We start from the raw sequence: 72,089 nt of genomic DNA on the forward strand, positions 1-72,089 counted from the left end.
TAGAAAGCCACAGAATGCAATGGAATGTTTGCAATGGAGTAGAATCTTCTGGAATCGTGTGGAATGTCATGGGAATTGATGCAATAGGCTGCTCCTGAATGGATTGAAAGAAATTGGGCCTTCTTTTACAGAATGGAATGCAATGGAATGTGGTGGAATGTTGCCCAATGGAGTGCAATGCTCTTTTACTGAGGGGTAAGTGGTGTTATGTGACGGAGCAGAGAGTTCCTGGGTTGTTTGGATAAGAATGCTTCCTACTTTGTCGCAATGGAACTCAGTAGAACTTGTTGGATTGTTGGGGAATAGAGTAGAATCCTGTGGAATGTAGAGGAATGGCATGTGAAGTGACACAATACGGAGTTGCTGAATTGCTTGGAACCAAATGGAGCTTTCCCTGGCAGAATGGAACGCAGTAGAACGTGGTATAATGTTGTGGAATGAAGTGGAATCGGCTGTAATATGAAAATAAAGGTCTCCAGACTGGTTTGGAAACAAATGGTGCCTACTTTGCCGGAGTGTAAAGCAGATGAATGTGCCGGCATACTGGGAAATGGAGTAAAATATAGTGGAATTTAGCGGAATGGAGTGTATTTTGATGCCACAGAGTGTTACAAATTATTTCGGAAATGAATGGATCCTTCCTTGAGAGAACAGAGCGCTATAGAACGTGGTGGAATTTTGTGGAGTTCAGTGCAATTTTGTATATTGGTGTAGAATCGCGTGTTTCTGAGTGTTTGCAATGGAGTAGAATCTTGTGGGATGGCATGTGAATTGACACAGTAGGCTGTCCCTGAATATCTTGGAAGCAATGGGGCCTTCTTTTACACAATGTAATGCAATTTAATGTGGTGGAATGTTGCCCAATGGAGTGCAATGCTGTTTTATTGAGTAGAAAGTGGTTTTCTGTGATGCAACAGAGAGTTCCTGGGTTGTTTGGGTTGCTTGATAAGAATGCTTCCTACTTTGTCAAAATGGAACTCAGTAGAACTTGCTGGATTGTTGGGGAATAGAGTAGAATATTGTGGAATTGGGAGAAATGGCTTGCGAAGTGACACAACATGAAGTTCGTGGATTTCTTGGAACCAAATGCAACTTTCTTTGGCATAATGGAACGCAATAGAACGTGGTATAATGTTGTCTAATGGAGGGCAATGTTGTGGAATGGAGTGGAATCGGCTGTAATGTGACATAATAAATGTCTCCAGACTTGTTTGGAAGCGAATGGTGCCTCCTTTGCCGGAGAGTAAAGCAAATGAATGTGCTGGCATATTGGGGAATGGAGTGAAATGTTGTGGAATGGAGCAGAATGTAGTCTTATGTTATGCCATAGAGTGTTACAGATTGTTTTGGAAACGAATGGAGCCTTCTTTGAAACAACAGAACGCTATAGGACGTGGTGGAATTTTGTGGAGTTCAGTGCAATTTTTGGGGATTCGTGTAGAATCGCGTGTACTGTGAAACAATATAGATGTCCTGAGTGGTCTCGAAGCAAATGCAGCTCTCCTGGGTGGAATGGAAAGCCACAGAACATGGTGAGATGTTCAGGAAAGGCGTGCAATGTTAAATGGACTGGAATAGTGCATAATGTGATGCAGTAGAGTGTTCCTCATTCTTTTGGAAAGGAACGGAGCCTTATTTGAAAGAATGGAATGCAATATATAACGTGGTGAAATTTTGTAGAATCTTGTAGAATGTAGTGGAATTTCATTTGATATGATGCAACAGACCGTCCTTAAAGGGTGGGAAGAGAATGGAGTCTTCTTTGTAGGAATGGAATGGAAAAGACTACAATGGAATGTAGCTAAATGAAGTGAAGAGTTGTGGAATGCAGTGTAATGTAATGTAATGTAATCTGATGCAAGAGACAGTTCCTGATTGTTTGGGATAAGAGTGGAGCCTTCCTTTGCAGAATGGAACACGATTGAACACGGTGGAGTGCTGGGGTATGGAGTGCAATGCTGTGGAATTGTGTTGAATCCATTGTAATGTGACGCAATAAAGGGTTCCCTTGTGATTTGGAAGCGAATGCAACCTTGCTGGATGGAATCAAACGTAATAGAACGTGGTGGAATGTTGCGCAATAGAGAGGAAGGTTGTGAAGTTGAGTATAATGGTGTGAAATGTGATCTGTAGAGGGATACTGAGTGATTTTGTAGAGAACGGTGTGTTCTTTATAACAATGGAGTGCCATAGGATGCATTAGAATGTTTTGAAGGGAGAAGAATCTAGTGGAATCGTGTGGAATGTCATGTGAATTGACGCAATAGGCTGTTCCTGAATTGTTTGGAAGCAATGGGCCCTTCTTACACAGAATGGAATGCAAAGGAATGTGGTGGAATGTTGCCCAATGGAGTGCAATTAAGTTTTATTGAGTGGAATGTGGTGTTATGTGATGCAATAGGGAGTCCTGAGTTGTTTGGATGAAAAGGCTCCCTACTTTTTCACAATGGAACTCAGTAGAACTTGTTGGATTGTTAGGGAATAGAGTAGAATCTTGTGGAATGGAGAGGAATGGCATTTGAAGAGACGCAATACGAAGTTCGTGAATTGCTTGGAACCAAATTTAGCTTTCTTTGGCAGAATTAAAAGCAATAGAACGTGGTATAATATTGTGGAATGAAGGGCAATGTTCTGTAATCTAGTGGAATCTGCTGTATTGTGACATAATAAAGGTCTCCAGAGTGGTTTGGAAGCGAATGGTTCCTCCTTTGGCACAGTGTAAAGCAAATGAATGTGCTGGCGTATTTGGGAATGGAGTAAAATGTTGTGGAATGGAGCGGAATGGAGTGTCACGTGATGCCATAGAGTGTTAAAGATCGTTTTGGAAAAGAATGCAGCCTTCTTTGACAGAGCAGAACGCTACAGAACGTGGTGGAATTTTGTGGAGTGCAGTGCAATTTTTTAGATTGGTGTAGAATCGCATATAATGTGACACAATATAGAGTTCTTGGGTGGTCTCGAAGCTAATGGAGCTCTCTTGTAATTGATGGAAAGCTACAGAACACAATGAGATGTTGACAAATGGAGTGCTATGCTGTAAAATCGACTGGAATCGTGCGTAGTGCGACGCAGTGGAGAGTTCCTCGTTGTTTTGGAAAGGAACGGAGCCTTATTTGACAGAATGGAATGCAATATAACGTGGTTTAGTTTAGTAGAATCTTGAAGAATGGAGTGGAATGGCATTTGATGTGATGCAATAGACCGTCCTTAATGCGCTGGAAGTGAATCGATGTTTCTTTGTAGGAATGGAATGCAAAAGAATACAGTGGAATGTAGCCAAAGGAAGTGGAGAGCTGTGGAATGCAGTGTAATCGGGTGTAATGTGACGCAAGAGACGGTTCCTGATTGGGAAAAGAGTGGAGCATTCTTTTGTAGAATGGAACACGATAGAACACGGTGGATTGCTGGGGTCTGGAGTGTAATGTTGTGGAGTGGTGTTGAATCCGTTGTAATGTGATGCAATATAGGGTTCCCTAGTGATTTGGAAGCAAATGCAGCCTTGGTGGATGGAAGCAAACGTAATAGAATGCGGTGAAATGTTGCAGAATAGAGTGGAAGGTTGTGAAATGGTTTCTAATGGGGTGTAATGTGTTCCAAAGTAGGGATCCTGAGAGATTTTGTATAGGAGGATATCTTCTCTGTAAAAATAGAAAGCCACAGAATGCAATGGAATGTTTGCAATGGAGTAGAATCTTCTGGAATCGTGTGGAATGTCATGGGAATTGATGCAATAGGCTGCTCCTGAATGGATTGAAAGAAATTGGGCCTTCTTTTACAGAATGGAATGCAATGGAATGTGGTGGAATGTTGCCCAATGGAGTGCAATGCTCTTTTACTGAGGGGTAAGTGGTGTTATGTGACGGAGCAGAGAGTTCCTGGGTTGTTTGGATAAGAATGCTTCCTACTTTGTCGCAATGGAACTCAGTAGAACTTGTTGGATTGTTGGGGAATAGAGTAGAATCCTGTGGAATGTAGAGGAATGGCATGTGAAGTGACACAATACGGAGTTGCTGAATTGCTTGGAACCAAATGGAGCTTTCCCTGGCAGAATGGAACGCAGTAGAACGTGGTATAATGTTGTGGAATGAAGTGGAATCGGCTGTAATATGAAAATAAAGGTCTCCAGACTGGTTTGGAAACAAATGGTGCCTACTTTGCCGGAGTGTAAAGCAGATGAATGTGCCGGCATACTGGGAAATGGAGTAAAATATAGTGGAATTTAGCGGAATGGAGTGTATTTTGATGCCACAGAGTGTTACAAATTATTTCGGAAATGAATGGATCCTTCCTTGAGAGAACAGAGCGCTATAGAACGTGGTGGAATTTTGTGGAGTTCAGTGCAATTTTGTATATTGGTGTAGAATCGCGTGTTTCTGAGTGTTTGCAATGGAGTAGAATCTTGTGGGATGGCATGTGAATTGACACAGTAGGCTGTCCCTGAATATCTTGGAAGCAATGGGGCCTTCTTTTACACAATGTAATGCAATTTAATGTGGTGGAATGTTGCCCAATGGAGTGCAATGCTGTTTTATTGAGTAGAAAGTGGTTTTCTGTGATGCAACAGAGAGTTCCTGGGTTGTTTGGGTTGCTTGATAAGAATGCTTCCTACTTTGTCAAAATGGAACTCAGTAGAACTTGCTGGATTGTTGGGGAATAGAGTAGAATATTGTGGAATTGGGAGAAATGGCTTGCGAAGTGACACAACATGAAGTTCGTGGATTTCTTGGAACCAAATGCAACTTTCTTTGGCATAATGGAACGCAATAGAACGTGGTATAATGTTGTCTAATGGAGGGCAATGTTGTGGAATGGAGTGGAATCGGCTGTAATGTGACATAATAAATGTCTCCAGACTTGTTTGGAAGCGAATGGTGCCTCCTTTGCCGGAGAGTAAAGCAAATGAATGTGCTGGCATATTGGGGAATGGAGTGAAATGTTGTGGAATGGAGCAGAATGTAGTCTTATGTTATGCCATAGAGTGTTACAGATTGTTTTGGAAACGAATGGAGCCTTCTTTGAAACAACAGAACGCTATAGGACGTGGTGGAATTTTGTGGAGTTCAGTGCAATTTTTGGGGATTCGTGTAGAATCGCGTGTACTGTGAAACAATATAGATGTCCTGAGTGGTCTCGAAGCAAATGCAGCTCTCCTGGGTGGAATGGAAAGCCACAGAACATGGTGAGATGTTCAGGAAAGGCGTGCAATGTTAAATGGACTGGAATAGTGCATAATGTGATGCAGTAGAGTGTTCCTCATTCTTTTGGAAAGGAACGGAGCCTTATTTGAAAGAATGGAATGCAATATATAACGTGGTGAAATTTTGTAGAATCTTGTAGAATGTAGTGGAATTTCATTTGATATGATGCAACAGACCGTCCTTAAAGGGTGGGAAGAGAATGGAGTCTTCTTTGTAGGAATGGAATGGAAAAGACTACAATGGAATGTAGCTAAATGAAGTGAAGAGTTGTGGAATGCAGTGTAATGTAATGTAATGTAATCTGATGCAAGAGACAGTTCCTGATTGTTTGGGATAAGAGTGGAGCCTTCCTTTGCAGAATGGAACACGATTGAACACGGTGGAGTGCTGGGGTATGGAGTGCAATGCTGTGGAATTGTGTTGAATCCATTGTAATGTGACGCAATAAAGGGTTCCCTTGTGATTTGGAAGCGAATGCAACCTTGCTGGATGGAATCAAACGTAATAGAACGTGGTGGAATGTTGCGCAATAGAGAGGAAGGTTGTGAAGTTGAGTATAATGGTGTGAAATGTGATCTGTAGAGGGATACTGAGTGATTTTGTAGAGAACGGTGTGTTCTTTATAACAATGGAGTGCCATAGGATGCATTAGAATGTTTTGAAGGGAGAAGAATCTAGTGGAATCGTGTGGAATGTCATGTGAATTGACGCAATAGGCTGTTCCTGAATTGTTTGGAAGCAATGGGCCCTTCTTACACAGAATGGAATGCAAAGGAATGTGGTGGAATGTTGCCCAATGGAGTGCAATTAAGTTTTATTGAGTGGAATGTGGTGTTATGTGATGCAATAGGGAGTCCTGAGTTGTTTGGATGAAAAGGCTCCCTACTTTTTCACAATGGAACTCAGTAGAACTTGTTGGATTGTTAGGGAATAGAGTAGAATCTTGTGGAATGGAGAGGAATGGCATTTGAAGAGACGCAATACGAAGTTCGTGAATTGCTTGGAACCAAATTTAGCTTTCTTTGGCAGAATTAAAAGCAATAGAACGTGGTATAATATTGTGGAATGAAGGGCAATGTTCTGTAATCTAGTGGAATCTGCTGTATTGTGACATAATAAAGGTCTCCAGAGTGGTTTGGAAGCGAATGGTTCCTCCTTTGGCACAGTGTAAAGCAAATGAATGTGCTGGCGTATTTGGGAATGGAGTAAAATGTTGTGGAATGGAGCGGAATGGAGTGTCACGTGATGCCATAGAGTGTTAAAGATCGTTTTGGAAAAGAATGCAGCCTTCTTTGACAGAGCAGAACGCTACAGAACGTGGTGGAATTTTGTGGAGTGCAGTGCAATTTTTTAGATTGGTGTAGAATCGCATATAATGTGACACAATATAGAGTTCTTGGGTGGTCTCGAAGCTAATGGAGCTCTCTTGTAATTGATGGAAAGCTACAGAACACAATGAGATGTTGACAAATGGAGTGCTATGCTGTAAAATCGACTGGAATCGTGCGTAGTGCGACGCAGTGGAGAGTTCCTCGTTGTTTTGGAAAGGAACGGAGCCTTATTTGACAGAATGGAATGCAATATAACGTGGTTTAGTTTAGTAGAATCTTGAAGAATGGAGTGGAATGGCATTTGATGTGATGCAATAGACCGTCCTTAATGCGCTGGAAGTGAATCGATGTTTCTTTGTAGGAATGGAATGCAAAAGAATACAGTGGAATGTAGCCAAAGGAAGTGGAGAGCTGTGGAATGCAGTGTAATCGGGTGTAATGTGACGCAAGAGACGGTTCCTGATTGGGAAAAGAGTGGAGCATTCTTTTGTAGAATGGAACACGATAGAACACGGTGGATTGCTGGGGTCTGGAGTGTAATGTTGTGGAGTGGTGTTGAATCCGTTGTAATGTGATGCAATATAGGGTTCCCTAGTGATTTGGAAGCAAATGCAGCCTTGGTGGATGGAAGCAAACGTAATAGAATGCGGTGAAATGTTGCAGAATAGAGTGGAAGGTTGTGAAATGGTTTCTAATGGGGTGTAATGTGTTCCAAAGTAGGGATCCTGAGAGATTTTGTATAGGAGGATATCTTCTCTGTAAAAATAGAAAGCCACAGAATGCAATGGAATGTTTGCAATGGAGTAGAATCTTCTGGAATCGTGTGGAATGTCATGGGAATTGATGCAATAGGCTGCTCCTGAATGGATTGAAAGAAATTGGGCCTTCTTTTACAGAATGGAATGCAATGGAATGTGGTGGAATGTTGCCCAATGGAGTGCAATGCTCTTTTACTGAGGGGTAAGTGGTGTTATGTGACGGAGCAGAGAGTTCCTGGGTTGTTTGGATAAGAATGCTTCCTACTTTGTCGCAATGGAACTCAGTAGAACTTGTTGGATTGTTGGGGAATAGAGTAGAATCCTGTGGAATGTAGAGGAATGGCATGTGAAGTGACACAATACGGAGTTGCTGAATTGCTTGGAACCAAATGGAGCTTTCCCTGGCAGAATGGAACGCAGTAGAACGTGGTATAATGTTGTGGAATGAAGTGGAATCGGCTGTAATATGAAAATAAAGGTCTCCAGACTGGTTTGGAAACAAATGGTGCCTACTTTGCCGGAGTGTAAAGCAGATGAATGTGCCGGCATACTGGGAAATGGAGTAAAATATAGTGGAATTTAGCGGAATGGAGTGTATTTTGATGCCACAGAGTGTTACAAATTATTTCGGAAATGAATGGATCCTTCCTTGAGAGAACAGAGCGCTATAGAACGTGGTGGAATTTTGTGGAGTTCAGTGCAATTTTGTATATTGGTGTAGAATCGCGTGTTTCTGAGTGTTTGCAATGGAGTAGAATCTTGTGGGATGGCATGTGAATTGACACAGTAGGCTGTCCCTGAATATCTTGGAAGCAATGGGGCCTTCTTTTACACAATGTAATGCAATTTAATGTGGTGGAATGTTGCCCAATGGAGTGCAATGCTGTTTTATTGAGTAGAAAGTGGTTTTCTGTGATGCAACAGAGAGTTCCTGGGTTGTTTGGGTTGCTTGATAAGAATGCTTCCTACTTTGTCAAAATGGAACTCAGTAGAACTTGCTGGATTGTTGGGGAATAGAGTAGAATATTGTGGAATTGGGAGAAATGGCTTGCGAAGTGACACAACATGAAGTTCGTGGATTTCTTGGAACCAAATGCAACTTTCTTTGGCATAATGGAACGCAATAGAACGTGGTATAATGTTGTCTAATGGAGGGCAATGTTGTGGAATGGAGTGGAATCGGCTGTAATGTGACATAATAAATGTCTCCAGACTTGTTTGGAAGCGAATGGTGCCTCCTTTGCCGGAGAGTAAAGCAAATGAATGTGCTGGCATATTGGGGAATGGAGTGAAATGTTGTGGAATGGAGCAGAATGTAGTCTTATGTTATGCCATAGAGTGTTACAGATTGTTTTGGAAACGAATGGAGCCTTCTTTGAAACAACAGAACGCTATAGGACGTGGTGGAATTTTGTGGAGTTCAGTGCAATTTTTGGGGATTCGTGTAGAATCGCGTGTACTGTGAAACAATATAGATGTCCTGAGTGGTCTCGAAGCAAATGCAGCTCTCCTGGGTGGAATGGAAAGCCACAGAACATGGTGAGATGTTCAGGAAAGGCGTGCAATGTTAAATGGACTGGAATAGTGCATAATGTGATGCAGTAGAGTGTTCCTCATTCTTTTGGAAAGGAACGGAGCCTTATTTGAAAGAATGGAATGCAATATATAACGTGGTGAAATTTTGTAGAATCTTGTAGAATGTAGTGGAATTTCATTTGATATGATGCAACAGACCGTCCTTAAAGGGTGGGAAGAGAATGGAGTCTTCTTTGTAGGAATGGAATGGAAAAGACTACAATGGAATGTAGCTAAATGAAGTGAAGAGTTGTGGAATGCAGTGTAATGTAATGTAATGTAATCTGATGCAAGAGACAGTTCCTGATTGTTTGGGATAAGAGTGGAGCCTTCCTTTGCAGAATGGAACACGATTGAACACGGTGGAGTGCTGGGGTATGGAGTGCAATGCTGTGGAATTGTGTTGAATCCATTGTAATGTGACGCAATAAAGGGTTCCCTTGTGATTTGGAAGCGAATGCAACCTTGCTGGATGGAATCAAACGTAATAGAACGTGGTGGAATGTTGCGCAATAGAGAGGAAGGTTGTGAAGTTGAGTATAATGGTGTGAAATGTGATCTGTAGAGGGATACTGAGTGATTTTGTAGAGAACGGTGTGTTCTTTATAACAATGGAGTGCCATAGGATGCATTAGAATGTTTTGAAGGGAGAAGAATCTAGTGGAATCGTGTGGAATGTCATGTGAATTGACGCAATAGGCTGTTCCTGAATTGTTTGGAAGCAATGGGCCCTTCTTACACAGAATGGAATGCAAAGGAATGTGGTGGAATGTTGCCCAATGGAGTGCAATTAAGTTTTATTGAGTGGAATGTGGTGTTATGTGATGCAATAGGGAGTCCTGAGTTGTTTGGATGAAAAGGCTCCCTACTTTTTCACAATGGAACTCAGTAGAACTTGTTGGATTGTTAGGGAATAGAGTAGAATCTTGTGGAATGGAGAGGAATGGCATTTGAAGAGACGCAATACGAAGTTCGTGAATTGCTTGGAACCAAATTTAGCTTTCTTTGGCAGAATTAAAAGCAATAGAACGTGGTATAATATTGTGGAATGAAGGGCAATGTTCTGTAATCTAGTGGAATCTGCTGTATTGTGACATAATAAAGGTCTCCAGAGTGGTTTGGAAGCGAATGGTTCCTCCTTTGGCACAGTGTAAAGCAAATGAATGTGCTGGCGTATTTGGGAATGGAGTAAAATGTTGTGGAATGGAGCGGAATGGAGTGTCACGTGATGCCATAGAGTGTTAAAGATCGTTTTGGAAAAGAATGCAGCCTTCTTTGACAGAGCAGAACGCTACAGAACGTGGTGGAATTTTGTGGAGTGCAGTGCAATTTTTTAGATTGGTGTAGAATCGCATATAATGTGACACAATATAGAGTTCTTGGGTGGTCTCGAAGCTAATGGAGCTCTCTTGTAATTGATGGAAAGCTACAGAACACAATGAGATGTTGACAAATGGAGTGCTATGCTGTAAAATCGACTGGAATCGTGCGTAGTGCGACGCAGTGGAGAGTTCCTCGTTGTTTTGGAAAGGAACGGAGCCTTATTTGACAGAATGGAATGCAATATAACGTGGTTTAGTTTAGTAGAATCTTGAAGAATGGAGTGGAATGGCATTTGATGTGATGCAATAGACCGTCCTTAATGCGCTGGAAGTGAATCGATGTTTCTTTGTAGGAATGGAATGCAAAAGAATACAGTGGAATGTAGCCAAAGGAAGTGGAGAGCTGTGGAATGCAGTGTAATCGGGTGTAATGTGACGCAAGAGACGGTTCCTGATTGGGAAAAGAGTGGAGCATTCTTTTGTAGAATGGAACACGATAGAACACGGTGGATTGCTGGGGTCTGGAGTGTAATGTTGTGGAGTGGTGTTGAATCCGTTGTAATGTGATGCAATATAGGGTTCCCTAGTGATTTGGAAGCAAATGCAGCCTTGGTGGATGGAAGCAAACGTAATAGAATGCGGTGAAATGTTGCAGAATAGAGTGGAAGGTTGTGAAATGGTTTCTAATGGGGTGTAATGTGTTCCAAAGTAGGGATCCTGAGAGATTTTGTATAGGAGGATATCTTCTCTGTAAAAATAGAAAGCCACAGAATGCAATGGAATGTTTGCAATGGAGTAGAATCTTCTGGAATCGTGTGGAATGTCATGGGAATTGATGCAATAGGCTGCTCCTGAATGGATTGAAAGAAATTGGGCCTTCTTTTACAGAATGGAATGCAATGGAATGTGGTGGAATGTTGCCCAATGGAGTGCAATGCTCTTTTACTGAGGGGTAAGTGGTGTTATGTGACGGAGCAGAGAGTTCCTGGGTTGTTTGGATAAGAATGCTTCCTACTTTGTCGCAATGGAACTCAGTAGAACTTGTTGGATTGTTGGGGAATAGAGTAGAATCCTGTGGAATGTAGAGGAATGGCATGTGAAGTGACACAATACGGAGTTGCTGAATTGCTTGGAACCAAATGGAGCTTTCCCTGGCAGAATGGAACGCAGTAGAACGTGGTATAATGTTGTGGAATGAAGTGGAATCGGCTGTAATATGAAAATAAAGGTCTCCAGACTGGTTTGGAAACAAATGGTGCCTACTTTGCCGGAGTGTAAAGCAGATGAATGTGCCGGCATACTGGGAAATGGAGTAAAATATAGTGGAATTTAGCGGAATGGAGTGTATTTTGATGCCACAGAGTGTTACAAATTATTTCGGAAATGAATGGATCCTTCCTTGAGAGAACAGAGCGCTATAGAACGTGGTGGAATTTTGTGGAGTTCAGTGCAATTTTGTATATTGGTGTAGAATCGCGTGTTTCTGAGTGTTTGCAATGGAGTAGAATCTTGTGGGATGGCATGTGAATTGACACAGTAGGCTGTCCCTGAATATCTTGGAAGCAATGGGGCCTTCTTTTACACAATGTAATGCAATTTAATGTGGTGGAATGTTGCCCAATGGAGTGCAATGCTGTTTTATTGAGTAGAAAGTGGTTTTCTGTGATGCAACAGAGAGTTCCTGGGTTGTTTGGGTTGCTTGATAAGAATGCTTCCTACTTTGTCAAAATGGAACTCAGTAGAACTTGCTGGATTGTTGGGGAATAGAGTAGAATATTGTGGAATTGGGAGAAATGGCTTGCGAAGTGACACAACATGAAGTTCGTGGATTTCTTGGAACCAAATGCAACTTTCTTTGGCATAATGGAAAGCAATAGAACGTGGTATAATGTTGTCTAATGGAGGGCAATGTTGTGGAATGGAGTGGAATCGGCTGTAATGTGACATAATAAATGTCTCCAGACTTGTTTGGAAGCGAATGGTGCCTCCTTTGCCGGAGAGTAAAGCAAATGAATGTGCTGGCATATTGGGGAATGGAGTGAAATGTTGTGGAATGGAGCAGAATGTAGTCTTATGTTATGCCATAGAGTGTTACAGATTGTTTTGGAAACGAATGGAGCCTTCTTTGAAACAACAGAACGCTATAGGACGTGGTGGAATTTTGTGGAGTTCAGTGCAATTTTTGGGGATTCGTGTAGAATCGCGTGTACTGTGAAACAATATAGATGTCCTGAGTGGTCTCGAAGCAAATGCAGCTCTCCTGGGTGGAATGGAAAGCCACAGAACATGGTGAGATGTTCAGGAAAGGCGTGCAATGTTAAATGGACTGGAATAGTGCATAATGTGATGCAGTAGAGTGTTCCTCATTCTTTTGGAAAGGAACGGAGCCTTATTTGAAAGAATGGAATGCAATATATAACGTGGTGAAATTTTGTAGAATCTTGTAGAATGTAGTGGAATTTCATTTGATATGATGCAACAGACCGTCCTTAAAGGGTGGGAAGAGAATGGAGTCTTCTTTGTAGGAATGGAATGGAAAAGACTACAATGGAATGTAGCTAAATGAAGTGAAGAGTTGTGGAATGCAGTGTAATGTAATGTAATGTAATCTGATGCAAGAGACAGTTCCTGATTGTTTGGGATAAGAGTGGAGCCTTCCTTTGCAGAATGGAACACGATTGAACACGGTGGAGTGCTGGGGTATGGAGTGCAATGCTGTGGAATTGTGTTGAATCCATTGTAATGTGACGCAATAAAGGGTTCCCTTGTGATTTGGAAGCGAATGCAACCTTGCTGGATGGAATCAAACGTAATAGAACGTGGTGGAATGTTGCGCAATAGAGAGGAAGGTTGTGAAGTTGAGTATAATGGTGTGAAATGTGATCTGTAGAGGGATACTGAGTGATTTTGTAGAGAACGGTGTGTTCTTTATAACAATGGAGTGCCATAGGATGCATTAGAATGTTTTGAAGGGAGAAGAATCTAGTGGAATCGTGTGGAATGTCATGTGAATTGACGCAATAGGCTGTTCCTGAATTGTTTGGAAGCAATGGGCCCTTCTTACACAGAATGGAATGCAAAGGAATGTGGTGGAATGTTGCCCAATGGAGTGCAATTAAGTTTTATTGAGTGGAATGTGGTGTTATGTGATGCAATAGGGAGTCCTGAGTTGTTTGGATGAAAAGGCTCCCTACTTTTTCACAATGGAACTCAGTAGAACTTGTTGGATTGTTAGGGAATAGAGTAGAATCTTGTGGAATGGAGAGGAATGGCATTTGAAGAGACGCAATACGAAGTTCGTGAATTGCTTGGAACCAAATTTAGCTTTCTTTGGCAGAATTAAAAGCAATAGAACGTGGTATAATATTGTGGAATGAAGGGCAATGTTCTGTAATCTAGTGGAATCTGCTGTATTGTGACATAATAAAGGTCTCCAGAGTGGTTTGGAAGCGAATGGTTCCTCCTTTGGCACAGTGTAAAGCAAATGAATGTGCTGGCGTATTTGGGAATGGAGTAAAATGTTGTGGAATGGAGCGGAATGGAGTGTCACGTGATGCCATAGAGTGTTAAAGATCGTTTTGGAAAAGAATGCAGCCTTCTTTGACAGAGCAGAACGCTACAGAACGTGGTGGAATTTTGTGGAGTGCAGTGCAATTTTTTAGATTGGTGTAGAATCGCATATAATGTGACACAATATAGAGTTCTTGGGTGGTCTCGAAGCTAATGGAGCTCTCTTGTAATTGATGGAAAGCTACAGAACACAATGAGATGTTGACAAATGGAGTGCTATGCTGTAAAATCGACTGGAATCGTGCGTAGTGCGACGCAGTGGAGAGTTCCTCGTTGTTTTGGAAAGGAACGGAGCCTTATTTGACAGAATGGAATGCAATATAACGTGGTTTAGTTTAGTAGAATCTTGAAGAATGGAGTGGAATGGCATTTGATGTGATGCAATAGACCGTCCTTAATGCGCTGGAAGTGAATCGATGTTTCTTTGTAGGAATGGAATGCAAAAGAATACAGTGGAATGTAGCCAAAGGAAGTGGAGAGCTGTGGAATGCAGTGTAATCGGGTGTAATGTGACGCAAGAGACGGTTCCTGATTGGGAAAAGAGTGGAGCATTCTTTTGTAGAATGGAACACGATAGAACACGGTGGATTGCTGGGGTCTGGAGTGTAATGTTGTGGAGTGGTGTTGAATCCGTTGTAATGTGATGCAATATAGGGTTCCCTAGTGATTTGGAAGCAAATGCAGCCTTGGTGGATGGAAGCAAACGTAATAGAATGCGGTGAAATGTTGCAGAATAGAGTGGAAGGTTGTGAAATGGTTTCTAATGGGGTGTAATGTGTTCCAAAGTAGGGATCCTGAGAGATTTTGTATAGGAGGATATCTTCTCTGTAAAAATAGAAAGCCACAGAATGCAATGGAATGTTTGCAATGGAGTAGAATCTTCTGGAATCGTGTGGAATGTCATGGGAATTGATGCAATAGGCTGCTCCTGAATGGATTGAAAGAAATTGGGCCTTCTTTTACAGAATGGAATGCAATGGAATGTGGTGGAATGTTGCCCAATGGAGTGCAATGCTCTTTTACTGAGGGGTAAGTGGTGTTATGTGACGGAGCAGAGAGTTCCTGGGTTGTTTGGATAAGAATGCTTCCTACTTTGTCGCAATGGAACTCAGTAGAACTTGTTGGATTGTTGGGGAATAGAGTAGAATCCTGTGGAATGTAGAGGAATGGCATGTGAAGTGACACAATACGGAGTTGCTGAATTGCTTGGAACCAAATGGAGCTTTCCCTGGCAGAATGGAACGCAGTAGAACGTGGTATAATGTTGTGGAATGAAGTGGAATCGGCTGTAATATGAAAATAAAGGTCTCCAGACTGGTTTGGAAACAAATGGTGCCTACTTTGCCGGAGTGTAAAGCAGATGAATGTGCCGGCATACTGGGAAATGGAGTAAAATATAGTGGAATTTAGCGGAATGGAGTGTATTTTGATGCCACAGAGTGTTACAAATTATTTCGGAAATGAATGGATCCTTCCTTGAGAGAACAGAGCGCTATAGAACGTGGTGGAATTTTGTGGAGTTCAGTGCAATTTTGTATATTGGTGTAGAATCGCGTGTTTCTGAGTGTTTGCAATGGAGTAGAATCTTGTGGGATGGCATGTGAATTGACACAGTAGGCTGTCCCTGAATATCTTGGAAGCAATGGGGCCTTCTTTTACACAATGTAATGCAATTTAATGTGGTGGAATGTTGCCCAATGGAGTGCAATGCTGTTTTATTGAGTAGAAAGTGGTTTTCTGTGATGCAACAGAGAGTTCCTGGGTTGTTTGGGTTGCTTGATAAGAATGCTTCCTACTTTGTCAAAATGGAACTCAGTAGAACTTGCTGGATTGTTGGGGAATAGAGTAGAATATTGTGGAATTGGGAGAAATGGCTTGCGAAGTGACACAACATGAAGTTCGTGGATTTCTTGGAACCAAATGCAACTTTCTTTGGCATAATGGAAAGCAATAGAACGTGGTATAATGTTGTCTAATGGAGGGCAATGTTGTGGAATGGAGTGGAATCGGCTGTAATGTGACATAATAAATGTCTCCAGACTTGTTTGGAAGCGAATGGTGCCTCCTTTGCCGGAGAGTAAAGCAAATGAATGTGCTGGCATATTGGGGAATGGAGTGAAATGTTGTGGAATGGAGCAGAATGTAGTCTTATGTTATGCCATAGAGTGTTACAGATTGTTTTGGAAACGAATGGAGCCTTCTTTGAAACAACAGAACGCTATAGGACGTGGTGGAATTTTGTGGAGTTCAGTGCAATTTTTGGGGATTCGTGTAGAATCGCGTGTACTGTGAAACAATATAGATGTCCTGAGTGGTCTCGAAGCAAATGCAGCTCTCCTGGGTGGAATGGAAAGCCACAGAACATGGTGAGATGTTCAGGAAAGGCGTGCAATGTTAAATGGACTGGAATAGTGCATAATGTGATGCAGTAGAGTGTTCCTCATTCTTTTGGAAAGGAACGGAGCCTTATTTGAAAGAATGGAATGCAATATATAACGTGGTGAAATTTTGTAGAATCTTGTAGAATGTAGTGGAATTTCATTTGATATGATGCAACAGACCGTCCTTAAAGGGTGGGAAGAGAATGGAGTCTTCTTTGTAGGAATGGAATGGAAAAGACTACAATGGAATGTAGCTAAATGAAGTGAAGAGTTGTGGAATGCAGTGTAATGTAATGTAATGTAATCTGATGCAAGAGACAGTTCCTGATTGTTTGGGATAAGAGTGGAGCCTTCCTTTGCAGAATGGAACACGATTGAACACGGTGGAGTGCTGGGGTATGGAGTGCAATGCTGTGGAATTGTGTTGAATCCATTGTAATGTGACGCAATAAAGGGTTCCCTTGTGATTTGGAAGCGAATGCAACCTTGCTGGATGGAATCAAACGTAATAGAACGTGGTGGAATGTTGCGCAATAGAGAGGAAGGTTGTGAAGTTGAGTATAATGGTGTGAAATGTGATCTGTAGAGGGATACTGAGTGATTTTGTAGAGAACGGTGTGTTCTTTATAACAATGGAGTGCCATAGGATGCATTAGAATGTTTTGAAGGGAGAAGAATCTAGTGGAATCGTGTGGAATGTCATGTGAATTGACGCAATAGGCTGTTCCTGAATTGTTTGGAAGCAATGGGCCCTTCTTACACAGAATGGAATGCAAAGGAATGTGGTGGAATGTTGCCCAATGGAGTGCAATTAAGTTTTATTGAGTGGAATGTGGTGTTATGTGATGCAATAGGGAGTCCTGAGTTGTTTGGATGAAAAGGCTCCCTACTTTTTCACAATGGAACTCAGTAGAACTTGTTGGATTGTTAGGGAATAGAGTAGAATCTTGTGGAATGGAGAGGAATGGCATTTGAAGAGACGCAATACGAAGTTCGTGAATTGCTTGGAACCAAATTTAGCTTTCTTTGGCAGAATTAAAAGCAATAGAACGTGGTATAATATTGTGGAATGAAGGGCAATGTTCTGTAATCTAGTGGAATCTGCTGTATTGTGACATAATAAAGGTCTCCAGAGTGGTTTGGAAGCGAATGGTTCCTCCTTTGGCACAGTGTAAAGCAAATGAATGTGCTGGCGTATTTGGGAATGGAGTAAAATGTTGTGGAATGGAGCGGAATGGAGTGTCACGTGATGCCATAGAGTGTTAAAGATCGTTTTGGAAAAGAATGCAGCCTTCTTTGACAGAGCAGAACGCTACAGAACGTGGTGGAATTTTGTGGAGTGCAGTGCAATTTTTTAGATTGGTGTAGAATCGCATATAATGTGACACAATATAGAGTTCTTGGGTGGTCTCGAAGCTAATGTAGCTCTCTTGTAATTGATGGAAAGCTACAGAACACAATGAGATGTTGACAAATGGAGTGCTATGCTGTAAAATCGACTGGAATCGTGCGTAGTGCGACGCAGTGGAGAGTTCCTCGTTGTTTTGGAAAGGAACGGAGCCTTATTTGACAGAATGGAATGCAATATAACGTGGTTTAGTTTAGTAGAATCTTGAAGAATGGAGTGGAATGGCATTTGATGTGATGCAATAGACCGTCCTTAATGCGCTGGAAGTGAATCGATGTTTCTTTGTAGGAATGGAATGCAAAAGAATACAGTGGAATGTAGCAAAAGGAAGTGGAGAGCTGTGGAATGCAGTGTAATCGGGTGTAATGTGACGCAAGAGACGGTTCCTGATTGGGAAAAGAGTGGAGCATTCTTTTGTAGAATGGAACACGATAGAACACGGTGGATTGCTGGGGTCTGGAGTGTAATGTTGTGGAGTGGTGTTGAATCCGTTGTAATGTGATGCAATATAGGGTTCCCTAGTGATTTGGAAGCAAATGCAGCCTTGGTGGATGGAAGCAAACGTAATAGAATGCGGTGAAATGTTGCAGAATAGAGTGGAAGGTTGTGAAATGGTTTCTAATGGGGTGTAATGTGTTCCAAAGTAGGGATCCTGAGAGATTTTGTATAGGAGGATATCTTCTCTGTAAAAATAGAAAGCCACAGAATGCAATGGAATGTTTGCAATGGAGTAGAATCTTCTGGAATCGTGTGGAATGTCATGGGAATTGATGCAATAGGCTGCTCCTGAATGGATTGAAAGAAATTGGGCCTTCTTTTACAGAATGGAATGCAATGGAATGTGGTGGAATGTTGCCCAATGGAGTGCAATGCTCTTTTACTGAGGGGTAAGTGGTGTTATGTGACGGAGCAGAGAGTTCCTGGGTTGTTTGGATAAGAATGCTTCCTACTTTGTCGCAATGGAACTCAGTAGAACTTGTTGGATTGTTGGGGAATAGAGTAGAATCCTGTGGAATGTAGAGGAATGGCATGTGAAGTGACACAATACGGAGTTGCTGAATTGCTTGGAACCAAATGGAGCTTTCCCTGGCAGAATGGAACGCAGTAGAACGTGGTATAATGTTGTGGAATGAAGTGGAATCGGCTGTAATATGAAAATAAAGGTCTCCAGACTGGTTTGGAAACAAATTTTGCCTACTTTGCCGGAGTGTAAAGCAGATGAATGTGCCGGCATACTGGGAAATGGAGTAAAATATAGTGGAATTTAGCGGAATGGAGTGTATTTTGATGCCACAGAGTGTTACAAATTATTTCGGAAATGAATGGATCCTTCCTTGAGAGAACAGAGCGCTATAGAACGTGGTGGAATTTTGTGGAGTTCAGTGCAATTTTGTATATTGGTGTAGAATCGCGTGTTTCTGAGTGTTTGCAATGGAGTAGAATCTTGTGGGATGGCATGTGAATTGACACAGTAGGCTGTCCCTGAATATCTTGGAAGCAATGGGGCCTTCTTTTACACAATGTAATGCAATTTAATGTGGTGGAATGTTGCCCAATGGAGTGCAATGCTGTTTTATTGAGTAGAAAGTGGTTTTCTGTGATGCAACAGAGAGTTCCTGGGTTGTTTGGGTTGCTTGATAAGAATGCTTCCTACTTTGTCAAAATGGAACTCAGTAGAACTTGCTGGATTGTTGGGGAATAGAGTAGAATATTGTGGAATTGGGAGAAATGGCTTGCGAAGTGACACAACATGAAGTTCGTGGATTTCTTGGAACCAAATGCAACTTTCTTTGGCATAATGGAAAGCAATAGAACGTGGTATAATGTTGTCTAATGGAGGGCAATGTTGTGGAATGGAGTGGAATCGGCTGTAATGTGACATAATAAATGTCTCCAGACTTGTTTGGAAGCGAATGGTGCCTCCTTTGCCGGAGAGTAAAGCAAATGAATGTGCTGGCATATTGGGGAATGGAGTGAAATGTTGTGGAATGGAGCAGAATGTAGTCTTATGTTATGCCATAGAGTGTTACAGATTGTTTTGGAAACGAATGGAGCCTTCTTTGAAACAACAGAACGCTATAGGACGTGGTGGAATTTTGTGGAGTTCAGTGCAATTTTTGGGGATTCGTGTAGAATCGCGTGTACTGTGAAACAATATAGATGTCCTGAGTGGTCTCGAAGCAAATGCAGCTCTCCTGGGTGGAATGGAAAGCCACAGAACATGGTGAGATGTTCAGGAAAGGCGTGCAATGTTAAATGGACTGGAATAGTGCATAATGTGATGCAGTAGAGTGTTCCTCATTCTTTTGGAAAGGAACGGAGCCTTATTTGAAAGAATGGAATGCAATATATAACGTGGTGAAATTTTGTAGAATCTTGTAGAATGTAGTGGAATTTCATTTGATATGATGCAACAGACCGTCCTTAAAGGGTGGGAAGAGAATGGAGTCTTCTTTGTAGGAATGGAATGGAAAAGACTACAATGGAATGTAGCTAAATGAAGTGAAGAGTTGTGGAATGCAGTGTAATGTAATGTAATGTAATCTGATGCAAGAGACAGTTCCTGATTGTTTGGGATAAGAGTGGAGCCTTCCTTTGCAGAATGGAACACGATTGAACACGGTGGAGTGCTGGGGTATGGAGTGCAATGCTGTGGAATTGTGTTGAATCCATTGTAATGTGACGCAATAAAGGGTTCCCTTGTGATTTGGAAGCGAATGCAACCTTGCTGGATGGAATCAAACGTAATAGAACGTGGTGGAATGTTGCGCAATAGAGAGGAAGGTTGTGAAGTTGAGTATAATGGTGTGAAATGTGATCTGTAGAGGGATACTGAGTGATTTTGTAGAGAACGGTGTGTTCTTTATAACAATGGAGTGCCATAGGATGCATTAGAATGTTTTGAAGGGAGAAGAATCTAGTGGAATCGTGTGGAATGTCATGTGAATTGACGCAATAGGCTGTTCCTGAATTGTTTGGAAGCAATGGGCCCTTCTTACACAGAATGGAATGCAAAGGAATGTGGTGGAATGTTGCCCAATGGAGTGCAATTAAGTTTTATTGAGTGGAATGTGGTGTTATGTGATGCAATAGGGAGTCCTGAGTTGTTTGGATGAAAAGGCTCCCTACTTTTTCACAATGGAACTCAGTAGAACTTGTTGGATTGTTAGGGAATAGAGTAGAATCTTGTGGAATGGAGAGGAATGGCATTTGAAGAGACGCAATACGAAGTTCGTGAATTGCTTGGAACCAAATTTAGCTTTCTTTGGCAGAATTAAAAGCAATAGAACGTGGTATAATATTGTGGAATGAAGGGCAATGTTCTGTAATCTAGTGGAATCTGCTGTATTGTGACATAATAAAGGTCTCCAGAGTGGTTTGGAAGCGAATGGTTCCTCCTTTGGCACAGTGTAAAGCAAATGAATGTGCTGGCGTATTTGGGAATGGAGTAAAATGTTGTGGAATGGAGCGGAATGGAGTGTCACGTGATGCCATAGAGTGTTAAAGATCGTTTTGGAAAAGAATGCAGCCTTCTTTGACAGAGCAGAACGCTACAGAACGTGGTGGAATTTTGTGGAGTGCAGTGCAATTTTTTAGATTGGTGTAGAATCGCATATAATGTGACACAATATAGAGTTCTTGGGTGGTCTCGAAGCTAATGGAGCTCTCTTGTAATTGATGGAAAGCTACAGAACACAATGAGATGTTGACAAATGGAGTGCTATGCTGTAAAATCGACTGGAATCGTGCGTAGTGCGACGCAGTGGAGAGTTCCTCGTTGTTTTGGAAAGGAACGGAGCCTTATTTGACAGAATGGAATGCAATATAACGTGGTTTAGTTTAGTAGAATCTTGAAGAATGGAGTGGAATGGCATTTGATGTGATGCAATAGACCGTCCTTAATGCGCTGGAAGTGAATCGATGTTTCTTTGTAGGAATGGAATGCAAAAGAATACAGTGGAATGTAGCAAAAGGAAGTGGAGAGCTGTGGAATGCAGTGTAATCGGGTGTAATGTGACGCAAGAGACGGTTCCTGATTGGGAAAAGAATGGAGCATTCTTTTGTAGAATGGAACACGATAGAACACGGTGGATTGCTGGGGTCTGGAGTGTAATGTTGTGGAGTGGTGTTGAATCCGTTGTAATGTGATGCAATATAGGGTTCCCTAGTGATTTGGAAGCAAATGCAGCCTTGGTGGATGGAAGCAAACGTAATAGAATGCGGTGAAATGTTGCAGAATAGAGTGGAAGGTTGTGAAATGGTTTCTAATGGGGTGTAATGTGTTCCAAAGTAGGGATCCTGAGAGATTTTGTATAGGAGGATATCTTCTCTGTAAAAATAGAAAGCCACAGAATGCAATGGAATGTTTGCAATGGAGTAGAATCTTCTGGAATCGTGTGGAATGTCATGGGAATTGATGCAATAGGCTGCTCCTGAATGGATTGAAAGAAATTGGGCCTTCTTTTACAGAATGGAATGCAATGGAATGTGGTGGAATGTTGCCCAATGGAGTGCAATGCTCTTTTACTGAGGGGTAAGTGGTGTTATGTGACGGAGCAGAGAGTTCCTGGGTTGTTTGGATAAGAATGCTTCCTACTTTGTCGCAATGGAACTCAGTAGAACTTGTTGGATTGTTGGGGAATAGAGTAGAATCCTGTGGAATGTAGAGGAATGGCATGTGAAGTGACACAATACGGAGTTGCTGAATTGCTTGGAACCAAATGGAGCTTTCCCTGGCAGAATGGAACGCAGTAGAACGTGGTATAATGTTGTGGAATGAAGTGGAATCGGCTGTAATATGAAAATAAAGGTCTCCAGACTGGTTTGGAAACAAATGGTGCCTACTTTGCCGGAGTGTAAAGCAGATGAATGTGCCGGCATACTGGGAAATGGAGTAAAATATAGTGGAATTTAGCGGAATGGAGTGTATTTTGATGCCACAGAGTGTTACAAATTATTTCGGAAATGAATGGATCCTTCCTTGAGAGAACAGAGCGCTATAGAACGTGGTGGAATTTTGTGGAGTTCAGTGCAATTTTGTATATTGGTGTAGAATCGCGTGTTTCTGAGTGTTTGCAATGGAGTAGAATCTTGTGGGATGGCATGTGAATTGACACAGTAGGCTGTCCCTGAATATCTTGGAAGCAATGGGGCCTTCTTTTACACAATGTAATGCAATTTAATGTGGTGGAATGTTGCCCAATGGAGTGCAATGCTGTTTTATTGAGTAGAAAGTGGTTTTCTGTGATGCAACAGAGAGTTCCTGGGTTGTTTGGGTTGCTTGATAAGAATGCTTCCTACTTTGTCAAAATGGAACTCAGTAGAACTTGCTGGATTGTTGGGGAATAGAGTAGAATATTGTGGAATTGGGAGAAATGGCTTGCGAAGTGACACAACATGAAGTTCGTGGATTTCTTGGAACCAAATGCAACTTTCTTTGGCATAATGGAAAGCAATAGAACGTGGTATAATGTTGTCTAATGGAGGGCAATGTTGTGGAATGGAGTGGAATCGGCTGTAATGTGACATAATAAATGTCTCCAGACTTGTTTGGAAGCGAATGGTGCCTCCTTTGCCGGAGAGTAAAGCAAATGAATGTGCTGGCATATTGGGGAATGGAGTGAAATGTTGTGGAATGGAGCAGAATGTAGTCTTATGTTATGCCATAGAGTGTTACAGATTGTTTTGGAAACGAATGGAGCCTTCTTTGAAACAACAGAACGCTATAGGACGTGGTGGAATTTTGTGGAGTTCAGTGCAATTTTGTAGATTCGTGTAGAATCGCGTGTACTGTGAAACAATATAGATGTCCTGAGTGGTCTCGAAGCAAATGCAGCTCTCCTGGGTGGAATGGAAAGCCACAGAACATGGTGAGATGTTCAGGAAAGGCGTGCAATGTTAAATGGACTGGAATAGTGCATAATGTGATGCAGTAGAGTGTTCCTCATTCTTTTGGAAAGGAACGGAGCCTTATTTGAAAGAATGGAATGCAATATATAACGTGGTGAAATTTTGTAGAATCTTGTAGAATGTAGTGGAATTTCATTTGATATGATGCAACAGACCGTCCTTAAAGGGTGGGAAGAGAATGGAGTCTTCTTTGTAGGAATGGAATGGAAAAGACTACAATGGAATGTAGCTAAATGAAGTGAAGAGTTGTGGAATGCAGTGTAATGTAATGTAATGTAATCTGATGCAAGAGACAGTTCCTGATTGTTTGGGATAAGAGTGGAGCCTTCCTTTGCAGAATGGAACACGATTGAACACGGTGGAGTGCTGGGGTATGGAGTGCAATGCTGTGGAATTGTGTTGAATCCATTGTAATGTGACGCAATAAAGGGTTCCCTTGTGATTTGGAAGCGAATGCAACCTTGCTGGATGGAATCAAACGTAATAGAACGTGGTGGAATGTTGCGCAATAGAGAGGAAGGTTGTGAAGTTGAGTATAATGGTGTGAAATGTGATCTGTAGAGGGATACTGAGTGATTTTGTAGAGAACGGTGTGTTCTTTATAACAATGGAGTGCCATAGGATGCATTAGAATGTTTTGAAGGGAGAAGAATCTAGTGGAATCGTGTGGAATGTCATGTGAATTGACGCAATAGGCTGTTCCTGAATTGTTTGGAAGCAATGGGCCCTTCTTACACAGAATGGAATGCAAAGGAATGTGGTGGAATGTTGCCCAATGGAGTGCAATTAAGTTTTATTGAGTGGAATGTGGTGTTATGTGATGCAATAGGGAGTCCTGAGTTGTTTGGATGAAAAGGCTCCCTACTTTTTCACAATGGAACTCAGTAGAACTTGTTGGATTGTTAGGGAATAGAGTAGAATCTTGTGGAATGGAGAGGAATGGCATTTGAAGAGACGCAATACGAAGTTCGTGAATTGCTTGGAACCAAATTTAGCTTTCTTTGGCAGAATTAAAAGCAATAGAACGTGGTATAATATTGTGGAATGAAGGGCAATGTTCTGTAATCTAGTGGAATCTGCTGTATTGTGACATAATAAAGGTCTCCAGAGTGGTTTGGAAGCGAATGGTTCCTCCTTTGGCACAGTGTAAAGCAAATGAATGTGCTGGCGTATTTGGGAATGGAGTAAAATGTTGTGGAATGGAGCGGAATGGAGTGTCACGTGATGCCATAGAGTGTTAAAGATCGTTTTGGAAAAGAATGCAGCCTTCTTTGACAGAGCAGAACGCTACAGAACGTGGTGGAATTTTGTGGAGTGCAGTGCAATTTTTTAGATTGGTGTAGAATCGCATATAATGTGACACAATATAGAGTTCTTGGGTGGTCTCGAAGCTAATGGAGCTCTCTTGTAATTGATGGAAAGCTACAGAACACAATGAGATGTTGACAAATGGAGTGCTATGCTGTAAAATCGACTGGAATCGTGCGTAGTGCGACGCAGTGGAGAGTTCCTCGTTGTTTTGGAAAGGAACGGAGCCTTATTTGACAGAATGGAATGCAATATAACGTGGTTTAGTTTAGTAGAATCTTGAAGAATGGAGTGGAATGGCATTTGATGTGATGCAATAGACCGTCCTTAATGCGCTGGAAGTGAATCGATGTTTCTTTGTAGGAATGGAATGCAAAAGAATACAGTGGAATGTAGCCAAAGGAAGTGGAGAGCTGTGGAATGCAGTGTAATCGGGTGTAATGTGACGCAAGAGACGGTTCCTGATTGGGAAAAGAGTGGAGCATTCTTTTGTAGAATGGAACACGATAGAACACGGTGGATTGCTGGGGTCTGGAGTGTAATGTTGTGGAGTGGTGTTGAATCCGTTGTAATGTGATGCAATATAGGGTTCCCTAGTGATTTGGAAGCAAATGCAGCCTTGGTGGATGGAAGCAAACGTAATAGAATGCGGTGAAATGTTGCAGAATAGAGTGGAAGGTTGTGAAATGGTTTCTAATGGGGTGTAATGTGTTCCAAAGTAGGGATCCTGAGAGATTTTGTATAGGAGGATATCTTCTCTGTAAAAATAGAAAGCCACAGAATGCAATGGAATGTTTGCAATGGAGTAGAATCTTCTGGAATCGTGTGGAATGTCATGGGAATTGATGCAATAGGCTGCTCCTGAATGGATTGAAAGAAATTGGGCCTTCTTTTACAGAATGGAATGCAATGGAATGTGGTGGAATGTTGCCCAATGGAGTGCAATGCTCTTTTACTGAGGGGTAAGTGGTGTTATGTGACGGAGCAGAGAGTTCCTGGGTTGTTTGGATAAGAATGCTTCCTACTTTGTCGCAATGGAACTCAGTAGAACTTGTTGGATTGTTGGGGAATAGAGTAGAATCCTGTGGAATGTAGAGGAATGGCATGTGAAGTGACACAATACGGAGTTGCTGAATTGCTTGGAACCAAATGGAGCTTTCCCTGGCAGAATGGAACGCAGTAGAACGTGGTATAATGTTGTGGAATGAAGTGGAATCGGCTGTAATATGAAAATAAAGGTCTCCAGACTGGTTTGGAAACAAATGGTGCCTACTTTGCCGGAGTGTAAAGCAGATGAATGTGCCGGCATACTGGGAAATGGAGTAAAATATAGTGGAATTTAGCGGAATGGAGTGTATTTTGATGCCACAGAGTGTTACAAATTATTTCGGAAATGAATGGATCCTTCCTTGAGAGAACAGAGCGCTATAGAACGTGGTGGAATTTTGTGGAGTTCAGTGCAATTTTGTATATTGGTGTAGAATCGTGTGTTTCTGAGTGTTTGCAATGGAGTAGAATCTTGTGGGATGGCATGTGAATTGACACAGTAGGCTGTCCCTGAATGTCTTGGAAACAATGGGGCCTTCTTTTACACAATGTAATGCAATTTAATGTGGTGGAATGTTGCCCAATGGAGTGCAATGCTGTTTTATTGAGTAGAAAGTGGTTTTCTGTGATGCAACAGAGAGTTCCTGGGTTGTTTGGGTTGCTTGATAAGAATGCTTCCTACTTTGTCAAAATGGAACTCAGTAGAACTTGCTGGATTGTTGGGGAATAGAGTAGAATATTGTGGAATTGGGAGAAATGGCTTGCGAAGTGACACAACATGAAGTTCGTGGATTTCTTGGAACCAAATGCAACTTTCTTTGGCATAATGGAACGCAATAGAACGTGGTATAATGTTGTCTAATGGAGGGCAATGTTGTGGAATGGAGTGGAATCGGCTGTAATGTGACATAATAAATGTCTCCAGACTTGTTTGGAAGCGAATGGTGCCTCCTTTGCCGGAGAGTAAAGCAAATGAATGTGCTGGCATATTGGGGAATGGAGTGAAATGTTGTGGAATGGAGCAGAATGTAGTCTTATGTTATGCCATAGAGTGTTACAGATTGTTTTGGAAACGAATGGAGCCTTCTTTGAAACAACAGAACGCTATAGGACGTGGTGGAATTTTGTGGAGTTCAGTGCAATTTTGTAGATTCGTGTAGAATCGCGTGTACTGTGAAACAATATAGATGTCCTGAGTGGTCTCGAAGCAAATGCAGCTCTCCTGGGTGGAATGGAAAGCCACAGAACATGGTGAGATGTTCAGGAAAGGCGTGCAATGTTAAATGGACTGGAATAGTGCATAATGTGATGCAGTAGAGTGTTCCTCATTCTTTTGGAAAGGAACGGAGCCTTATTTGAAAGAATGGAATGCAATATATAACGTGGTGAAATTTTGTAGAATCTTGTAGAATGTAGTGGAATTTCATTTGATATGATGCAACAGACCGTCCTTAAAGGGCGGGAAGAGAATGGAGTCTTCTTTGTAGGAATGAAATGGAAAAGACTACAGTGGAATGTAGCTAAATGAAGTGAAGAGTTGTGGAATGCATTGTAATGTAATGTAATGTAATCTGATGCAAGAGACAGTTCCTGATTGTTTGGGATAAGAGTGGAGCCTTCCTTTGCAGAATGGAACACGATTGAACACGGTGGAGTGCTGGGGTATGGAGTGCAATGCTGTGGAATTGTGTTGAATCCATTGTAATGTGACGCAATAAAGGGTTCCCTTGTGATTTGGAAGCGAATGCAACCTTGCTGGATGGAATCAAACGTAATAGAACGTGGTGGAATGTTGCGCAATAGAGAGGAAGGTTGTGAAGTTGAGTATAATGGTGTGAAATGTGGTCTGCAGAGGGATACTGAGTGATTTTGTAGAGAACGGTGTATTCTTTTTAACAATGGAGTGCCATAGGATGCATTAGAGTGTTTTGAAGGGAGAAGAATCTAGTGGAATCATGTGGAATGTCATGTGAATTGACGCAATAGGCTGTTCCTGAATTGTTTGGAAGCAATGGGCCCTTCTTACTCAGAATGGAATGCAAAGGAATGTGGTGGAATGTTGCCCAATGGAGTGCAACTAAGTTTTATTGAGTGGAATGTGGTGTTATGTGATGCAATAGGGAGTCCTGAGTTGTTTGGATGAAAAGGCTTCCTACTTTTTCACAAAGGAACTCAGTAGAACTTGTTGGATTGTCAGGGAATAGAGTAGAATCTTGTGGAATGGAGAGGAATGGCATTTGAAGAGACGCAATACAAAGTTCGTGAATTGCTTGGAACCAAATTTAGCTTTCTTTGGCAGAATTAAAAGCAATAGAACGTGGTATAATATTGTGGAATGAAGGGCAATGTTCTGTAATCTAGTTGGAATCTGCTGTATTGTGACATAATAAAGGACTCCAGAGTGGTTTGGAAGCGAATGGTTCCTCCTTTGGCACAGTGTAAAGCAAATGAATGTGCTGGCGTATTTGGGAATGGAGTAAAATGTTGTGGAATGGAGCGGAATGGAGTGTCACGTGATGCCATAGAGTGTTAAAGATCGTTTTGGAAAAGAATGCAGCCTTCTTTGACAGAGCAGAACGCTACAGAACGTGGTGGAATTTTGTGGAGTGCAGTGCAATTTTTTAGATTGGTGTAGAATCGCATATAATGTGACACAATATAGAGTTCTTGGGTGGTCTCGAAGCTAATGTAGCTCTCTTGTAATTGATGGAAAGCTACAGAACACAATGAGATGTTGACAAATGGAGTGCTATGCTGTAAAATCGACTGGAATCGTGCGTAGTGCGACGCAGTGGAGAGTTCCTCGTTGTTTTGGAAAGGAACGGAGCCTTATTTGACAGAATGGAATGCAATATAACGTGGTTTAGTTTAGTAGAATCTTGAAGAATGGAGTGGAATGGCATTTGATGTGATGCAATAGACCGTCCTTAATGCGCTGGAAGTGAATCGATGTTTCTTTGTAGGAATGGAATGCAAAAGAATACAGTGGAATGTAGCAAAAGGAAGTGGAGAGCTGTGGAATGCAGTGTAATCGGGTGTAATGTGACGCAAGAGACGGTTCCTGATTGGGAAAAGAGTGGAGCATTCTTTTGTAGAATGGAACACGATAGAACACGGTGGATTGCTGGGGTCTGGAGTGTAATGTTGTGGAGTGGTGTTGAATCCGTTGTAATGTGATGCAATATAGGGTTCCCTAGTGATTTGGAAGCAAATGCAGCCTTGGTGGATGGAAGCAAACGTAATAGAATGCGGTGAAATGTTGCAGAATAGAGTGGAAGGTTGTGAAATGGTTTCTAATGGGGTGTAATGTGTTCCAAAGTAGGGATCCTGAGAGATTTTGTATAGGAGGATATCTTCTCTGTAAAAATAGAAAGCCACAGAATGCAATGGAATGTTTGCAATGGAGTAGAATCTTCTGGAATCGTGTGGAATGTCATGGGAATTGATGCAATAGGCTGCTCCTGAATGGATTGAAAGAAATTGGGCCTTCTTTTACAGAATGCAATGCAATGGAATGTGGTGGAATGTTGCCCAATGGAGTGCAATGCTCTTTTACTGAGGGGTAAGTGGTGTTATGTGACGGAGCAGAGAGTTCCTGGGTTGTTTGGATAAGAATGCTTCCTACTTTGTCGCAATGGAACTCAGTAGAACTTGTTGGATTGTTGGGGAATAGAGTAGAATCCTGTGGAATGTAGAGGAATGGCATGTGAAGTGACACAATACGGAGTTGCTGAATTGCTTGGAACCAAATGGAGCTTTCCCTGGCAGAATGGAACGCAGTAGAACGTGGTATAATGTTGTGGAATGAAGTGGAATCGGCTGTAATATGAAAATAAAGGTCTCCAGACTGGTTTGGAAACAAATGGTGCCTACTTTGCCGGAGTGTAAAGCAGATGAATGTGCCGGCATACTGGGAAATGGAGTAAAATATAGTGGAATTTAGCGGAATGGAGTGTATTTTGATGCCACAGAGTGTTACAAATTATTTCGGAAATGAATGGATCCTTCCTTGAGAGAACAGAGCGCTATAGAACGTGGTGGAATTTTGTGGAGTTCAGTGCAATTTTGTATATTGGTGTAGAATCGCGTGTTTCTGAGTGTTTGCAATGGAGTAGAATCTTGTGGAATGGCATGTGAATTGACACAGTAGGCTGTCCCTGAATGTCTTGGAAGCAATGGGGCCTTCTTTTACACAATGTAATGCAATTTAATGTGGTGGAATGTTGCCCAATGGAGTGCAATGCTGTTTTATTGAGTAGAAAGTGGTTTTCTGTGATGCAACAGAGAGTTCCTGGGTTGTTTGGGTTGCTTGATAAGAATGCTTCCTACTTTGTCAAAATGGAACTCAGTAGAACTTGCTGGATTGTTGGGGAATAGAGTAGAATATTGTGGAATTGGGAGAAATGGCTTGCGAAGTGACACAACATGAAGTTCTTGGATTTCTTGGAACCAAATGCAGCTTTCTTTGGCAGAATGGAACGCAATAGAACGTGGTATAATGTTGTCTAATGGAGGGCAATGTTGTGGAATGGAGTGGAATCGGCTGTAATGTGACATAATAAATGTCTCCAGACTTGTTTGGAAGCGAATGGTGCCTCCTTTGCCGGAGAGTAAAACAAATGAATGTGCTGGCATATTGGGGAATTTAGTGAAATGTTGTGGAATGGAGCAGAATGTAGTGTTATGTTATGCCATAGAGTGTTACAGATTGTTTTGGAAACGAATGGAGCCTTCTTTGAAACAACAGAACGCTATAGAACGTGGTGGAATTTTGTGGAGTTCAGTGCAATTTTGTAGATTCGTGTAGAATCGCGTGTACTGTGAAACAATATAGATGTCCTGAGTGGTCTCGAAGCAAATGCAGCTCTCCTGGGTGGAATGGAAAGCCACAGAACATGGTGAGATGTTCAGGAAAGGCGTGCAATGTTAAATGGACTGGAATAGTGCATAATGTGATGCAGTAGAGTGTTCCTCATTCTTTTGGAAAGGAACAGAGCCTTATTTGAAAGAATGGAATGCAATATATAACGTGGTGAAATTTTGTAGAATCTTGTAGAATGTAGTGGAATTTCATTTGATATGATGCAACAGACCGTCCTTAAAGGGTGGGAAGAGAATGGAGTCTTCTTTGTAGGAATGGAATGGAAAAGACTACAGTGGAATGTAGCTAAATGAAGTGAAGAGTTGTGGAATGCAGTGTAATGTAATGTAATGTAATCTGATGCAAGAGACAGTTCCTGATTGTTTGGGATAAGAGTGGAGCCTTCCTTTGCAGAATGGAACACGATTGAACACGGTGGAGTGCTGGGGTATGGAGTGCAATGCTGTGGAATTGTGTTGAATCCATTGTTATGTGACGCAATAAAGGGTTCCCTTGTGATTTGGAAGCGAATGCAACCTTGCTGGATGGAATCAAACGTAATAGAACGTGGTGGAATGTTGCGCAATAGAGAGGAAGGTTGTGAAGTTGAGTATAATGGTGTGAAATGTGGTCTGCAGAGGGATACTGAGTGATTTTGTAGAGAACGGTGTGTTCTTTTTAACAATGGAGTGCCATAGGATGCATTAGAGTGTTTTGAAGGGAGAAGAATCTAGTGGAATCGTGTGGAATGTCATGTGAATTGACGCAATAGGCTGTTCCTGAATTGTTTGGAAGCAATGGGCCCTTCTTACTCAGAATGGAATGCAAAGGAATGTGGTGGAATGTTGCCCAATGGAGTGCAACTAAGTTTTATTGAGTGGAATGTGGTGTTATGTGATGCAATAGGGAGTCCTGAGTTGTTTGGATGAAAAGGCTTCCTACTTTTTCACAAAGGAACTCAGTAGAACTTGTTGGATTGTCAGGGAATAGAGTAGAATCTTGTGGAATGGAGAGGAATGGCATTTGAAGAGACGCAATACAAAGTTCGTGAATTGCTTGGAACCAAATTTAGCTTTCTTTGGCAGAATTAAAAGCAATAGAACGTGGTATAATATTGTGGAATGAAGGGCAATGTTCTGTAATCTAGTTGGAATCTGCTGTATTGTGACATAATAAAGGACTCCAGAGTGGTTTGGAAGCGAATGGTTCCTCCTTTGGCACAGTGTAAAGCAAATGAATGTGCTGGCGTATTTGGGAATGGAGTAAAATGTTGTGGAATGGAGCGGAATGGAGTGTCACGTGATGCCATAGAGTGTTAAAGATCGTTTTGGAAAACAATGCAGCCTTCTTTGACAGAACAGAACGCTACAGAACGTGGTGGAATTTTGTGGAGTGCAGTGCAATTTTTTAGATTGGTGTAGAATCGCATATAATGTGACACAATACAGAGTTCTTGAGTGGTCTCGAAGCTAATGGAGCTCTCTTGTAATTGATGGAAAGCTACAGAACACAATGAGATGTTGACAAATGGAGTGCTATGCTGTAAAATCGACTGGAATTGTGCGTAATGCGACGTAGTGGAGAGTTCTTCGTTGTTTTGGAAAGGAACGGAGCCTTATTTGACAGAATGGAATGCAATATAACGTGGTTTAGTTTAGTAGAATCTTGAAGAATGGAGTGGAATGGCATTTGATGTGATGCAATAGACCGTCCTTAATGCGCTGGAAGTGAATCGATGTTTCTTTGTAGGAATGGAATGCAAAAGAATACAGTGGAATGTAGCAAAATGAAGTGGAGAGCTGTGGAATGCAGTGTAATCGGGTGTAATGTGACGCAAGAGACGGTTCCTGATTGGGAAAAGAGTGGAGCATTCTTTTGTAGAATGGAGCACGATAGAACACGGTGGATTGCTGGGGTCTGGAGTGTAATGTTGTGGAGTGGTGTTGAATCCGTTGTAATGTGATGCAATATAGGGTTCCCTAGTGATTTGGAAGCAAATGCAGCCTTGGTGGATGGAAGCAAACGTAATAGAATGCGGTGAAATGTTGCAGAATAGAGTGGAAGGTTGTGAAATGGTTTCTAATGGGGTGTAATGTTTTCCAAAGTAGGGATCCTGAGAGATTTTGTATAGGAGGATATCTTCTCTGTAAAAATAGAAAGCCACAGAATGCAATGGAATGTTTGCAATGGAGTAGAATCTTCTGGAATCGTGTGGAATGTCATGGGAATTGATGCAATAGGCTGCTCCTGAATGGATTGAAAGAAATTGGGCCTTCTTTTACAGAATGCAATGCAATGGAATGTGGTGGAATGTTGCCCAATGGAGTGCAATGCTCTTTTACTGAGGGGTAAGTGGTGTTATGTGACGGAGCAGAGAGTTCCTGGGTTGTTTGGATAAGAATGCTTCCTACTTTGTCGCAATGGAACTCAGTAGAACTTGTTGGATTGTTGGGGAATAGAGTAGAATCCTGTGGAATGTAGAGGAATGGCATGTGAAGTGACACAATACGGAGTTGCTGAGTTGCTTGGAACCAAATGGAGCTTTCTCTGGCAGAATGGAACGCAGTAGAACGTGGTATAATGTTGTGGAATGAAGTGGAATCGGCTGTAATATGAAAATAAAGGTCTCCAGACTGGTTTGGAAACAAATGGTGCCTACTTTGCCGGAGTGTAAAGCAGATGAATGTGCCGGCATACTGGGAAATGGAGTAAAATATAGTGGAATTTAGCGGAATGGAGTGTATTTTGATGCCACAGAGTGTTACAAATTATTTCGGAAATGAATGGATCCTTCCTTGAGAGAACAGAGCGCTATAGAACGTGGTGGAATTTTGTGGAGTTCAGTGCAATTTTGTATATTGGTGTAGAATCGCGTGTTTCTGAGTGTTTGCAATGGAGTAGAATCTTGTGGAATGGCATGTGAATTGACACAGTAGGCTGTCCCTGAATGTCTTGGAAGCAATGGGGCCTTCTTTTACACAATGTAATGCAATTTAATGTGGTGGAATGTTGCCCAATGGAGTGCAATGCTGTTTTATTGAGTAGAAAGTGGTTTTCTGTGATGCAACAGAGAGTTCCTGGGTTGTTTGGGTTGCTTGATAAGAATGCTTCCTACTTTGTCAAAATGGAACTCTGTAGAAATTGCTGGATTGTTGGGGAATAGAGTAGAATATTGTGGAATTGGGAGAAATGGCTTGCGAAGTGACACAACATGAAGTTCTTGGATTTCTTGGAACCAAATGCAACTTTCTTTGGCAGAATGGAACGCAATAGAACGTGGTATAATGTTGTCTAATGGAGGGCAATGTTGTGGAATGGAGTGGAATCGGCTGTAATGTGACATAATAAATGTCTCCAGACTTGTTTGGAAGCGAATGGTGCCTCCTTTGCCGGAGAGTAAAGCAAATGAATGTGCTGGCATATTGGGGAATGGAGTGAAATGTTGTGGAATGGAGCAGAATGTAGTGTTATGTTATGCCATAGAGTGTTACAGATTGTTTTGGAAACGAATGGAGCCTTCTTTGAATCAACAGAATGCTATAGGACGTGGTGGAATTTTGTGGAGTTCAGTGCAATTTTTGGGGATTCGTGTAGAATCGCGTGTACTGTGAAACAATATAGATGTCCCGAGTGGTCTCGAAGCAAATGCAGCTCTCCTGGGTGGAATGGAAAGCCACAGAACATGGTGAGATGTTCAGGAAAGGCGTGCAATGTTAAATGGACTGGAATAGTGCATAATGTGATGCAGTAGAGTGTTCCTCATTCTTTTGGAAAGGAACGGAGCCTTATTTGAAAGAATGGAATGCAATATATAACGTGGTGAAATTTTGTAGAATCTTGTAGAATGTAGTGGAATTTCATTTGATATGATGCAACAGACCGTCCTTAAAGGGCGGGAAGAGAATGGAGTCTTCTTTGTAGGAATGAAATTTAAAAGACTACAGTGGAATGTAGCTAAATGAAGTGAAGAGTTGTGGAATGCATTGTAATGTAATGTAATGTAATCTGATGCAAGAGACAGTTCCTGATTGTTTGGGATAAGAGTGGAGCCTTCCTTTGCAGAATGGAACACGATTGAACACGGTGGAGTGCTGGGGTATGGAGTGCAATGCTGTGGAATTGTGTTGAATCCATTGTAATGTGACGCAATAAAGGGTTCCCTTGTGATTTGGAAGCGAATGCAACCTTGCTGGATGGAATCAAACGTAATAGAACGTGGTGGAATGTTGCGCAATAGAGAGGAAGGTTGTGAAGTTGAGTATAATGGTGTGAAATGTGGTCTGCAGAGGGATACTGAGTGATTTTGTAGAGAACGGTGTGTTCTTTTTAACAATGGAGTGCCATAGGATGCATTAGAGTGTTTTGAAGGGAGAAGAATCTAGTGGAATCGTGTGGAATGTCATGTGAATTGACGCAATAGGCTGTTCCTGAATTGTTTGGAAGCAATGGGCCCTTCTTACTCAGAATGGAATGCAAAGGAATGTGGTGGAATGTTGCCCAATGGAGTGCAACTAAGTTTTATTGAGTGGAATGTGGTGTTATGTGATGCAATAGGGAGTCCTGAGTTGTTTGGATGAAAAGGCTTCCTACTTTTTCACAAAGGAACTCAGTAGAACTTGTTGGATTGTCAGGGAATAGAGTAGAATCTTGTGGAATGGAGAGGAATGGCATTTGAAGAGACGCAATACAAAGTTCGTGAATTGCTTGGAACCAAATTTAGCTTTCTTTGGCAGAATTAAAAGCAATAGAACGTGGTATAATATTGTGGAATGAAGGGCAATGTTCTGTAATCTAGTTGGAATCTGCTGTATTGTGACATAATAAAGGACTCCAGAGTGGTTTGGAAGCGAATGGTTCCTCCTTTGGCACAGTGTAAAGCAAATGAATGTGCTGGCGTATTTGGGAATGGAGTAAAATGTTGTGGAATGGAGCGGAATGGAGTGTCACGTGATGCCATAGAGTGTTAAAGATCGTTTTGGAAAAGAATGCAGCCTTCTTTGACAGAGCAGAACGCTACAGAACGTGGTGGAATTTTGTGGAGTGCAGTGCAATTTTTTAGATTGGTGTAGAATCGCATATAATGTGACACAATATAGAGTTCTTGGGTGGTCTCGAAGCTAATGTAGCTCTCTTGTAATTGATGGAAAGCTACAGAACACAATGAGATGTTGACAAATGGAGTGCTATGCTGTAAAATCGACTGGAATCGTGCGTAGTGCGACGCAGTGGAGAGTTCCTCGTTGTTTTGGAAAGGAACGGAGCCTTATTTGACAGAATGGAATGCAATATAACGTGGTTTAGTTTAGTAGAATCTTGAAGAATGGAGTGGAATGGCATTTGATGTGATGCAATAGACCGTCCTTAATGCGCTGGAAGTGAATCGATGTTTCTTTGTAGGAATGGAATGCAAAAGAATACAGTGGAATGTAGCAAAAGGAAGTGGAGAGCTGTGGAATGCAGTGTAATCGGGTGTAATGTGACGCAAGAGACGGTTCCTGATTGGGAAAAGAGTGGAGCATTCTTTTGTAGAATGGAACACGATAGAACACGGTGGATTGCTGGGGTCTGGAGTGTAATGTTGTGGAGTGGTGTTGAATCCGTTGTAATGTGATGCAATATAGGGTTCCCTAGTGATTTGGAAGCAAATGCAGCCTTGGTGGATGGAAGCAAACGTAATAGAATGCGGTGAAATGTTGCAGAATAGAGTGGAAGGTTGTGAAATGGTTTCTAATGGGGTGTAATGTTTTCCAAAGTAGGGATCCTGAGAGATTTTGTATAGGAGGATATCTTCTCTGTAAAAATAGAAAGCCACAGAATGCAATGGAATGTTTGCAATGGAGTAGAATCTTCTGGAATCGTGTGGAATGTCATGGGAATTGATGCAATAGGCTGCTCCTGAATGGATTGAAAGAAATTGGGCCTTCTTTTACAGAATGCAATGCAATGGAATGTGGTGGAATGTTGCCCAATGGAGTGCAATGCTCTTTTACTGAGGGGTAAGTGGTGTTATGTGACGGAGCAGAGAGTTCCTGGGTTGTTTGGATAAGAATGCTTCCTACTTTGTCGCAATGGAACTCAGTAGAACTTGTTGGATTGTTGGGGAATAGAGTAGAATCCTGTGGAATGTAGAGGAATGGCATGTGAAGTGACACAATACGGAGTTGCTGAGTTGCTTGGAACCAAATGGAGCTTTCTCTGGCAGAATGGAACGCAGTAGAACGTGGTATAATGTTGTGGAATGAAGTGGAATCGGCTGTAATATGAAAATAAAGGTCTCCAGACTGGTTTGGAAACAAATGGTGCCTACTTTGCCGGAGTGTAAAGCAGATGAATGTGCCGGCATACTGGGAAATGGAGTAAAATATAGTGGAATTTAGCGGAATGGAGTGTATTTTGATGCCACAGAGTGTTACAAATTATTTCGGAAATGAATGGATCCTTCCTTGAGAGAACAGAGCGCTATAGAACGTGGTGGAATTTTGTGGAGTTCAGTGCAATTTTGTATATTGGTGTAGAATCGCGTGTTTCTGAGTGTTTGCAATGGAGTAGAATCTTGTGGAATGGCATGTGAATTGACACAGTAGGCTGTCCCTGAATGTCTTGGAAGCAATGGGGCCTTCTTTTACACAATGTAATGCAATTTAATGTGGTGGAATGTTGCCCAATGGAGTGCAATGCTGTTTTATTGAGTAGAAAGTGGTTTTCTGTGATGCAACAGAGAGTTCCTGGGTTGTTTGGGTTGCTTGATAAGAATGCTTCCTACTTTGTCAAAATGGAACTCTGTAGAAATTGCTGGATTGTTGGGGAATAGAGTAGAATATTGTGGAATTGGGAGAAATGGCTTGCGAAGTGACACAACATGAAGTTCTTGGATTTCTTGGAACCAAATGCAACTTTCTTTGGCAGAATGGAACGCAATAGAACGTGGTATAATGTTGTCTAATGGAGGGCAATGTTGTGGAATGGAGTGGAATCGGCTGTAATGTGACATAATAAATGTCTCCAGACTTGTTTGGAAGCGAATGGTGCCTCCTTTGCCGGAGAGTAAAGCAAATGAATGTGCTGGCATATTGGGGAATGGAGTGAAATGTTGTGGAATGGAGCAGAATGTAGTGTTATGTTATGCCATAGAGTGTTACAGATTGTTTTGGAAACGAATGGAGCCTTCTTTGAATCAACAGAATGCTATAGGACGTGGTGGAATTTTGTGGAGTTCAGTGCAATTTTTGGGGATTCGTGTAGAATCGCGTGTACTGTGAAACAATATAGATGTCCCGAGTGGTCTCGAAGCAAATGCAGCTCTCCTGGGTGGAATGGAAAGCCACAGAACATGGTGAGATGTTCAGGAAAGGCGTGCAATGTTAAATGGACTGGAATAGTGCATAATGTGATGCAGTAGAGTGTTCCTCATTCTTTTGGAAAGGAACGGAGCCTTATTTGAAAGAATGGAATGCAATATATAACGTGGTGAAATTTTGTAGAATCTTGTAGAATGTAGTGGAATTTCATTTGATATGATGCAACAGACCGTCCTTAAAGGGCGGGAAGAGAATGGAGTCTTCTTTGTAGGAATGAAATTTAAAAGACTACAGTGGAATGTAGCTAAATGAAGTGAAGAGTTGTGGAATGCATTGTAATGTAATGTAATGTAATCTGATGCAAGAGACAGTTCCTGATTGTTTGGGATAAGAGTGGAGCCTTCCTTTGCAGAATGGAACACGATTGAACACGGTGGAGTGCTGGGGTATGGAGTGCAATGCTGTGGAATTGTGTTGAATCCATTGTAATGTGACGCAATAAAGGGTTCCCTTGTGATTTGGAAGCGAATGCAACCTTGCTGGATGGAATCAAACGTAATAGAACGTGGTGGAATGTTGCGCAATAGAGAGGAAGGTTGTGAAGTTGAGTATAATGGTGTGAAATGTGGTCTGCAGAGGGATACTGAGTGATTTTGTAGAGAACGGTGTGTTCTTTTTAACAATGGAGTGCCATAGGATGCATTAGAGTGTTTTGAAGGGAGAAGAATCTAGTGGAATCGTGTGGAATGTCATGTGAATTGACGCAATAGGCTGTTCCTGAATTGTTTGGAAGCAATGGGCCCTTCTTACTCAGAATGGAATGCAAAGGAATGTGGTGGAATGTTGCCCAATGGAGTGCAACTAAGTTTTATTGAGTGGAATGTGGTGTTATGTGATGCAATAGGGAGTCCTGAGTTGTTTGGATGAAAAGGCTTCCTACTTTTTCACAAAGGAACTCAGTAGAACTTGTTGGATTGTCAGGGAATAGAGTAGAATCTTGTGGAATGGAGAGGAATGGCATTTGAAGAGACGCAATACAAAGTTCGTGAATTGCTTGGAACCAAATTTAGCTTTCTTTGGCAGAATTAAAAGCAATAGAACGTGGTATAATATTGTGGAATGAAGGGCAATGTTCTGTAATCTAGTTGGAATCTGCTGTATTGTGACATAATAAAGGACTCCAGAGTGGTTTGGAAGCGAATGGTTCCTCCTTTGGCACAGTGTAAAGCAAATGAATGTGCTGGCGTATTTGGGAATGGAGTAAAATGTTGTGGAATGGAGCGGAATGGAGTGTCACGTGATGCCATAGAGTGTTAAAGATCGTTTTGGAAAAGAATGCAGCCTTCTTTGACAGAGCAGAACGCTACAGAACGTGGTGGAATTTTGTGGAGTGCAGTGCAATTTTTTAGATTGGTGTAGAATCGCATATAATGTGACACAATATAGAGTTCTTGGGTGGTCTCGAAGCTAATGTAGCTCTCTTGTAATTGATGGAAAGCTACAGAACACAATGAGATGTTGACAAATGGAGTGCTATGCTGTAAAATCGACTGGAATCGTGCGTAGTGCGACGCAGTGGAGAGTTCCTCGTTGTTTTGGAAAGGAACGGAGCCTTATTTGACAGAATGGAATGCAATATAACGTGGTTTAGTTTAGTAGAATCTTGAAGAATGGAGTGGAATGGCATTTGATGTGATGCAATAGACCGTCCTTAATGCGCTGGAAGTGAATCGATGTTTCTTTGTAGGAATGGAATGCAAAAGAATACAGTGGAATGTAGCAAAAGGAAGTGGAGAGCTGTGGAATGCAGTGTAATCGGGTGTAATGTGACGCAAGAGACGGTTCCTGATTGGGAAAAGAGTGGAGCATTCTTTTGTAGAATGGAACACGATAGAACACGGTGGATTGCTGGGGTCTGGAGTGTAATGTTGTGGAGTGGTGTTGAATCCGTTGTAATGTGATGCAATATAGGGTTCCCTAGTGATTTGGAAGCAAATGCAGCCTTGGTGGATGGAAGCAAACGTAATAGAATGCGGTGAAATGTTGCAGAATAGAGTGGAAGGTTGTGAAATGGTTTCTAATGGGGTGTAATGTGTTCCAAAGTAGGGATCCTGAGAGATTTTGTATAGGAGGATATCTTCTCTGTAAAAATAGAAAGCCACAGAATGCAATGGAATGTTTGCAATGGAGTAGAATCTTCTGGAATCGTGTGGAATGTCATGGGAATTGATGCAATAGGCTGCTCCTGAATGGATTGAAAGAAATTGGGCCTTCTTTTACAGAATGGAATGCAATGGAATGTGGTGGAATGTTGCCCAATGGAGTGCAATGCTCTTTTACTGAGGGGTAAGTGGTGTTATGTGACGGAGCAGAGAGTTCCTGGGTTGTTTGGATAAGAATGCTTCCTACTTTGTCGCAATGGAACTCAGTAGAACTTGTTGGATTGTTGGGGAATAGAGTAGAATCCTGTGGAATGTAGAGGAATGGCATGTGAAGTGACACAATACGGAGTTGCTGAATTGCTTGGAACCAAATGGAGCTTTCCCTGGCAGAATGGAACGCAGTAGAACGTGGTATAATGTTGTGGAATGAAGTGGAATCGGCTGTAATATGAAAATAAAGGTCTCCAGACTGGTTTGGAAACAAATGGTGCCTACTTTGCCGGAGTGTAAAGCAGATGAATGTGCCGGCATACTGGGAAATGGAGTAAAATATAGTGGAATTTAGCGGAATGGAGTGTATTTTGATGCCACAGAGTGTTACAAATTATTTCGGAAATGAATGGATCCTTCCTTGAGAGAACAGAGCGCTATAGAACGTGGTGGAATTTTGTGGAGTTCAGTGCAATTTTGTATATTGGTGTAGAATCGCGTGTTTCTGAGTGTTTGCAATGGAGTAGAATCTTGTGGAATGGCATGTGAATAGACACAGTAGGCTGTCCCTGAATGTCTTGGAAGCAATGGGGCCTTCTTTTACACAATGTAATGCAATTTAATGTGGTGGAATGTTGCCCAATGGAGTGCAATGCTGTTTTATTGAGTAGAAAGTGGTTTTCTGTGATGCAACAGAGAGTTCCTGGGTTGTTTGGGTTGCTTGATAAGAATGCTTCCTACTTTGTCAAAATGGAACTCAGTAGAACTTGCTGGATTGTTGGGGAATAGAGTAGAATATTGTGGAATTGGGAGAAATGGCTTGCGAAGTGACACAACATGAAGTTCTTGGATTTCTTGGAACCAAATGCAGCTTTCTTTGGCAGAATGGAACGCAATAGAACGTGGTATAATGTTGTCTAATGGAGGGCAATGTTGTGGAATGGAGTGGAATCGGCTGTAATGTGACATAATAAATGTCTCCAGACTTGTTTGGAAGCGAATGGTGCCTCCTTTGCCGGAGAGTAAAACAAATGAATGTGCTGGCATATTGGGGAATTTAGTGAAATGTTGTGGAATGGAGCTGAATGTAGTGTTATGTTATGCCATAGAGTGTTACAGATTGTTTTGGAAACGAATGGAGCCTTCTTTGAAACAACAGAACGCTATAGAACGTGGTGGAATTTTGTGGAGTTCAGTGCAATTTTGTAGATTCGTGTAGAATCGCGTGTACTGTGAAACAATATAGATGTCCTGAGTGGTCTCGAAGCAAATGCAGCTCTCCTGGGTGGAATGGAAAGCCACAGAACATGGTGAGATGTTCAGGAAAGGCGTGCAATGTTAAATGGACTGGAATAGTGCATAATGTGATGCAGTAGAGTGTTCCTCATTCTTTTGGAAAGGAACGGAGCCTTATTTGAAAGAATGGAATGCAATATATAACGTGGTGAAATTTTGTAGAATCTTGTAGAATGTAGTGGAATTTCATTTGATATGATGCAACAGACCGTCCTTAAAGGGTGGGAAGAGAATGGAGTCTTCTTTGTAGGAATGGAATGGAAAAGACTACAGTGGAATGTAGCTAAATGAAGTGAAGAGTTGTGGAATGCAGTGTAATGTAATGTAATGTAATCTGATGCAAGAGACAGTTCCTGATTGTTTGGGATAAGAGTGGAGCCTTCCTTTGCAGAATGGAACACGATTGAACACGGTGGAGTGCTGGGGTATGGAGTGCAATGCTGTGGAATTGTGTTGAATCCATTGTTATGTGACGCAATAAAGGGTTCCCTTGTGATTTGGAAGCGAATGCAACCTTGCTGGATGGAATCAAACGTAATAGAACGTGGTGGAATGTTGCGCAATAGAGAGGAAGGTTGTGAAGTTGAGTATAATGGTGTGAAATGTGGTCTGCAGAGGGATACTGAGTGATTTTGTAGAGAACGGTGTGTTCTTTTTAACAATGGAGTGCCATAGGATGCATTAGAGTGTTTTGAAGGGAGAAGAATCTAGTGGAATCGTGTGGAATGTCATGTGAATTGACGCAATAGGCTGTTCCTGAATTGTTTGGAAGCAATGGGCCCTTCTTACTCAGAATGGAATGCAAAGGAATGTGGTGGAATGTTGCCCAATGGAGTGCAACTAAGTTTTATTGAGTGGAATGTGGTGTTATGTGATGCAATAGGGAGTCCTGAGTTGTTTGGATGAAAAGGCTTCCTACTTTTTCACAAAGGAACTCAGTAGAACTTGTTGGATTGTCAGGGAATAGAGTAGAATCTTGTGGAATGGAGAGGAATGGCATTTGAAGAGACGCAATACAAAGTTCGTGAATTGCTTGGAACCAAATTTAGCTTTCTTTGGCAGAATTAAAAGCAATAGAACGTGGTATAATATTGTGGAATGAAGGGCAATGTTCTGTAATCTAGTTGGAATCTGCTGTATTGTGACATAATAAAGGACTCCAGAGTGGTTTGGAAGCGAATGGTTCCTCCTTTGGCACAGTGTAAAGCAAATGAATGTGCTGGCGTATTTGGGAATGGAGTAAAATGTTGTGGAATGGAGTGGAATGGAGTGTCACGTGATGCCATAGAGTGTTAAAGATCGTTTTGGAAAACAATGCAGCCTTCTTTGACAGAACAGAACGCTACAGAACGTGGTGGAATTTTGTGGAGTGCAGTGCAATTTTTTAGATTGGTGTAGAATCGCATATAATGTGACACAATACAGAGTTCTTGAGTGGTCTCGAAGCTAATGGAGCTCTCTTGTAATTGATGGAAAGCTACAGAACACAATGAGATGTTGACAAATGGAGTGCTATGCTGTAAAATCGACTGGAATTGTGCGTAATGCGACGTAGTGGAGAGTTCTTCGTTGTTTTGGAAAGGAACGGAGCCTTATTTGACAGAATGGAATGCAATATAACGTGGTTTAGTTTAGTAGAATCTTGAAGAATGGAGTGGAATGGCATTTGATGTGATGCAATAGACCGTCCTTAATGCGCTGGAAGTGAATCGATGTTTCTTTGTAGGAATGGAATGCAAAAGAATACAGTGGAATGTAGCAAAATGAAGTGGAGAGCTGTGGAATGCAGTGTAATCGGGTGTAATGTGACGCAAGAGACGGTTCCTGATTGGGAAAAGAGTGGAGCATTCTTTTGTAGAATGGAGCACGATAGAACACGGTGGATTGCTGGGGTCTGGAGTGTAATGTTGTGGAGTGGTGTTGAATCCGTTGTAATGTGATGCAATATAGGGTTCCCTAGTGATTTGGAAGCAAATGCAGCCTTGGTGGATGGAAGCAAACGTAATAGAATGCGGTGAAATGTTGCAGAATAGAGTGGAAGGTTGTGAAATGGTTTCTAATGGGGTGTAATGTTTTCCAAAGTAGGGATCCTGAGAGATTTTGTATAGGAGGATATCTTCTCTGTAAAAATAGAAAGCCACAGAATGCAATGGAATGTTTGCAATGGAGTAGAATCTTCTGGAATCGTGTGGAATGTCATGGGAATTGATGCAATAGGCTGCTCCTGAATGGATTGAAAGAAATTGGGCCTTCTTTTACAGAATGCAATGCAATGGAATGTGGTGGAATGTTGCCCAATGGAGTGCAATGCTCTTTTACTGAGGGGTAAGTGGTGTTATGTGACGGAGCAGAGAGTTCCTGGGTTGTTTGGATAAGAATGCTTCCTACTTTGTCGCAATGGAACTCAGTAGAACTTGTTGGATTGTTGGGGAATAGAGTAGAATCCTGTGGAATGTAGAGGAATGGCATGTGAAGTGACACAATACGGAGTTGCTGAGTTGCTTGGAACCAAATGGAGCTTTCTCTGGCAGAATGGAACGCAGTAGAACGTGGTATAATGTTGTGGAATGAAGTGGAATCGGCTGTAATATGAAAATAAAGGTCTCCAGACTGGTTTGGAAACAAATGGTGCCTACTTTGCCGGAGTGTAAAGCAGATGAATGTGCCGGCATACTGGGAAATGGAGTAAAATATAGTGGAATTTAGCGGAATGGAGTGTATTTTGATGCCACAGAGTGTTACAAATTATTTCGGAAATGAATGGATCCTTCCTTGAGAGAACAGAGCGCTATAGAACGTGGTGGAATTTTGTGGAGTTCAGTGCAATTTTGTATATTGGTGTAGAATCGCGTGTTTCTGAGTGTTTGCAATGGAGTAGAATCTTGTGGAATGGCATGTGAATAGACACAGTAGGCTGTCCCTGAATGTCTTGGAAGCAATGGGGCCTTCTTTTACACAATGTAATGCAATTTAATGTGGTGGAATGTTGCCCAATGGAGTGCAATGCTGTTTTATTGAGTAGAAAGTGGTTTTCTGTGATGCAACAGAGAGTTCCTGGGTTGTTTGGGTTGCTTGATAAGAATGCTTCCTACTTTGTCAAAATGGAACTCAGTAGAACTTGCTGGATTGTTGGGGAATAGAGTAGAATATTGTGGAATTGGGAGAAATGGCTTGCGAAGTGACACAACATGAAGTTCTTGGATTTCTTGGAACCAAATGCAGCTTTCTTTGGCAGAATGGAACGCAATAGAACGTGGTATAATGTTGTCTAATGGAGGGCAATGTTGTGGAATGGAGTGGAATCGGCTGTAATGTGACATAATAAATGTCTCCAGACTTGTTTGGAAGCGAATGGTGCCTCCTTTGCCGGAGAGTAAAACAAATGAATGTGCTGGCATATTGGGGAATTTAGTGAAATGTTGTGGAATGGAGCTGAATGTAGTGTTATGTTATGCCATAGAGTGTTACAGATTGTTTTGGAAACGAATGGAGCCTTCTTTGAAACAACAGAACGCTATAGAACGTGGTGGAATTTTGTGGAGTTCAGTGCAATTTTGTAGATTCGTGTAGAATCGCGTGTACTGTGAAACAATATAGATGTCCTGAGTGGTCTCGAAGCAAATGCAGCTCTCCTGGGTGGAATGGAAAGCCACAGAACATGGTGAGATGTTCAGGAAAGGCGTGCAATGTTAAATGGACTGGAATAGTGCATAATGTGATGCAGTAGAGTGTTCCTCATTCTTTTGGAAAGGAACGGAGCCTTATTTGAAAGAATGGAATGCAATATATAACGTGGTGAAATTTTGTAGAATCTTGTAGAATGTAGTGGAATTTCATTTGATATGATGCAACAGACCGTCCTTAAAGGGTGGGAAGAGAATGGAGTCTTCTTTGTAGGAATGGAATGGAAAAGACTACAGTGGAATGTAGCTAAATGAAGTGAAGAGTTGTGGAATGCAGTGTAATGTAATGTAATGTAATCTGATGCAAGAGACAGTTCCTGATTGTTTGGGATAAGAGTGGAGCCTTCCTTTGCAGAATGGAACACGATTGAACACGGTGGAGTGCTGGGGTATGGAGTGCAATGCTGTGGAATTGTGTTGAATCCATTGTTATGTGACGCAATAAAGGGTTCCCTTGTGATTTGGAAGCGAATGCAACCTTGCTGGATGGAATCAAACGTAATAGAACGTGGTGGAATGTTGCGCAATAGAGAGGAAGGTTGTGAAGTTGAGTATAATGGTGTGAAATGTGGTCTGCAGAGGGATACTGAGTGATTTTGTAGAGAACGGTGTGTTCTTTTTAACAATGGAGTGCCATAGGATGCATTAGAGTGTTTTGAAGGGAGAAGAATCTAGTGGAATCGTGTGGAATGTCATGTGAATTGACGCAATAGGCTGTTCCTGAATTGTTTGGAAGCAATGGGCCCTTCTTACTCAGAATGGAATGCAAAGGAATGTGGTGGAATGTTGCCCAATGGAGTGCAACTAAGTTTTATTGAGTGGAATGTGGTGTTATGTGATGCAATAGGGAGTCCTGAGTTGTTTGGATGAAAAGGCTTCCTACTTTTTCACAAAGGAACTCAGTAGAACTTGTTGGATTGTCAGGGAATAGAGTAGAATCTTGTGGAATGGAGAGGAATGGCATTTGAAGAGACGCAATACAAAGTTCGTGAATTGCTTGGAACCAAATTTAGCTTTCTTTGGCAGAATTAAAAGCAATAGAACGTGGTATAATATTGTGGAATGAAGGGCAATGTTCTGTAATCTAGTTGGAATCTGCTGTATTGTGACATAATAAAGGACTCCAGAGTGGTTTGGAAGCGAATGGTTCCTCCTTTGGCACAGTGTAAAGCAAATGAATGTGCTGGCGTATTTGGGAATGGAGTAAAATGTTGTGGAATGGAGCGGAATGGAGTGTCACGTGATGCCATAGAGTGTTAAAGATCGTTTTGGAAAACAATGCAGCCTTCTTTGACAGAACAGAACGCTACAGAACGTGGTGGAATTTTGTGGAGTGCAGTGCAATTTTTTAGATTGGTGTAGAATCGCATATAATGTGACACAATACAGAGTTCTTGAGTGGTCTCGAAGCTAATGGAGCTCTCTTGTAATTGATGGAAAGCTACAGAACACAATGAGATGTTGACAAATGGAGTGCTATGCTGTAAAATCGACTGGAATTGTGCGTAATGCGACGTAGTGGAGAGTTCTTCGTTGTTTTGGAAAGGAACGGAGCCTTATTTGACAGAATGGAATGCAATATAACGTGGTTTAGTTTAGTAGAATCTTGAAGAATGGAGTGGAATGGCATTTGATGTGATGCAATAGACCGTCCTTAATGCGCTGGAAGTGAATCGATGTTTCTTTGTAGGAATGGAATGCAAAAGAATACAGTGGAATGTAGCAAAATGAAGTGGAGAGCTGTGGAATGCAGTGTAATCGGGTGTAATGTGACGCAAGAGACGGTTCCTGATTGGGAAAAGAGTGGAGCATTCTTTTGTAGAATGGAGCACGATAGAACACGGTGGATTGCTGGGGTCTGGAGTGTAATGTTGTGGAGTGGTGTTGAATCCGTTGTAATGTGATGCAATATAGGGTTCCCTAGTGATTTGGAAGCAAATGCAGCCTTGGTGGATGGAAGCAAACGTAATAGAATGCGGTGAAATGTTGCAGAATAGAGTGGAAGGTTGTGAAATGGTTTCTAATGGGGTGTAATGTTTTCCAAAGTAGGGATCCTGAGAGATTTTGTATAGGAGGATATCTTCTCTGTAAAAATAGAAAGCCACAGAATGCAATGGAATGTTTGCAATGGAGTAGAATCTTCTGGAATCGTGTGGAATGTCATGGGAATTGATGCAATAGGCTGCTCCTGAATGGATTGAAAGAAATTGGGCCTTCTTTTACAGAATGCAATGCAATGGAATGTGGTGGAATGTTGCCCAATGGAGTGCAATGCTCTTTTACTGAGGGGTAAGTGGTGTTATGTGACGGAGCAGAGAGTTCCTGGGTTGTTTGGATAAGAATGCTTCCTACTTTGTCGCAATGGAACTCAGTAGAACTTGTTGGATTGTTGGGGAATAGAGTAGAATCCTGTGGAATGTAGAGGAATGGCATGTGAAGTGACACAATACGGAGTTGCTGAGTTGCTTGGAACCAAATGGAGCTTTCTCTGGCAGAATGGAACGCAGTAGAACGTGGTATAATGTTGTGGAATGAAGTGGAATCGGCTGTAATATGAAAATAAAGGTCTCCAGACTGGTTTGGAAACAAATGGTGCCTACTTTGCCGGAGTGTAAAGCAGATGAATGTGCCGGCATACTGGGAAATGGAGTAAAATATAGTGGAATTTAGCGGAATGGAGTGTATTTTGATGCCACAGAGTGTTACAAATTATTTCGGAAATGAATGGATCCTTCCTTGAGAGAACAGAGCGCTATAGAACGTGGTGGAATTTTGTGGAGTTCAGTGCAATTTTGTATATTGGTGTAGAATCGCGTGTTTCTGAGTGTTTGCAATGGAGTAGAATCTTGTGGAATGGCATGTGAATTGACACAGTAGGCTGTCCCTGAATGTCTTGGAAGCAATGGGGCCTTCTTTTACACAATGTAATGCAATTTAATGTGGTGGAATGTTGCCCAATGGAGTGCAATGCTGTTTTATTGAGTAGAAAGTGGTTTTCTGTGATGCAACAGAGAGTTCCTGGGTTGTTTGGGTTGCTTGATAAGAATGCTTCCTACTTTGTCAAAATGGAACTCTGTAGAAATTGCTGGATTGTTGGGGAATAGAGTAGAATATTGTGGAATTGGGAGAAATGGCTTGCGAAGTGACACAACATGAAGTTCTTGGATTTCTTGGAACCAAATGCAACTTTCTTTGGCAGAATGGAACGCAATAGAACGTGGTATAATGTTGTCTAATGGAGGGCAATGTTGTGGAATGGAGTGGAATCGGCTGTAATGTGACATAATAAATGTCTCCAGACTTGTTTGGAAGCGAATGGTGCCTCCTTTGCCGGAGAGTAAAGCAAATGAATGTGCTGGCATATTGGGGAATGGAGTGAAATGTTGTGGAATGGAGCAGAATGTAGTGTTATGTTATGCCATAGAGTGTTACAGATTGTTTTGGAAACGAATGGAGCCTTCTTTGAATCAACAGAATGCTATAGGACGTGGTGGAATTTTGTGGAGTTCAGTGCAATTTTTGGGGATTCGTGTAGAATCGCGTGTACTGTGAAACAATATAGATGTCCCGAGTGGTCTCGAAGCAAATGCAGCTCTCCTGGGTGGAATGGAAAGCCACAGAACATGGTGAGATGTTCAGGAAAGGCGTGCAATGTTAAATGGACTGGAATAGTGCATAATGTGATGCAGTAGAGTGTTCCTCATTCTTTTGGAAAGGAACGGAGCCTTATTTGAAAGAATGGAATGCAATATATAACGTGGTGAAATTTTGTAGAATCTTGTAGAATGTAGTGGAATTTCATTTGATATGATGCAACAGACCGTCCTTAAAGGGCGGGAAGAGAATGGAGTCTTCTTTGTAGGAATGAAATGGAAAAGACTACAGTGGAATGTAGCTAAATGAAGTGAAGAGTTGTGGAATGCATTGTAATGTAATGTAATGTAATCTGATGCAAGAGACAGTTCCTGATTGTTTGGGATAAGAGTGGAGCCTTCCTTTGCAGAATGGAACACGATTGAACACGGTGGAGTGCTGGGGTATGGAGTGCAATGCTGTGGAATTGTGTTGAATCCATTGTAATGTGACGCAATAAAGGGTTCCCTTGTGATTTGGAAGCGAATGCAACCTTGCTGGATGGAATCAAACGTAATAGAACGTGGTGGAATGTTGCGCAATAGAGAGGAAGGTTGTGAAGTTGAGTATAATGGTGTGAAATGTGGTCTGCAGAGGGATACTGAGTGATTTTGTAGAGAACGGTGTGTTCTTTTTAACAATGGAGTGCCATAGGATGCATTAGAGTGTTTTGAAGGGAGAAGAATCTAGTGGAATCGTGTGGAATGTCATGTGAATTGACGCAATAGGCTGTTCCTGAATTGTTTGGAAGCAATGGGCCCTTCTTACTCAGAATGGAATGCAAAGGAATGTGGTGGAATGTTGCCCAATGGAGTGCAACTAAGTTTTATTGAGTGGAATGTGGTGTTATGTGATGCAATAGGGAGTCCTGAGTTGTTTGGATGAAAAGGCTTCCTACTTTTTCACAAAGGAACTCAGTAGAACTTGTTGGATTGTCAGGGAATAGAGTAGAATCTTGTGGAATGGAGAGGAATGGCATTTGAAGAGACGCAATACAAAGTTCGTGAATTGCTTGGAACCAAATTTAGCTTTCTTTGGCAGAATTAAAAGCAATAGAACGTGGTATAATATTGTGGAATGAAGGGCAATGTTCTGTAATCTAGTTGGAATCTGCTGTATTGTGACATAATAAAGGACTCCAGAGTGGTTTGGAAGCGAATGGTTCCTCCTTTGGCACAGTGTAAAGCAAATGAATGTGCTGGCGTATTTGGGAATGGAGTAAAATGTTGTGGAATGGAGCGGAATGGAGTGTCACGTGATGCCATAGAGTGTTAAAGATCGTTTTGGAAAAGAATGCAGCCTTCTTTGACAGAGCAGAACGCTACAGAACGTGGTGGAATTTTGTGGAGTGCAGTGCAATTTTTTAGATTGGTGTAGAATCGCATATAATGTGACACAATATAGAGTTCTTGGGTGGTCTCGAAGCTAATGTAGCTCTCTTGTAATTGATGGAAAGCTACAGAACACAATGAGATGTTGACAAATGGAGTGCTATGCTGTAAAATCGACTGGAATCGTGCGTAGTGCGACGCAGTGGAGAGTTCCTCGTTGTTTTGGAAAGGAACGGAGCCTTATTTGACAGAATGGAATGCAATATAACGTGGTTTAGTTTAGTAGAATCTTGAAGAATGGAGTGGAATGGCATTTGATGTGATGCAATAGACCGTCCTTAATGCGCTGGAAGTGAATCGATGTTTCTTTGTAGGAATGGAATGCAAAAGAATACAGTGGAATGTAGCAAAAGGAAGTGGAGAGCTGTGGAATGCAGTGTAATCGGGTGTAATGTGACGCAAGAGACGGTTCCTGATTGGGAAAAGAGTGGAGCATTCTTTTGTAGAATGGAACACGATAGAACACGGTGGATTGCTGGGGTCTGGAGTGTAATGTTGTGGAGTGGTGTTGAATCCGTTGTAATGTGATGCAATATAGGGTTCCCTAGTGATTTGGAAGCAAATGCAGCCTTGGTGGATGGAAGCAAACGTAATAGAATGCGGTGAAATGTTGCAGAATAGAGTGGAAGGTTGTGAAATGGTTTCTAATGGGGTGTAATGTTTTCCAAAGTAGGGATCCTGAGAGATTTTGTATAGGAGGATATCTTCTCTGTAAAAATAGAAAGCCACAGAATGCAATGGAATGTTTGCAATGGAGTAGAATCTTCTGGAATCGTGTGGAATGTCATGGGAATTGATGCAATAGGCTGCTCCTGAATGGATTGAAAGAAATTGGGCCTTCTTTTACAGAATGCAATGCAATGGAATGTGGTGGAATGTTGCCCAATGGAGTGCAATGCTCTTTTACTGAGGGGTAAGTGGTGTTATGTGACGGAGCAGAGAGTTCCTGGGTTGTTTGGATAAGAATGCTTCCTACTTTGTCGCAATGGAACTCAGTAGAACTTGTTGGATTGTTGGGGAATAGAGTAGAATCCTGTGGAATGTAGAGGAATGGCATGTGAAGTGACACAATACGGAGTTGCTGAGTTGCTTGGAACCAAATGGAGCTTTCTCTGGCAGAATGGAACGCAGTAGAACGTGGTATAATGTTGTGGAATGAAGTGGAATCGGCTGTAATATGAAAATAAAGGTCTCCAGACTGGTTTGGAAACAAATGGTGCCTACTTTGCCGGAGTGTAAAGCAGATGAATGTGCCGGCATACTGGGAAATGGAGTAAAATATAGTGGAATTTAGCGGAATGGAGTGTATTTTGATGCCACAGAGTGTTACAAATTATTTCGGAAATGAATGGATCCTTCCTTGAGAGAACAGAGCGCTATAGAACGTGGTGGAATTTTGTGGAGTTCAGTGCAATTTTGTATATTGGTGTAGAATCGCGTGTTTCTGAGTGTTTGCAATGGAGTAGAATCTTGTGGAATGGCATGTGAATTGACACAGTAGGCTGTCCCTGAATGTCTTGGAAGCAATGGGGCCTTCTTTTACACAATGTAATGCAATTTAATGTGGTGGAATGTTGCCCAATGGAGTGCAATGCTGTTTTATTGAGTAGAAAGTGGTTTTCTGTGATGCAACAGAGAGTTCCTGGGTTGTTTGGGTTGCTTGATAAGAATGCTTCCTACTTTGTCAAAATGGAACTCTGTAGAAATTGCTGGATTGTTGGGGAATAGAGTAGAATATTGTGGAATTGGGAGAAATGGCTTGCGAAGTGACACAACATGAAGTTCTTGGATTTCTTGGAACCAAATGCAACTTTCTTTGGCAGAATGGAACGCAATAGAACGTGGTATAATGTTGTCTAATGGAGGGCAATGTTGTGGAATGGAGTGGAATCGGCTGTAATGTGACATAATAAATGTCTCCAGACTTGTTTGGAAGCGAATGGTGCCTCCTTTGCCGGAGAGTAAAGCAAATGAATGTGCTGGCATATTGGGGAATGGAGTGAAATGTTGTGGAATGGAGCAGAATGTAGTGTTATGTTATGCCATAGAGTGTTACAGATTGTTTTGGAAACGAATGGAGCCTTCTTTGAATCAACAGAATGCTATAGGACGTGGTGGAATTTTGTGGAGTTCAGTGCAATTTTTGGGGATTCGTGTAGAATCGCGTGTACTGTGAAACAATATAGATGTCCCGAGTGGTCTCGAAGCAAATGCAGCTCTCCTGGGTGGAATGGAAAGCCACAGAACATGGTGAGATGTTCAGGAAAGGCGTGCAATGTTAAATGGACTGGAATAGTGCATAATGTGATGCAGTAGAGTGTTCCTCATTCTTTTGGAAAGGAACGGAGCCTTATTTGAAAGAATGGAATGCAATATATAACGTGGTGAAATTTTGTAGAATCTTGTAGAATGTAGTGGAATTTCATTTGATATGATGCAACAGACCGTCCTTAAAGGGCGGGAAGAGAATGGAGTCTTCTTTGTAGGAATGAAATTTAAAAGACTACAGTGGAATGTAGCTAAATGAAGTGAAGAGTTGTGGAATGCATTGTAATGTAATGTAATGTAATCTGATGCAAGAGACAGTTCCTGATTGTTTGGGATAAGAGTGGAGCCTTCCTTTGCAGAATGGAACACGATTGAACACGGTGGAGTGCTGGGGTATGGAGTGCAATGCTGTGGAATTGTGTTGAATCCATTGTAATGTGACGCAATAAAGGGTTCCCTTGTGATTTGGAAGCGAATGCAACCTTGCTGGATGGAATCAAACGTAATAGAACGTGGTGGAATGTTGCGCAATAGAGAGGAAGGTTGTGAAGTTGAGTATAATGGTGTGAAATGTGGTCTGCAGAGGGATACTGAGTGATTTTGTAGAGAACGGTGTGTTCTTTTTAACAATGGAGTGCCATAGGATGCATTAGAGTGTTTTGAAGGGAGAAGAATCTAGTGGAATCGTGTGGAATGTCATGTGAATTGACGCAATAGGCTGTTCCTGAATTGTTTGGAAGCAATGGGCCCTTCTTACTCAGAATGGAATGCAAAGGAATGTGGTGGAATGTTGCCCAATGGAGTGCAACTAAGTTTTATTGAGTGGAATGTGGTGTTATGTGATGCAATAGGGAGTCCTGAGTTGTTTGGATGAAAAGGCTTCCTACTTTTTCACAAAGGAACTCAGTAGAACTTGTTGGATTGTCAGGGAATAGAGTAGAATCTTGTGGAATGGAGAGGAATGGCATTTGAAGAGACGCAATACAAAGTTCGTGAATTGCTTGGAACCAAATTTAGCTTTCTTTGGCAGAATTAAAAGCAATAGAACGTGGTATAATATTGTGGAATGAAGGGCAATGTTCTGTAATCTAGTTGGAATCTGCTGTATTGTGACATAATAAAGGACTCCAGAGTGGTTTGGAAGCGAATGGTTCCTCCTTTGGCACAGTGTAAAGCAAATGAATGTGCTGGCGTATTTGGGAATGGAGTAAAATGTTGTGGAATGGAGCGGAATGGAGTGTCACGTGATGCCATAGAGTGTTAAAGATCGTTTTGGAAAAGAATGCAGCCTTCTTTGACAGAGCAGAACGCTACAGAACGTGGTGGAATTTTGTGGAGTGCAGTGCAATTTTTTAGATTGGTGTAGAATCGCATATAATGTGACACAATATAGAGTTCTTGGGTGGTCTCGAAGCTAATGTAGCTCTCTTGTAATTGATGGAAAGCTACAGAACACAATGAGATGTTGACAAATGGAGTGCTATGCTGTAAAATCGACTGGAATCGTGCGTAGTGCGACGCAGTGGAGAGTTCCTCGTTGTTTTGGAAAGGAACGGAGCCTTATTTGACAGAATGGAATGCAATATAACGTGGTTTAGTTTAGTAGAATCTTGAAGAATGGAGTGGAATGGCATTTGATGTGATGCAATAGACCGTCCTTAATGCGCTGGAAGTGAATCGATGTTTCTTTGTAGGAATGGAATGCAAAAGAATACAGTGGAATGTAGCAAAAGGAAGTGGAGAGCTGTGGAATGCAGTGTAATCGGGTGTAATGTGACGCAAGAGACGGTTCCTGATTGGGAAAAGAGTGGAGCATTCTTTTGTAGAATGGAACACGATAGAACACGGTGGATTGCTGGGGTCTGGAGTGTAATGTTGTGGAGTGGTGTTGAATCCGTTGTAATGTGATGCAATATAGGGTTCCCTAGTGATTTGGAAGCAAATGCAGCCTTGGTGGATGGAAGCAAACGTAATAGAATGCGGTGAAATGTTGCAGAATAGAGTGGAAGGTTGTGAAATGGTTTCTAATGGGGTGTAATGTGTTCCAAAGTAGGGATCCTGAGAGATTTTGTATAGGAGGATATCTTCTCTGTAAAAATAGAAAGCCACAGAATGCAATGGAATGTTTGCAATGGAGTAGAATCTTCTGGAATCGTGTGGAATGTCATGGGAATTGATGCAATAGGCTGCTCCTGAATGGATTGAAAGAAATTGGGCCTTCTTTTACAGAATGCAATGCAATGGAATGTGGTGGAATGTTGCCCAATGGAGTGCAATGCTCTTTTACTGAGGGGTAAGTGGTGTTATGTGACGGAGCAGAGAGTTCCTGGGTTGTTTGGATAAGAATGCTTCCTACTTTGTCGCAATGGAACTCAGTAGAACTTGTTGGATTGTTGGGGAATAGAGTAGAATCCTGTGGAATGTAGAGGAATGGCATGTGAAGTGACACAATACGGAGTTGCTGAGTTGCTTGGAACCAAATGGAGCTTTCTCTGGCAGAATGGAACGCAGTAGAACGTGGTATAATGTTGTGGAATGAAGTGGAATCGGCTGTAATATGAAAATAAAGGTCTCCAGACTGGTTTGGAAACAAATGGTGCCTACTTTGCCGGAGTGTAAAGCAGATGAATGTGCCGGCATACTGGGAAATGGAGTAAAATATAGTGGAATTTAGCGGAATGGAGTGTATTTTGATGCCACAGAGTGTTACAAATTATTTCGGAAATGAATGGATCCTTCCTTGAGAGAACAGAGCGCTATAGAACGTGGTGGAATTTTGTGGAGTTCAGTGCAATTTTGTATATTGGTGTAGAATCGCGTGTTTCTGAGTGTTTGCAATGGAGTAGAATCTTGTGGAATGGCATGTGAATTGACACAGTAGGCTGTCCCTGAATGTCTTGGAAGCAATGGGGCCTTCTTTTACACAATGTAATGCAATTTAATGTGGTGGAATGTTGCCCAATGGAGTGCAATGCTGTTTTATTGAGTAGAAAGTGGTTTTCTGTGATGCAACAGAGAGTTCCTGGGTTGTTTGGGTTGCTTGATAAGAATGCTTCCTACTTTGTCAAAATGGAACTCTGTAGAAATTGCTGGATTGTTGGGGAATAGAGTAGAATATTGTGGAATTGGGAGAAATGGCTTGCGAAGTGACACAACATGAAGTTCTTGGATTTCTTGGAACCAAATGCAACTTTCTTTGGCAGAATGGAACGCAATAGAACGTGGTATAATGTTGTCTAATGGAGGGCAATGTTGTGGAATGGAGTGGAATCGGCTGTAATGTGACATAATAAATGTCTCCAGACTTGTTTGGAAGCGAATGGTGCCTCCTTTGCCGGAGAGTAAAGCAAATGAATGTGCTGGCATATTGGGGAATGGAGTGAAATGTTGTGGAATGGAGCTGAATGTAGTGTTATGTTATGCCATAGAGTGTTACAGATTGTTTTGGAAACGAATGGAGCCTTCTTTGAATCAACAGAATGCTATAGGACGTGGTGGAATTTTGTGGAGTTCAGTGCAATTTTTGGGGATTCGTGTAGAATCGCGTGTACTGTGAAACAATATAGATGTCCCGAGTGGTCTCGAAGCAAATGCAGCTCTCCTGGGTGGAATGGAAAGCCACAGAACATGGTGAGATGTTCAGGAAAGGCGTGCAATGTTAAATGGACTGGAATAGTGCATAATGTGATGCAGTAGAGTGTTCCTCATTCTTTTGGAAAGGAACGGAGCCTTATTTGAAAGAATGGAATGCAATATATAACGTGGTGAAATTTTGTAGAATCTTGTAGAATGTAGTGGAATTTCATTTGATATGATGCAACAGACCGTCCTTAAAGGGCGGGAAGAGAATGGAGTCTTCTTTGTAGGAATGAAATTTAAAAGACTACAGTGGAATGTAGCTAAATGAAGTGAAGAGTTGTGGAATGCATTGTAATGTAATGTAATGTAATCTGATGCAAGAGACAGTTCCTGATTGTTTGGGATAAGAGTGGAGCCTTCCTTTGCAGAATGGAACACGATTGAACACGGTGGAGTGCTGGGGTATGGAGTGCAATGCTGTGGAATTGTGTTGAATCCATTGTAATGTGACGCAATAAAGGGTTCCCTTGTGATTTGGAAGCGAATGCAACCTTGCTGGATGGAATCAAACGTAATAGAACGTGGTGGAATGTTGCGCAATAGAGAGGAAGGTTGTGAAGTTGAGTATAATGGTGTGAAATGTGGTCTGCAGAGGGATACTGAGTGATTTTGTAGAGAACGGTGTGTTCTTTTTAACAATGGAGTGCCATAGGATGCATTAGAGTGTTTTGAAGGGAGAAGAATCTAGTGGAATCGTGTGGAATGTCATGTGAATTGACGCAATAGGCTGTTCCTGAATTGTTTGGAAGCAATGGGCCCTTCTTACTCAGAATGGAATGCAAAGGAATGTGGTGGAATGTTGCCCAATGGAGTGCAACTAAGTTTTATTGAGTGGAATGTGGTGTTATGTGATGCAATAGGGAGTCCTGAGTTGTTTGGATGAAAAGGCTTCCTACTTTTTCACAAAGGAACTCAGTAGAACTTGTTGGATTGTCAGGGAATAGAGTAGAATCTTGTGGAATGGAGAGGAATGGCATTTGAAGAGACGCAATACAAAGTTCGTGAATTGCTTGGAACCAAATTTAGCTTTCTTTGGCAGAATTAAAAGCAATAGAACGTGGTATAATATTGTGGAATGAAGGGCAATGTTCTGTAATCTAGTTGGAATCTGCTGTATTGTGACATAATAAAGGACTCCAGAGTGGTTTGGAAGCGAATGGTTCCTCCTTTGGCACAGTGTAAAGCAAATGAATGTGCTGGCGTATTTGGGAATGGAGTAAAATGTTGTGGAATGGAGCGGAATGGAGTGTCACGTGATGCCATAGAGTGTTAAAGATCGTTTTGGAAAAGAATGCAGCCTTCTTTGACAGAGCAGAACGCTACAGAACGTGGTGGAATTTTGTGGAGTGCAGTGCAATTTTTTAGATTGGTGTAGAATCGCATATAATGTGACACAATATAGAGTTCTTGGGTGGTCTCGAAGCTAATGTAGCTCTCTTGTAATTGATGGAAAGCTACAGAACACAATGAGATGTTGACAAATGGAGTGCTATGCTGTAAAATCGACTGGAATCGTGCGTAGTGCGACGCAGTGGAGAGTTCCTCGTTGTTTTGGAAAGGAACGGAGCCTTATTTGACAGAATGGAATGCAATATAACGTGGTTTAGTTTAGTAGAATCTTGAAGAATGGAGTGGAATGGCATTTGATGTGATGCAATAGACCGTCCTTAATGCGCTGGAAGTGAATCGATGTTTCTTTGTAGGAATGGAATGCAAAAGAATACAGTGGAATGTAGCAAAAGGAAGTGGAGAGCTGTGGAATGCAGTGTAATCGGGTGTAATGTGACGCAAGAGACGGTTCCTGATTGGGAAAAGAGTGGAGCATTCTTTTGTAGAATGGAACACGATAGAACACGGTGGATTGCTGGGGTCTGGAGTGTAATGTTGTGGAGTGGTGTTGAATCCGTTGTAATGTGATGCAATATAGGGTTCCCTAGTGATTTGGAAGCAAATGCAGCCTTGGTGGATGGAAGCAAACGTAATAGAATGCGGTGAAATGTTGCAGAATAGAGTGGAAGGTTGTGAAATGGTTTCTAATGGGGTGTAATGTGTTCCAAAGTAGGGATCCTGAGAGATTTTGTATAGGAGGATATCTTCTCTGTAAAAATAGAAAGCCACAGAATGCAATGGAATGTTTGCAATGGAGTAGAATCTTCTGGAATCGTGTGGAATGTCATGGGAATTGATGCAATAGGCTGCTCCTGAATGGATTGAAAGAAATTGGGCCTTCTTTTACAGAATGGAATGCAATGGAATGTGGTGGAATGTTGCCCAATGGAGTGCAATGCTCTTTTACTGAGGGGTAAGTGGTGTTATGTGACGGAGCAGAGAGTTCCTGGGTTGTTTGGATAAGAATGCTTCCTACTTTGTCGCAATGGAACTCAGTAGAACTTGTTGGATTGTTGGGGAATAGAGTAGAATCCTGTGGAATGTAGAGGAATGGCATGTGAAGTGACACAATACGGAGTTGCTGAATTGCTTGGAACCAAATGGAGCTTTCCCTGGCAGAATGGAACGCAGTAGAACGTGGTATAATGTTGTGGAATGAAGTGGAATCGGCTGTAATATGAAAATAAAGGTCTCCAGACTGGTTTGGAAACAAATGGTGCCTACTTTGCCGGAGTGTAAAGCAGATGAATGTGCCGGCATACTGGGAAATGGAGTAAAATATAGTGGAATTTAGCGGAATGGAGTGTATTTTGATGCCACAGAGTGTTACAAATTATTTCGGAAATGAATGGATCCTTCCTTGAGAGAACAGAGCGCTATAGAACGTGGTGGAATTTTGTGGAGTTCAGTGCAATTTTGTATATTGGTGTAGAATCGCGTGTTTCTGAGTGTTTGCAATGGAGTAGAATCTTGTGGAATGGCATGTGAATAGACACAGTAGGCTGTCCCTGAATGTCTTGGAAGCAATGGGGCCTTCTTTTACACAATGTAATGCAATTTAATGTGGTGGAATGTTGCCCAATGGAGTGCAATGCTGTTTTATTGAGTAGAAAGTGGTTTTCTGTGATGCAACAGAGAGTTCCTGGGTTGTTTGGGTTGCTTGATAAGAATGCTTCCTACTTTGTCAAAATGGAACTCAGTAGAACTTGCTGGATTGTTGGGGAATAGAGTAGAATATTGTGGAATTGGGAGAAATGGCTTGCGAAGTGACACAACATGAAGTTCTTGGATTTCTTGGAACCAAATGCAGCTTTCTTTGGCAGAATGGAACGCAATAGAACGTGGTATAATGTTGTCTAATGGAGGGCAATGTTGTGGAATGGAGTGGAATCGGCTGTAATGTGACATAATAAATGTCTCCAGACTTGTTTGGAAGCGAATGGTGCCTCCTTTGCCGGAGAGTAAAACAAATGAATGTGCTGGCATATTGGGGAATTTAGTGAAATGTTGTGGAATGGAGCTGAATGTAGTGTTATGTTATGCCATAGAGTGTTACAGATTGTTTTGGAAACGAATGGAGCCTTCTTTGAAACAACAGAACGCTATAGAACGTGGTGGAATTTTGTGGAGTTCAGTGCAATTTTGTAGATTCGTGTAGAATCGCGTGTACTGTGAAACAATATAGATGTCCTGAGTGGTCTCGAAGCAAATGCAGCTCTCCTGGGTGGAATGGAAAGCCACAGAACATGGTGAGATGTTCAGGAAAGGCGTGCAATGTTAAATGGACTGGAATAGTGCATAATGTGATGCAGTAGAGTGTTCCTCATTCTTTTGGAAAGGAACGGAGCCTTATTTGAAAGAATGGAATGCAATATATAACGTGGTGAAATTTTGTAGAATCTTGTAGAATGTAGTGGAATTTCATTTGATATGATGCAACAGACCGTCCTTAAAGGGTGGGAAGAGAATGGAGTCTTCTTTGTATTAATGGAATGGAAAAGACTACAGTGGAATGTAGCTAAATGAAGTGAAGAGTTGTGGAATGCAGTGTAATGTAATGTAATGTAATCTGATGCAAGAGACAGTTCCTGATTGTTTGGGATAAGAGTGGAGCCTTCCTTTGCAGAATGGAACACGATTGAACACGGTGGAGTGCTGGGGTATGGAGTGCAATGCTGTGGAATTGTGTTGAATCCATTGTTATGTGACGCAATAAAGGGTTCCCTTGTGATTTGGAAGCGAATGCAACCTTGCTGGATGGAATCAAACGTAATAGAACGTGGTGGAATGTTGCGCAATAGAGAGGAAGGTTGTGAAGTTGAGTATAATGGTGTGAAATGTGGTCTGCAGAGGGATACTGAGTGATTTTGTAGAGAACGGTGTGTTCTTTTTAACAATGGAGTGCCATAGGATGCATTAGAGTGTTTTGAAGGGAGAAGAATCTAGTGGAATCGTGTGGAATGTCATGTGAATTGACGCAATAGGCTGTTCCTGAATTGTTTGGAAGCAATGGGCCCTTCTTACTCAGAATGGAATGCAAAGGAATGTGGTGGAATGTTGCCCAATGGAGTGCAACTAAGTTTTATTGAATGGAATGTGGTGTTATGTGATGCAATAGGGAGTCCTGAGTTGTTTGGATGAAAAGGCTTCCTACTTTTTCACAAAGGAACTCAGTAGAACTTGTTGGATTGTCAGGGAATAGAGTAGAATCTTGTGGAATGGAGAGGAATGGCATTTGAAGAGACGCAATACAAAGTTCGTGAATTGCTTGGAACCAAATTTAGCTTTCTTTGGCAGAATTAAAAGCAATAGAACGTGGTATAATATTGTGGAATGAAGGGCAATGTTCTGTAATCTAGTTGGAATCTGCTGTATTGTGACATAATAAAGGACTCCAGAGTGGTTTGGAAGCGAATGGTTCCTCCTTTGGCACAGTGTAAAGCAAATGAATGTGCTGGCGTATTTGGGAATGGAGTAAAATGTTGTGGAATGGAGCGGAATGGAGTGTCACGTGATGCCATAGAGTGTTAAAGATCGTTTTGGAAAAGAATGCAGCCTTCTTTGACAGAACAGAACGCTACAGAACGTGGTGGAATTTTGTGGAGTGCAGTGCAATTTTTTAGATTGGTGTAGAATCGCATATAATGTGACACAATATAGAGTTCTTGAGTGGTCTCGAAGCTAATGGAGCTCTCTTGTAATTGATGGAAAGCTACAGAACACAATGAGATGTTGACAAATGGAGTGCTATGCTGTAAAATCGACTGGAATTGTGCGTAATGCGACGTAGTGGAGAGTTCTTCGTTGTTTTGGAAAGGAACGGAGCCTTATTTGACAGAATGGAATGCAATATAACGTGGTTTAGTTTAGTAGAATCTTGAAGAATGGAGTGGAATGGCATTTGATGTGATGCAATAGACCGTCCTTAATACGCTGGAAGTGAATCGATGTTTCTTTGTAGGAATGGAATGCAAAAGAATACAGTGGAATGTAGCAAAATGAAGTGGAGAGATGTGGAATGCAGTGTAATCGGGTGTAATGTGACGCAAGAGACGGTTCCTGATTGGGAAAAGAGTGGAGCATTCTTTTGTAGAATGGAGCACGATAGAACACGGTGGATTGCTGGGGTCTGGAGTGTAATGTTGTGGAGTGGTGTTGAATCCGTTGTAATGTGATGCAATATAGGGTTCCCTAGTGATTTGGAAGCAAATGCAGCCTTGGTGGATGGAAGCAAACGTAATAGAATGCGGTGAAATGTTGCAGAATAGAGTGGAAGGTTGTGAAATGGTTTCTAATGGGGTGTAATGTTTTCCAAAGTAGGGATCCTGAGAGATTTTGTATAGGAGGATATCTTCTCTGTAAAAATAGAAAGCCACAGAATGCAATGGAATGTTTGCAATGGAGTAGAATCTTCTGGAATCCTGTGGAATGTCATGGGAATTGATGCAATAGGCTGCTCCTGAATGGATTGAAAGAAATTGGGCCTTCTTTTACAGAATGCAATGCAATGGAATGTGGTGGAATGTTGCCCAATGGAGTGCAATGCTCTTTTACTGAGGGGTAAGTGGTGTTATGTGACGGAGCAGAGAGTTCCTGGGTTGTTTGGATAAGAATGCTTCCTACTTTGTCGCAATGGAACTCAGTAGAACTTGTTGGATTGTTGGGGAATAGAGTAGAATCCTGTGGAATGTAGAGGAATGGCATGTGAAGTGACACAATACGGAGTTGCTGAGTTGCTTGGAACCAAATGGAGCTTTCTCTGGCAGAATGGAACGCAGTAGAACGTGGTATAATGTTGTGGAATGAAGTGGAATCGGCTGTAATATGAAAATAAAGGTCTCCAGACTGGTTTGGAAACAAATGGTGCCTACTTTGCCGGAGTGTAAAGCAGATGAATGTGCCGGCATACTGGGAAATGGAGTAAAATATAGTGGAATTTAGCGGAATGGAGTGTATTTTGATGCCACAGAGTGTTACAAATTATTTCGGAAATGAATGGATCCTTCCTTGAGAGAACAGAGCGCTATAGAACGTGGTGGAATTGTGTGGAGTTCAGTGCAATTTTGTATATTGGTGTAGAATCGCGTGTTTCTGAGTGTTTGCAATGGAGTAGAATCTTGTGGGATGGCATGTGAATTGACACAGTAGGCTGTCCCTGAATGTCTTGGAAGCAATGGGGCCTTCTTTTACACAATGTAATGCAATTTAATGTGGTGGAATGTTGCCCAATGGAGTGCAATGCTGTTTTATTGAGTAGAAAGTGGTTTTCTGTGATGCAACAGAGAGTTCCTGGGTTGTTTGGGTTGCTTGATAAGAATGCTTCCTACTTTGTCAAAATGGAACTCAGTAGAACTTGCTGGATTGTTGGGGAATAGAGTAGAATATTGTGGAATTGGGAGAAATGGCTTGCGAAGTGACACAACATGAAGTTCTTGGATTTCTTGGAACCAAATGCAGCTTTCTTTGGCAGAATGGAACGCAATAGAACGTGGTATAATGTTGTCTAATGGAGGGCAATGTTGTGGAATGGAGTGGAATCGGCTGTAATGTGACATAATAAATGTCTCCAGACTTGTTTGGAAGCGAATGGTGCCTCCTTTGCCGGAGAGTAAAGCAAATGAATGTGCTGGCATATTGGGGAATGGAGTGAAATGTTGTGGAATGGAGCAGAATGTAGTGTTATGTTATGCCATAGAGTGTTACAGATTGTTTTGGAAACGAATGGAGCCTTCTTTGAATCAACAGAATGCTATAGGACGTGGTGGAATTTTGTGGAGTTCAGTGCAATTTTTGGGGATTCGTGTAGAATCGCGTGTACTGTGAAACAATATAGATGTCCTGAGTGGTCTCGAAGCAAATGCAGCTCTCCTGGGTGGAATGGAAAGCCACAGAACATGGTGAGATGTTCAGGAAAGGCGTGCAATGTTAAATGGACTGGAATAGTGCATAATGTGATGCAGTAGAGTGTTCCTCATTCTTTTGGAAAGGAACGGAGCCTTATTTGAAAGAATGGAATGCAATATATAACGTGGTGAAATTTTGTAGAATCTTGTAGAATGTAGTGGAATTTCATTTGATATGATGCAACAGACCGTCCTTAAAGGGCGGGAAGAGAATGGAGTCTTCTTTGTAGGAATGAAATGGAAAAGACTACAGTGGAATGTAGCTAAATGAAGTGAAGAGTTGTGGAATGCATTGTAATGTAATGTAATGTAATCTGATGCAAGAGACAGTTCCTGATTGTTTGGGATAAGAGTGGAGCCTTCCTTTGCAGAATGGAACACGATTGAACACGGTGGAGTGCTGGGGTATGGAGTGCAATGCTGTGGAATTGTGTTGAATCCATTGTAATGTGACGCAATAAAGGGTTCCCTTGTGATTTGGAAGCGAATGCAACCTTGCTGGATGGAATCAAACGTAATAGAACGTGGTGGAATGTTGCGCAATAGAGAGGAAGGTTGTGAAGTTGAGTATAATGGTGTGAAATGTGGTCTGCAGAGGGATACTGAGTGATTTTGTAGAGAACGGTGTGTTCTTTTTAACAATGGAGTGCCATAGGATGCATTAGAGTGTTTTGAAGGGAGAAGAATCTAGTGGAATCGTGTGGAATGTCATGTGAATTGACGCAATAGGCTGTTCCTGAATTGTTTGGAAGCAATGGGCCCTTCTTACTCAGAATGGAATGCAAAGGAATGTGGTGGAATGTTGCCCAATGGAGTGCAACTAAGTTTTATTGAGTGGAATGTGGTGTTATGTGATGCAATAGGGAGTCCTGAGTTGTTTGGATGAAAAGGCTTCCTACTTTTTCACAAAGGAACTCAGTAGAACTTGTTGGATTGTCAGGGAATAGAGTAGAATCTTGTGGAATGGAGAGGAATGGCATTTGAAGAGACGCAATACAAAGTTCGTGAATTGCTTGGAACCAAATTTAGCTTTCTTTGGCAGAATTAAAAGCAATAGAACGTGGTATAATATTGTGGAATGAAGGGCAATGTTCTGTAATCTAGTGGAATCTGCTGTATTGTGACATAATAAAGGACTCCAGAGTGGTTTGGAAGCGAATGGTTCCTCCTTTGGCACAGTGTAAAGCAAACGAATGTGCTGGCGTATTTGGGAATGGAGTAAAATGTTGTGGAATGGAGCGGAATGGAGTGTCACGTGATGCCATAGAGTGTTAAAGATCGTTTTGGAAAAGAATGCAGCCTTCTTTGACAGAACAGAACGCTACAGAACGTGGTGGAATTTTGTGGAGTGCAGTGCAATTTTTTAGATTGGTGTAGAATCGCATATAATGTGACACAATATAGAGTTCTTGAGTGGTCTCGAAGCTAATGGAGCTCTCTTGTAATTGATGGAAAGCTACAGAACACAATGAGATGTTGACAAATGGAGTGCTATGCTGTAAAATCGACTGGAATTGTGCGTAATGCGACGTAGTGGAGAGCTCTTCGTTGTTTTGGAAAGGAACGGAGCCTTATTTGACAGAATGGAATGCAATATAACGTGGTTTAGTTTAGTAGAATCTTGAAGAATGGAGTGGAATGGCATTTGATATGATGCAATAGACCGTCCTTAATGCGCTGGAAGTGAATCGATGTTTCTTTGTAGGAATGGAATGCAAAAGAATACAGTGGAATGTAGCAAAATGAAGTGGAGAGCTGTGGAATGCAGTGTAATCGGGTGTAATGTGACGCAAGAGACGGTTCCTGATTGGGAAAAGAGTGGAGCATTCTTTTGTAGAATGGAACACGATAGAACACGGTGGATTGCTGGGGTCTGGAGTGTAATGTTGTGGAGTGGTGTTGTATCCGTTGTAATGTGATGCAATATAGGGTTCCCTAGTGATTTGGAAGCAAATGCAGCCTTGGTGGATGGAAGCAAACGTAATAGAATGCGGTGAAATGTTGCAGAATAGAGTGGAAGGTGGTGAAATGGTTTCTAATGGGGAGTAATGTTTTCCAAAGTAGGGATCCTGAGAGATTTTGTATAGGAGGATATCTTCTCTGTAAAAATAGAAAGCCACAGAATGCAATGGAATGTTTGCAATGGAGTAGAATCTTCTGAAATCCTGTGGAATGTCATGGGAATTGATGCAATAGGCTGCTCCTGAATGGATTGAAAGAAATTGGGCCTTCTTTTACAGAATGGAATGCAATGGAATGTGGTGGAATGTTGCCCAATGGAGTGCAATGCTCTTTTACTGAGGGGTAAGTGGTGTTATGTGACGGAGCAGAGAGTTCCTGGGTTGTTTGGATAAGAATGCTTCCTACTTTGTCGCAATGGAACTCAGTAGAACTTGTTGGATTGTTGGGGAATAGAGTAGAATCCTGTGGAATGTAGAGGAATGGCATGTGAAGTGACACAATACGGAGTTGCTGAATTGCTTGGAACCAAATGGAGCTTTCCCTGGCAGAATGGAACGCAGTAGAACGTGGTATAATGTTGTGGAATGAAGTGGAATCGGCTGTAATATGAAAATAAAGGTCTCCAGACTGGTTTGGAAACAAATGGTGCCTACTTTGCCGGAGTGTAAAGCAGATGAATGTGCCGGCATACTGGGAAATGGAGTAAAATATAGTGGAATTTAGCGGAATGGAGTGTATTTTGATGCCACAGAGTGTTACAAATTATTTCGGAAATGAATGGATCCTTCCTTGAGAGAACAGAGCGCTATAGAACGTGGTGGAATTGTGTGGAGTTCAGTGCAATTTTGTATATTGGTGTAGAATCGCGTGTTTCTGAGTGTTTGCAATGGAGTAGAATCTTGTGGGATGGCATGTGAATTGACACAGTAGGCTGTCCCTGAATGTCTTGGAAGCAATGGGGCCTTCTTTTACACAATGTAATGCAATTTAATGTGGTGGAATGTTGCCCAATGGAGTGCAATGCTGTTTTATTGAGTAGAAAGTGGTTTTCTGTGATGCAACAGAGAGTTCCTGGGTTGTTTGGGTTGCTTGATAAGAATGCTTCCTACTTTGTCAAAATGGAACTCAGTAGAACTTGCTGGATTGTTGGGGAATAGAGTAGAATATTGTGGAATTGGGAGAAATGGCTTGCGAAGTGACACAACATGAAGTTCTTGGATTTCTTGGAACCAAATGCAGCTTTCTTTGGCAGAATGGAACGCAATAGAACGTGGTATAATGTTGTCTAATGGAGGGCAATGTTGTGGAATGGAGTGGAATCGGCTGTAATGTGACATAATAAATGTCTCCAGACTTGTTTGGAAGCGAATGGTGCCTCCTTTGCCGGAGAGTAAAACAAATGAATGTGCTGGCATATTGGGGAATTTAGTGAAATGTTGTGGAATGGAGCAGAATGTAGTGTTATGTTATGCCATAGAGTGTTACAGATTGTTTTGGAAACGAATGGAGCCTTCTTTGAAACAACAGAACGCTATAGGACGTGGTGGAATTTTGTGGAGTTCAGTGCAATTTTGTAGATTCGTGTAGAATCGCGTGTACTGTGAAACAATATAGATGTCCTGAGTGGTCTCGAAGCAAATGCAGCTCTCCTGGGTGGAATGGAAAGCCACAGAACATGGTGAGATGTTCAGGAAAGGCGTGCAATGTTAAATGGACTGGAATAGTGCATAATGTGATGCAGTAGAGTGTTCCTCATTCTTTTGGAAAGGAACGGAGCCTTATTTGAAAGAATGGAATGCAATATATAACGTGGTGAAATTTTGTAGAATCTTGTAGAATGTAGTGGAATTTCATTTGATATGATGCAACAGACCGTCCTTAAAGGGTGGGAAGAGAATGGAGTCTTCTTTGTAGGAATGGAATGGAAAAGACTACAATGGAATGTAGCTAAATGAAGTGAAGAGTTGTGGAATGCAGTGTAATGTAATGTAATGTAATCTGATGCAAGAGACAGTTCCTGATTGTTTGGGATAAGAGTGGAGCCTTCCTTTGCAGAATGGAACACGATTGAACACGGTGGAGTGCTGGGGTATGGAGTGCAATGCTGTGGAATTGTGTTGAATCCATTGTAATGTGACGCAATAAAGGGTTCCCTTGTGATTTGGAAGCGAATGCAACCTTGCTGGATGGAATCAAACGTAATAGAACGTGGTGGAATGTTGCGCAATAGAGAGGAAGGTTGTGAAGTTGAGTATAATGGTGTGAAATGTGGTCTGCAGAGGGATACTGAGTGATTTTGTAGAGAACGGTGTGTTCTTTTTAACAATGGAGTGCCATAGGATGCATTAGAGTGTTTTGAAGGGAGAAGAATCTAGTGGAATCGTGTGGAATGTCATGTGAATTGACGCAATAGGCTGTTCCTGAATTGTTTGGAAGCAATGGGCCCTTCTTACTCAGAATGGAATGCAAAGGAATGTGGTGGAATGTTGCCCAATGGAGTGCAACTAAGTTTTATTGAGTGGAATGTGGTGTTATGTGATGCAATAGGGAGTCCTGAGTTGTTTGGATGAAAAGGCTTCCTACTTTTTCACAAAGGAACTCAGTAGAACTTGTTGGATTGTCAGGGAATAGAGTAGAATCTTGTGGAATGGAGAGGAATGGCATTTGAAGAGACGCAATACAAAGTTCGTGAATTGCTTGGAACCAAATTTAGCTTTCTTTGGCAGAATTAAAAGCAATAGAACGTGGTATAATATTGTGGAATGAAGGGCAATGTTCTGTAATCTAGTGGAATCTGCTGTATTGTGACATAATAAAGGACTCCAGAGTGGTTTGGAAGCGAATGGTTCCTCCTTTGGCACAGTGTAAAGCAAACGAATGTGCTGGCGTATTTGGGAATGGAGTAAAATGTTGTGGAATGGAGCGGAATGGAGTGTCACGTGATGCCATAGAGTGTTAAAGATCGTTTTGGAAAAGAATGCAGCCTTCTTTGACAGAACAGAACGCTACAGAACGTGGTGGAATTTTGTGGAGTGCAGTGCAATTTTTTAGATTGGTGTAGAATCGCATATAATGTGACACAATATAGAGTTCTTGAGTGGTCTCGAAGCTAATGGAGCTCTTTTGTAATTGATGGAAAGCTACAGAACACAATGAGATGTTGACAAATGGAGTGCTATGCTGTAAAATCGACTGGAATTGTGCGTAATGCGACGTAGTGGAGAGCTCTTCGTTGTTTTGGAAAGGAACGGAGCCTTATTTGACAGAATGGAATGCAATATAACGTGGTTTAGTTTAGTAGAATCTTGAAGAATGGAGTGGAATGGCATTTGATATGATGCAATAGACCGTCCTTAATGCGCTGGAAGTGAATCGATGTTTCTTTGTAGGAATGGAATGCAAAAGAATACAGTGGAATGTAGCAAAATGAAGTGGAGAGCTGTGGAATGCAGTGTAATCGGGTGTAATGTGACGCAAGAGACGGTTCCTGATTGGGAAAAGAGTGGAGCATTCTTTTGTAGAATGGAACACGATAGAACACGGTGGATTGCTGGGGTCTGGAGTGTAATGTTGTGGAGTGGTGTTGTATCCGTTGTAATGTGATGCAATATAGGGTTCCCTAGTGATTTGGAAGCAAATGCAGCCTTGGTGGATGGAAGCAAACGTAATAGAATGCGGTGAAATGTTGCAGAATAGAGTGGAAGGTGGTGAAATGGTTTCTAATGGGGAGTAATGTTTTCCAAAGTAGGGATCCTGAGAGATTTTGTATAGGAGGATATCTTCTCTGTAAAAATAGAAAGCCACAGAATGCAATGGAATGTTTGCAATGGAGTAGAATCTTCTGAAATCCTGTGGAATGTCATGGGAATTGATGCAATAGGCTGCTTCTGAATGGATTGAAAGAAATTGGGCCTTCTTTTACAGAATGGAATGCAATGGAATGTGGTGGAATGTTGCCCAATGGAGTGCAATGCTCTTTTACTGAGGGGTAAGTGGTGTTATGTGACGGAGCAGAGAGTTCCTGGGTTGTTTGGATAAGAATGCTTCCTACTTTGTCGCAATGGAACTCAGTAGAACTTGTTGGATTGTTGGGGAATAGAGTAGAATCCTGTGGAATGTAGAGGAATGGCATGTGAAGTGACACAATACGGAGTTGCTGAATTGCTTGGAACCAAATGGAGCTTTCCCTGGCAGAATGGAACGCAGTAGAACGTGGTATAATGTTGTGGAATGAAGTGGAATCGGCTGTAATATGAAAATAAAGGTCTCCAGACTGGTTTGGAAACAAATGGTGCCTACTTTGCCGGAGTGTAAAGCAGATGAATGTGCCGGCATACTGGGAAATGGAGTAAAATATAGTGGAATTTAGCGGAATGGAGTGTATTTTGATGCCACAGAGTGTTACAAATTATTTCGGAAATGAATGGATCCTTCCTTGAGAGAACAGAGCGCTATAGAACGTGGTGGAATTGTGTGGAGTTCAGTGCAATTTTGTATATTGGTGTAGAATCGCGTGTTTCTGAGTGTTTGCAATGGAGTAGAATCTTGTGGGATGGCATGTGAATTGACACAGTAGGCTGTCCCTGAATGTCTTGGAAGCAATGGGGCCTTCTTTTACACAATGTAATGCAATTTAATGTGGTGGAATGTTGCCCAATGGAGTGCAATGCTGTTTTATTGAGTAGAAAGTGGTTTTCTGTGATGCAACAGAGAGTTCCTGGGTTGTTTGGGTTGCTTGATAAGAATGCTTCCTACTTTGTCAAAATGGAACTCAGTAGAACTTGCTGGATTGTTGGGGAATAGAGTAGAATATTGTGGAATTGGGAGAAATGGCTTGCGAAGTGACACAACATGAAGTTCTTGGATTTCTTGGAACCAAATGCAGCTTTCTTTGGCAGAATGGAACGCAATAGAACGTGGTATAATGTTGTCTAATGGAGGGCAATGTTGTGGAATGGAGTGGAATCGGCTGTAATGTGACATAATAAATGTCTCCAGACTTGTTTGGAAGCGAATGGTGCCTCCTTTGCCGGAGAGTAAAACAAATGAATGTGCTGGCATATTGGGGAATTTAGTGAAATGTTGTGGAATGGAGCAGAATGTAGTGTTATGTTATGCCATAGAGTGTTACAGATTGTTTTGGAAACGAATGGAGCCTTCTTTGAAACAACAGAACGCTATAGGACGTGGTGGAATTTTGTGGAGTTCAGTGCAATTTTGTAGATTCGTGTAGAATCGCGTGTACTGTGAAACAATATAGATGTCCTGAGTGGTCTCGAAGCAAATGCAGCTCTCCTGGGTGGAATGGAAAGCCACAGAACATGGTGAGATGTTCAGGAAAGGCGTGCAATGTTAAATGGACTGGAATAGTGCATAATGTGATGCAGTAGAGTGTTCCTCATTCTTTTGGAAAGGAACGGAGCCTTATTTGAAAGAATGGAATGCAATATATAACGTGGTGAAATTTTGTAGAATCTTGTAGAATGTAGTGGAATTTCATTTGATATGATGCAACAGACCGTCCTTAAAGGGTGGGAAGAGAATGGAGTCTTCTTTGTAGGAATGGAATGGAAAAGACTACAATGGAATGTAGCTAAATGAAGTGAAGAGTTGTGGAATGCAGTGTAATGTAATGTAATGTAATCTGATGCAAGAGACAGTTCCTGATTGTTTGGGATAAGAGTGGAGCCTTCCTTTGCAGAATGGAACACGATTGAACACGGTGGAGTGCTGGGGTATGGAGTGCAATGCTGTGGAATTGTGTTGAATCCATTGTAATGTGACGCAATAAAGGGTTCCCTTGTGATTTGGAAGCGAATGCAACCTTGCTGGATGGAATCAAACGTAATAGAACGTGGTGGAATGTTGCGCAATAGAGAGGAAGGTTGTGAAGTTGAGTATAATGGTGTGAAATGTGGTCTGCAGAGGGATACTGAGTGATTTTGTAGAGAACGGTGTGTTCTTTTTAACAATGGAGTGCCATAGGATGCATTAGAGTGTTTTGAAGGGAGAAGAATCTAGTGGAATCGTGTGGAATGTCATGTGAATTGACGCAATAGGCTGTTCCTGAATTGTTTGGAAGCAATGGGCCCTTCTTACTCAGAATGGAATGCAAAGGAATGTGGTGGAATGTTGCCCAATGGAGTGCAACTAAGTTTTATTGAGTGGAATGTGGTGTTATGTGATGCAATAGGGAGTCCTGAGTTGTTTGGATGAAAAGGCTTCCTACTTTTTCACAAAGGAACTCAGTAGAACTTGTTGGATTGTCAGGGAATAGAGTAGAATCTTGTGGAATGGAGAGGAATGGCATTTGAAGAGACGCAATACAAAGTTCGTGAATTGCTTGGAACCAAATTTAGCTTTCTTTGGCAGAATTAAAAGCAATAGAACGTGGTATAATATTGTGGAATGAAGGGCAATGTTCTGTAATCTAGTGGAATCTGCTGTATTGTGACATAATAAAGGACTCCAGAGTGGTTTGGAAGCGAATGGTTCCTCCTTTGGCACAGTGTAAAGCAAACGAATGTGCTGGCGTATTTGGGAATGGAGTAAAATGTTGTGGAATGGAGCGGAATGGAGTGTCACG

This window comes from Manis pentadactyla, chromosome 17 (genome assembly GCF_030020395.1).
Source record: "Manis pentadactyla isolate mManPen7 chromosome 17, mManPen7.hap1, whole genome shotgun sequence".
In the NCBI taxonomy this organism is placed as follows: Eukaryota; Metazoa; Chordata; class Mammalia; order Pholidota; family Manidae; genus Manis; species Manis pentadactyla.